We start from the raw sequence: 72,089 nt of genomic DNA on the forward strand, positions 1-72,089 counted from the left end.
ATTAAACTTGTCATGAGTTCAGGTCCCAGTGATCTTAAAATATATTTTAGTACCATAAAATGCAGTTTTTGACACTCTAAAACTTGCTAATTTATCCATATAATATCCAAATATTCAAAACTTGCGTTAAGATATGGTTTTGAGATGTGAGCTTGACAACTCCATCTTTCTCTCTTTGGCCTCGCTCGCTGCATATATAGAGTTCCAAATATTCATTTTCAGTTCCTAGATTTTGTGATTCAAAATTTGGAATTTTCAATCGACCTCGAGCGTTGACATGGCTTCCACCAAAGTTGTAGTTTTCGACGTGATCTATAACTCGGCAGTGGAGGGCTCGGGCGAATGTACAAAGAGATCGATGAACATATCACCTCGAGCTCGGCAGTGGAGGGCCTCGGGCGCGGTGGGGCCACGGGCGCGGTGGAGGGGCCTCGGGCGTGGAGGAGGGCGCGGTGGAGGGCCACGGGCGCGCGCGGAGGAGGGGCACGGGCGCGCGCGGTGGAGGCCGCACGAGGAAGAAGAGGGCGGCGCCGGTGTCACGGAAGGCGAACGGACGCGGTGGAGGCGGCGCGAGGAAGAAGAGGGCGGCGGTGTTCGACGAGGAAGAAGACGAGCGGATCGATCTGCGCCAGGCGCTGGAGGTTATATATCAGAGAGAATTACTCCCGGTGCTAGCCACCAACCGGGAGTAAAAACCCTTTACTCCCGGTGCGTATTACCAACCGGGAGTAAAGGTACCTTTACTCCCGGTGCGTGTTACCAACCGGGAGTAAAGGTATACTCCCGGTTGGTAACACGCACCGGGAGTAAAGGATTTTTTTGGCGGGCCACGAAACTGCAGCCCACCTTTACTCCCGGGTGGGCTTCCCACCCGGGAGTAAAGGTGGCCTGCAGTTTTGTTTCCCGCCTGTTTTAAGCAATAGTCTTGTTAAATACAATAGAAATGCAATAGTTTTTGTTAAATACATAGTAAATTAAATAAAAGGCATAAAATTATTTTGTTAAAAATATGAATTTTCTTTTTGTTTATTGCACATAGGAAAAATCTATAACCTAACTTTTTTTATTTTTTGTTAGAATTATAAAACATAATGTAACTAATATTTATTATTTCATTAATGCAAAAATGTAGTGTTTAATTAAAATTATTAAAACTATTGGTTTTGGACAGGAAATTTGTTTTCACATCATTTTAACGTTAATATTTTAATTTTTCATCACTCAGTATCCTAATTTACCTTTTTGAGAGAGAAATCCCACCAAATCAAACATTGATTTAATTTGAAACATGACATAATAAACATCTAAATTCACAATTATTACATAATATCTCAAACACACACTATATTAAATCACTATATCATCAAGTGGGCACAGCAGTGAACTTCTTCTTTACGTATGTCCCTTGGTTATGATCGCTTCGTAACCATGGAGTGTCCTCATCATTTACCAAGATGCTAGGGTCTTTGTTCACTTTGAAGGGCGGAATTCGGTCATCCTTTTCATATTCTTCTGACATGTCCGACTTGTCCTCAATTCCCACGATGACTCTTTTCCCTGAAAGAACTATGTGGCGCTTTGGCTCTTTTGTTGAGTCATTATCGTTTTTCCCTCTTTTTGATTTGGTAGACATATCATTGACATAGAACACCTGATTCACATCCTTGGCAAGGACGAATGGTTCGTCTTTGTACCCAATATTACTAAGGTCTACTGTTGTCATTCCATACTCATTGTCTACTGTTACCCCGCCTCCGGTCACCTTGACCCATTGGCACTTGAACAATGGGATCTTCAAAGTAGGTGCATATTCTAGTTCCCATATTTCATCTATGCGTCCATAATATGTCTGCTTATTCCCATTCGGGTCTGTGGCATCTATGCGGACACCACTGTTTTGGTTGGTACTCCTTTTATCTTGGGCTACTGTGTAGAATATGTTCCCATTTATCTCGTACCCTTTGTATGTGACGATATGCCATGATGGTTGCATAGCCAATAAATACAGTTGCTCATGGATGCTCTCATCACCTTGACATTTTTTTCGCAACCAACCGCCGAAAGTTTCCATGTGCTTATGCGTAATCCAAGCTTCAGTCTTCCCTGGAAACTTGGATCGTAAGAGATCCTTGTGTGTCTCAATATACGGATCTACCAAAGAGGAGTTCTGTAGAACTGTGTAGTGCGCTTTATTGAAATAATCATCATCCATACCAATATATGTTTTCCTCCCTAGTGTCCCCTTTCCGCTTAGTCTCCCCTCATGTCTCGATTCAGGAACACCAATCGAGTCAAGGTCGGGAATAAAGTCAACACAGAACTCAATGACCTCTTCTGTTCCATAGCCCTTGGCGATGCTTCCTTCTGGGCGAGCACGGTTGTGAACATATTTCTTTAGGAATCCCATGAATCTCTCTAAGGGGAACATGTTGTGTAGGAACACAGGACCGAGAGTGAAAATCTCCTTGACTAGGTGAACTAGGAGGTGTCATAATATCAAAGAAGGAAGGAGGGAACACCAACTCAAAGCTGATGAGACATTGAACCACATCATTCTGTAGTTTAGCTAGATCAGTTGGATCAATTGCCTTCTGAGAAATTGCATTGAGGAATGCACATAGCTTCACGGTGGCTAGACGTACATTTGGAGGTAGAATTTCTCTTAATGCAACTGGAAGTAATTGCGTCATGAGAACGTGACAGTCATGGGACTTTAAATTACAGAATTTCTTCTTTGGCACATTTATAATACCCTTTATATTCGAGGAGAATCCAGATGGTACCTTGATGTTGTTTAAGCATTCAAACATGATTTCCTTCTCCTCTTTGCTTAGAGTGTAGCTAGCAGGACGTAAGTAATGGCGTCCATCATCTGTCTTCTCTGGATGCAGGTTGTCTCTTTCTCTCAAACAACGCAGGTCCTGTCGTGCTTCAAATGTGTCCTTAGGCTTTCCATACACACCCATAAAGCCTAGTAGGTTCACACAAAGATTCTTCGTCAGGTGCATCACGTCGATCGAGCTACGGACCTCCAGGACTTGCCAATAGGGTAGGTCCCAAAATATGGACTTCTTCTTCCACATGGGTGCGTGACCGTTAGCGTCTTTCGGAATAGGTTGGCTTCCATGTCCTTTTCCAAAGACGACTTTCACATCATTGACCATATCGAGTACATCATCACCGGTTTGGTTGCGAGGCTTGGTCAGGTGGTCTGCCTTCCCTTTAAAATGCTTGCCTTTCTTTCTTACGGGGTGATTTGCAGGAAGAAATCGACGATGGCCAAGGTACACGACCTTTCGACATTTTTTCAAGAATACACCTCTAATATCACTGAAGCAGTGTGTGCATGCATTATATCCCTTGTTTGACTGTCCTGAAAGATTACTTAGAGCAGGCCAATCATTGATTGTTACGAACAACAATGCTCGCAGATCAAAGTGTTCCTGTTTGTACTCATCCCACACACGTACACCTTCTTTATTCCACAAAATGAGAAGTTCATCAATAAGTGGTCTCAGGTACACATCGATGTCATTGCCAGGTTGCTTCGGGCCTTGGATGAGCACAGGCATCATAATGAACTTCCGCTTCATGCATAACTAAGGAGGAATATTGTAGATACTTAGAGTAACAGGCCAAGTGCTATGACTACTGTTCTGCTCTCCAAAAGGATTGATACCATCTGTACTTAAAGCAAACCTTAAGTTTCTTGCGTCATTTGCAAACTCCAGGAATTCTCTGTCGATTGCTCTCCACTAGGACCCATCAGCAGGGTGTCTCAACATATTGTCTACCTTACGGTCTTCTTTGTGCCATCGTAACAATTTTGCATGTTCTTTGTTTCTGAATAGACGTTTCAAGCGTGGTATTATAGGAGCATACCACATAACCTTGGCAGGGATTTTCTTACGCGGACGTTCGCCCTCAACATCACCAGGGTCATCTCGCCTGATCTTATACCGCGACGCATGGCATACTGGGCATGCATCCAATTTCTCGTACTCTTTGCCATGGTACAGGATGCAGTCATTAGGACATGCATGTATCTTCTCTATTTCTAGCCCCATAGGACAGACAACTTGTTTTGCTTTGTAGGTAGTGGCGGGTAATTCATTGTACTTCGGAAGCATCTTCTTTTGGATTTTTAGTAACTCTCCAAATCCCTTGTCAGATACACCATTCTTTGCCTTCCATTGCAGCAATTCTAGTGTGGTTCCCAACTTTTTCTGCCCTGCATCACAAGTTGGGTACAACAATTTCTTGTGATCTTCTAGCATCCGCTCGAACTTGATCTTCTCCTTTTCACTTTCACATTCTCTTTGTGCGTCACGAATGACCTGACAAAGATCATCAGCCGGCTCATCTTCTGCGGCTACCTCTTCTTCAGCTTCTCCCATTGCAGTATCATTGAAGTACGCACCATCAAGAATAATATCATTGTCGTCCCATTGTTCTTCTTCACCTTCTTCCATTACAACACCGGTTTCTCCATGCTTTGTCCAACAAATATAGTTTGGCATGAAACCCGACTTGAACAAGTGTGAATGAAGAGTCCTTGAGTAAGGATATTCCACCGTATTCTTACATATGGCACATGGGCAGCACATGAAACCGTCGCGTTTGTTTGCCTCGGCCGCACGTAACAAAGAATGCACGCCGTCAATGAACTCTTGGGAGCGGCGATCAGCATTATACATCCAATGACGGCTCATCTGCATTACATGACATAAATATCATATTAAAACCTAGATCATAATTAATTATTTATACAACATGCGTGCCACCACAAAAGATACAAATTTATGAAAGCATCGCTACAATGTAGACAATCCCAACTACCACTAAAAGAACTAAAGCTAAAATACATTTCAGGAGCACAAGGATTTCGCGACCAATCTCAACTAAAACAGACAGATCCCCCGATTGTGCAACATCTTTGGGCTTCTTCGGCTGGATCACTGCCCTCATTAGCCGCCGTATCTGCCTGTTGTGCAAGATATTTTTGCACGAGTTCAACATACTCTTCCTCCTAGTAGAAGCCTGAACATCGTCCACTGCCATCCCACTGAAATTAAAACAAAAAATTAGAACTTTAATCACAACCATCATGAAAATAGGTATAAACTAACCATAATCATTAATACGATAAAATAACTCACATTGCGATCCGGACACTTGTAGAAGATACGATCCTTGTTGGGACCCTCCTTCTTTACTCGGTACTCCATCACAATCTTCGTCTCATCACGACACTTGCCGCATGGAATGAGAGGAAGGCCCGGCCTAAGTCGCTTTGGAAACCCATGAGAGGCCGAGGACCCGGAAGGAGGAAAGCAGTTGCCATCTACTCTCTATACTCATTTTTTAATACACTATAAATTTCTCCTTTTATAAACAAATAAAATTAACAAACTATAAAATTATCTAGATCTCTAAACAATGATATTTTTAATGGTCATTGTGTTCTCATCTTTTACTGTGGCAGGTAAGTAATTCACATGATATTTCCGTAAATTAACAGAAGAATGGGAGTGTACACACATAACAGACTACTGCGACGATATCGGGACGTGTGAATAAATAACTATCCGTACTAGTTGACCTTGCTTACGTGATCATCTCGGCGAGCATTTCTCCACCAGACGGCACCGTACTTGGCCACGGAAGAGCTCCAATTCTACGAGAAAGGGAACACGGTCTTCCACGACCGTTGCCGCTCTCCCTCGTAGAATCAAAGCTCCTCCTTGACGTCCGTTACCGCTCGGCAGAGAACATGCTCGCCGAAATGAACACGGTCCACTAGTTCAACTAGTACGGATTTTCTATAATTTTCTAACTATTTTCTAAGTTTTTCATTTCATAAAAAGTTAAAATAAAAAGTACGGTGATTGACAGACTACTGCGACGATATCGGGACATGTGAATAAATAACCATCCGTACTAGTTGAACTTGCTTACGTGATCATCTCGGCGAGCATTTCTCCACCGGACGGCACCGTACTTGGTCAAGGAAGAGCTCCGATTCTACGAGGAAGGGAACACGGTCTCCCACGACCGTTGTCGCTCTCCCTCGTAGAATCAAAGCTCCTCCTTGATGTCCGTTACCGCTCGACAGAGAACATGCTTGCCGAGCTGAACACGGTCCGCAAGTTCAACTAGTACGGATTTTCTATAATTTTCTAACTATTTTCTAAGTTTTTATTTATATATACTACGTTTAGGTACGGTGATTGACAGACTACTGCGACGATATCGGGACATGTGAATAAATAACCATCCGTACTAGTTGACCTTGCTTACGTGATCATCTCGGCGAGCATTTCTCCACCGGACGGCACCGTACTTGGTCAAGGAAGAGCTCCGATTCTACGAGAAAGGGAACACGGTCTTCCACGACCGTTGTCGCTCTCCCCTCGTAGAATCAAAGCTCTCCTTGACGTCCGTTACCGCTCGGCATGAGAACATGCTCGCCGAGCTGAACCACGGTCCCGCAAGTTCAACTAGTACGGATTTGCTATAATTTTCTAACTATTTTCTAAGTTTATATTTATATATACTTTAACCTTCTTTCATGTAAATATGCAAGCTTGAAGTGATTTTGAGCTCAAATTGCTTACAAATGAAAAAAACCACAATAAAGAACCATAAATATATATAGTGAAACAAAATGGCATAAGAAAATGGTGAAAAATGAGAGTATGAGATTGGTAACCTTTACAACTGAAGAATCGACGGAGGAATCGAAGAAATCGACGGAAGAATGGATGGAGGAACAATGGAGGGAGGGAGGAAGCAAGAACACTACTGCAGTGAGCTTCAAAATGTGCTGAGCTCGGGGCTCGGGGAGGAAGGAGGAGACGGCCGATTTATAAGGGAGAACATTTAGTCCCGGTTGGTGGATCCAACCGGGACTAAAGGTAACTTTCCAACCCCGGGCGCAGCCACGGCCCGGGAGTAGACCTTTACTCCCGGTTGGAGCCACCAACCGGGAGTAAAAGTATACCTTTAGTCCCGGTTGGTGGCTCCAACCGGGACTAAAGGTCCCTGCCACCTCTGTTTGGCGCAGTAGCCGTTGGGCAGGGACCTTTAGTCCCGGTTGGAGCCTCCAACCGGGACTAAAGGTATTTCTAGTCCCGGGGGCAAAAAATTCCGGGACTAGAGCCCATTTTGACCGAGGATCAAAGGTCTGTTCTCTACTAGTGCATCCAAACAAGTCCTTAATTAAGTTAGACTTATTTTCAAATGCTAAAGGAACGTAAAACACTTGACATAATTTTATTTTTGAAAATATAAAAGGATGACAAATGGCAATGAAAATATAAAATAATTAATGGATAATTCAGCCAATATGAACTTCCCAAATCAAACCTGAACCAATACTAGATTGGTTGCAATTTACAAAAGATGATCACATTTGCACTAAAATTTTTCAACCTTCTATTTTGAAAAAGATATAATATTTCCATCTAGCCTAGCTACTTATTAACCAATTTGAGTAGCAATACTTACATGGTAGACCATGGCTATAATTCTATCAATATCCTATGCTATCACTCTAGTATCGACAATAAATTATTGATCACCTTTCCGTGAAAACACAAACTTGTACGATCATAATGTTGCAACGAAAACAGAGGAACACCATGGTTCTAGTCCTATAAATTTTATGAACTAGTATTAGTATAAACCAGATTCATGTTGTAAACTAGAGATCGGTCTCGTGTGAAAAATCCACCTTCGTATGATTAGAATAGAGGATTGAAGTTTAAGAACAATAGATACTAACTATATTCACGATTAGCGGCATCAACTTCTGGATTGACGTCGTGGAACACATGCTCCGTGATGTGTGTCTTATACTTGCCAAAACCATCTTAAACAATTCCACACTAACCTCACGTGTAATAAACATGCCGTAAACCTACCATTAACCCTAGCATCTAGTATGTGAGTACATATTTTATCGCACTAGCAGCGTTTGTGTCATATATGCACTAATTTGAGCAGTTTTACTTAGTCGTTAGACTAATAATCTTCACCCACCTGCTAAATTATTGTATTGTTAAGTAATTTACTCTAGAGATACAAGAGTACGATGTAGTGGAAGACCATTTTAGCCTAATAAGCCCCTCACAGGTCACGGTGGTCCCGCCACGCTGCAGCATGTGCGACGGTTCATTAGTGCGAATGGAATTGCGTTGTGAATCTTGCAACTGATTGCCCATCCATCGACGTGGACTTGGCATCGTGCGTGTCACCTGACGTGCACCTGCTAGCGAATCTCCGCTGAACCAAACACCAATAATGCACTTCTCTATGCATTGGGTCGCCGTCAAGGCAAAAGCACACTACTGGTGATGGCAGGGATGACTTGGATGTGGAAAATACCTCAGATAATTTGTGTATAAAATAGCACACAAATGATGATAGTACTGAACTGAAGATTGATAGTGTATCTATATGACTATATCCCACTACCTATGTTCGTATCAGTACATATATGTCGATTCATATCCTCTATCTGTATTGATCTCTATCACAATAGTATGCTGATTGATCAATGGCAAAATCAGTGTCACTAAGAAGCTACCAATGAAAGGTGTAAACCCCTCTTCAGAAGTTTCTTTGGCCTAGTTATTCTAAGGGCAAAGAAAAAGTACCTCCCTACAATCAGTTTATGGCTATAGCAGACATTGTAATTGCCCTCATCTGCTTTGTTTCTTGAGCTTCAGCTCCCCTTTTTGTTGCTGTTTTTGTTTCTGTTTTGTTTGGACCTCCTTTTTTAATATATTCCCAGTAGGAGCGTAAGGCCCTCCTGTTCTCTAAAAAAAGCAGTGTCACTACATACACAGTCCAACATTAATACTAATATAAAAATGAAGTACACCTTTTTGCGGAGTTTGTCAGCATCCTTTTGACATTTGCACATCCACATTTCATCTTATAATGGTTCACAAAAATGAATCATCTTATAAATATGAATAAGCTATCACTATATAACTACACGTGTTCTTAAAACCGACACAACATCCATGTCAATGTCATCATATATAGAAGATCAACAATCTTTTAGAGATTCATCGAGGACACTAGATGCTTGTAAAACACTAGACGCTTGTATAAACACGGCTACTTATCAAACCAAGAATACAAGGTACACGCACACCTTTCATTGGAAGGCGAGGTTGAAGTTCCAACAAACTCCACTACCATTCCTTCCAAAGCCGGTTAAGCGCGCGTTCAGCCTCCGCTTCACCGGAGATGCCACCGGAACCGGACGACTCATCGGTGGCCTCCTCTACCGCTGCGGCAGAAAGCTACACGAAGGTCCTCCAGGGCAGGTACGAGCTCGGCCGCGTCCTCGGCCGGGGCACCTCGTCTAAGGTCTACCGCGCGCGCGACGTCGGCTCGGGAGTCTACGTCGCCGTCAAGGCTGTCCGGAAGCCGCACCACCCGTGCTCGCTAGAGGACCCTGCGGCGGCGCACCGGTCAGTGGAGCGGGAGCTCGCCATGCTTCGCCGCGTCCAGGGCCACCCACACGTCGTGCGCCTCCTCGACGTCCTGGCCTCCCGCTCCACCGTGTACCTCGTGCTGGACCTCGCACGCGGTGGTATCGTCCAATCTGCGCTAGAGGATAGGGGACGATCCGAGGAGCCCGCCGCCTGCCGGCTCTTTGGGCAGCTCATCTCTGCGCTGGCGCATGTGCACCCGCGCGGCGTGTTCCACAGGGTCGTGACACTACGTCAGATTTGCACATCACTGCCGGCCTCGTCACTGTTGGATTTGTGAGAACCGGCAGTGATGTACCTTCACTGCCGATTATGAGCTTGAAAATGAAAAAAATGATTGGTGCTGGGCTAAATCCGGTAGTGAAGGACCACATCACTGCCGGTTTTTGGCTTGAACCGGCAGTGTTTTGGCGGGCACTCATCACTACCGGTTTAAGCCAAGCGCCGACAGTGATTGGGCACTATCACTGTCGGTTCTAGCCAAGAACCAACAATGATAAGCCTACAACACAAAAAGGCTGCAACCGTCCTCTCGTTCCTCCTCTCTTCCATCCCGAGAACAGAGGCGCGCGTTTGGACCCTTCCCTCTATTGTTGCGGCTGCTCTTCACCATGAAGCTACTGCTTGGATTTTGAAGAATGGCTTGATCTTTTTGCTTTAAGGTTAGTAACAAACATCCACTCCTTTGATTTTGTTGCTTAATTAGCTTCGTTTTGATGGCTACATTGCTTGATTCTCATTCTAGTTCTTTCTCCATTCTAGAGAGCACTTTTCCAACTGGACATTTGTGCAAGGCTCAAATTGTGGTGAATCCATCATCTAAAAGGTTGGTGTCTATGAACACATTTAAATTCCTAGCTAATTATTCCATGGTGGTCAAGATCATCATTGTTAGTATGTGACGCTATAATTAGTTCTTAGAAGTAGAGTAGAATAGTTATTCTTTAATATTGTGCAATAATTGTTTTTTACTACGACTTTCAATTTATAGGGCCGGGGCTACCAATTTCAATTTTCAATAATTAGTGTACAATAATGTTTTTCAAAAATGGTACTTTTGAGCTACAATTGTTGTTCATGAAGCTCGATTTTTTATTAATTCTTTGTAATTATTGTCTCAGTATTTTTTGTTCAGAGATGGATTGAGAGTGGATGCATCTATCCCGAACAGACAAGCGGTACATGCATGGCGTCAGCCAGTTTATCACCGATGCCAAAGCACATGCTGGGAATGGGAACCATGTCTTCTGCCTATGCAAATATTGCAAGAATCATAGGAACTTTCGTTAAATTGAGTCTATACGATTGCACTTAATTACCAGGGGGTTCATGCCAAACTATACGATATGGACTATGCATGTCGAGGTTGGTGTAAATGTTCTACAGGGAAACGATGATGATGTGGACATGTCTGACGTAGCCATCCATGATGCTGACAAGGAACCCGGTGTCAACACGGAACCTATGGCCACAGTTAGTAATGTGTTTAGGAACACGCTAGCTGACGACAACGAGGATAACGATGGCATTTCTCAGCTGCTACGTAACGTAGAGACCGGATGTCTTAGTGAAAGACAGTTGAGAAAGCTAGAGAAAATGAGATAAGATGGCAAAATACCATTGTATAGGAATTGTCCAATGAGCAAACTGGAAGCCGACATCATGCTGTTAGAGTTCAAATCGACAAACGGATTGAGCGATAAAGGCTTCGATCAGTTGTTAGGTATAATAAGGAAAATGCTCCTAGAAAAAAAACGAGTTGCCAGAAAAGACATACTTGGTCAAGCAAATGATCTGCCCCATCGGCCTCGAGGTTGAAAAAATCCACGCGTGTTCCAATGATTGCGTATTGTACCATGGAGAAAAATACAAAGACTTGAACAAGTGCCCCAAGTGTGAAGCTCCATGGTACAAGGAAGGGCCGTCAGATGAGGGTACCAAGACCAGAGGAGGTCTCATAAAGGTCGTTTGGCAACACCGGCAATGAAGTATGAAAGGGGCAATCTTTTGGTTTATGATGAGGAGTATAAAAATCTGACAACACATATGCACCAGTTGTATGAATATTACATGGCTCAAGCAACAGAGACGAACGACTTTGGTTTTGAGGTTATTATCCGTTCGCCACATGTTTTCCATTATCCTGAAGTAGAGAAGTTCGATGTCGAGTGGGAGTGCTTGTTTTAGCTATACCAGAAACGCTCTCTCGATGTTCAAATGTTGACGCTGTGGACTATGTAAGTACCCTACACGCATAATATTACAATTAACTACTCTCTCGAGACAAATTGTTAACTTTTGAGCACTTCCCATGATTTTATGTAGGTGTATAGCAAAATTTTGCATTCTAAAAAGCAAATGGGACTACATAGGCTTCTTGGACCCCTTGCGAGTCAATGAGAGGACATGTCTAGGCCTCTATGGATGTGACGTGGAAGACCTAAAACAGAGATTGATTGTTGTTTTTGACGAATTCACGATGAAGAAGAAAACCCACATACTTCTAGCCTACAACTGCGAGTATGTGTTCTCGGCTTTTAATTTTATGCTTTTTTTCATTAAGATTATTCGATAATTAAGATTCTGTGATTGTAGCAACCATTTCGTCTTCATTTGTGTCAATCTTGCCAAAAATCTGATCGAGGTATGGGACTCAAAGAAAAAACCATTTCATCATCTGGATGCACTAGTGGCAGTGCTGAATTAGTAAGCGATCCTAATATCATATTATTTTCTAATCACACGTACCGCTTTTTAATGTTTCTCCCTTTAATGTTGCTCAGTGTCCGAAGAAGACATATCGGTGGGACGCCGGTCCCATTCAAGGTTGTCGAAATGGAGGGGAAGTACCTGTCACAGCCGGTGGGAAACAATGAATGCGGGTTTTATGTAATGTGGGCAATGCTTCGCTGCATCGGCGGGAAATCGGAAGAAGCCAATAAGTTGGTGTGTATAATCCCCATTTTATTTATGTCTGTTAATAATTCAATAAAATGATTTAATGTTCCTCTTTGGATATCATCTTTTTTGAACGACAGCGCAAGAAATATAACCACCAAAGATGTTAGACATGGAGATCGTCGCACTGCAATCGGAGCTCGCAAAATTCATCTGAGCCGAGGTATTGGAAAAAGATGGAGTATTTTCCATTGCACACTCCGTGAGGTACAAGGACCTGTATGGCCCAGAGCGGTTCGCTAGATTATTGTAAGAAGTCCGAGAAGCATTGCACAATCTATTAAGTCCGAGAACAATTTTTGTAGGGATCAAGATCTAGATAAGAACATTTGAACTGTAACCGTAACATTTGTAATGTTTAATATTGATGGACCTATCGTCTACGTAGCGTATATAAAGCAAAACATGATTCCACGAAAAATATAAATTAAAATCAATTATAAAACAATAAAATACGAATGGGTCATCACTGTCGGTTAGCAACGAATCGACAGTGTTGTCATGCAAAACACTACAGGTTATCAACAAACCGACAGTGTTGTCTTGCAAAACACTGCTGGCTTGAGCCATGAACCGACAGTGTTGTCAAGTTCAACATTGCCGGCTTGAGCCATCAACCGACAGTGTTGTCTAGATCAACACTGCCCGCTTGAACCATGAACCGACATTGTAGGCTTGCTCAACACTGTTAGTGTGGGGGTATTAACCCCTATACCCTTACAGCTAGGCTTGGGCCAGCCCGGACCAGGGGGTCTGGCCCACTAGAAGACGACACGTGGCCTGGCTAATCTGTTCGGAGTCCCGCGCAAGGAATCAAGGCAGATTTGGAGATCAAGCAAGATCCTGGTCGGTTAGAATAGGAATCCTTATCCAGCCACCTATGGCAATTGTAACTGGTTAGGATTAGTTTCCAGATCTGTAACCCTGCCCCCCGGACTATATAAGGTAGGCAAGGGACCCCTCTAGAAAACATCTCTCATTGACATACAATAATACAATCAGACGCAGGACGTAGGTATTACGCCTTCACGGCGGCCGAACCTGGATAAAACCTCGTGTTTGTCTTGCGTCACCATCTTGTTTGTAGCTTGCGCATCTGTCTGCCGATAATCTACTACCTTGGGCATACCCCTAGGTAGACTGCTGACCATATTTCGTCGACAGTGGCGCGCCAGGTAGGGGGTGTGCGTACTGCTCTCCAGACGAACAAGATGGTCATCATCCCCGGTTGCATGGCTATGCCGAATGGCCTCATGTTCACCATCGACCAGATCACCTGGACCACTGGCTCCGACAACTACATTGCCATGACCACGGAGGAGGCACGGATTCAATCTGCGTCGACCACTGCTTCATCTGCATCGGCTATGGCTCCAACCATGGTGGATCTGGCTCTGGCCACGCCAGCATCGTCTTCAGCCACGCCGACAACCCATCGTCCGCTTCCTTGCTACAAAGGGAGGCAGATCGACAACACTGACCTGCTCGACTCCATCGATCGGGTCGGCACCAAACTTGCTGAAACCCTAGCTCTGGTAAGTTCAATTCAAAGTCAACCTAATGAGCAAGTAACCACTACCCACAATAGATCTACCCGACCAGCTCAGGCCAGTCGTCCTGCACGACTCAGTACGGATCTTGTGGTCACATCTACTCCTGAGGGGCGCTCCGTTCATCGCCGGCCAGCCCCCGCAATGGGTCTTCGGCTCTCTGAGTACGAAGCCTCGATGGAGAACTACTAGGCCTAGCCCTACGGTCTGCGCAACTTTGTCAACATGGTCCAGATTGAGGATTATCAAGAAGGATCGGTCCACACAATTCAAGAGGGTGGCTCAAGCTCCTCGTCCGGCATCGCATCTAATGGCTCCGTCTCATGACAATGAAGGCGTTGAATACGATCTGGATATCCCAGACCATGCCCCGGGGTTCCCACAATTCCCATCCTTCCCACCAAGGTGAGGAGACTTGATCAATGTTGTCAGTAATGACGAACCACCGGCAGTTGGCAAAACAGAACAAGAAAGGCTAGCACGTGAAGCACGCAATATTGACCGGTTTAATCACCGACAAATCGAAGCCAAGGCAGAAGAGGAGGCGCGACGCATAAGGGTCCAGCCGTGCGACCTTAACAATGCCTTTGACAGGGTGGGGGACAAGCAGGTCTTCAGGACCCCAAGCGCCAACGTAGCTGTTGCTATGGTGACAATGCAACGACTACCCAATACCCCGGAAACCCAGGCAGTTCGTGATGATATACAAGCTTACCTGACGGCTGCTATGGCCTAGACTGCAGAGATTGTAAATCAAGCCCAGGCTCCATCCATCTCAGTCGAATCAAGCCACAACCGCCAGTACTCAAGTCGCTCACAGCCACCCAACCAACATGGCTCACACAACAACGACCCATTAGACAACCATCAAGGCAGAAACGGTGGCCATGATGGTGGTCGGGACGACAACCGCCGCAACTACCGGGACGACAACCGCGATAATCGCCATGATAACCGCGGTCGTAGGGTTAACCAGGGTGGCAACTAGGATCGCCGTGATGGCGATAACGATCTCCGCCATTACCTCGGAGAATGCGATCTGCGCGATCGCATTAACCAAAGAGCCAACGATTGTGCATCCCACGAAAGCTATCGCCGTATAGAATATGATACTACCCACGGCCCTCTGGGTTTGAAGTAGTTTACTCCACACCTTCGCCAAGTCATATGGCCCAAGAACTTCAAGCTCGAAAAACTTTAGAAGTACGACGGCAAGGAGAACCCTGAATTATGGGTCGTGCTCTATGAAACCGTGTGTAGATCAGCGATGGCTGACGAGCACGTCATGTCTAATTACTTCCCAGTCGCCGTCAGCCATGTAGGCCACCAATGGCTGGTCAGCTTGCCGGCGAACTACTTTGATTCTTGTCAAGAGCTCAAGCAAGCATTCATCGACAACTTCATTGCTACTTGCGAGCAACCCAGCAACAAATATGATCTACAGCGGATTCGAGATCGCAAAGATGATCCACTGCGTGAGTACGTCCGACGCTTCTCGGAGATGCACATCAAGGTCCCGTCAATCTCCGACAACAAGGCAATCGAGGCTTTCATCACTGGTCTCCGCTTCCACGATGCCCTAAGGGACAAGCTCCTCCGCAAGAGACCTGAATCAGTCACAGCGCTCCTGGCCACTACTAAAAAATATGTGGATGCCGATGATGCTAAAAAGACAAGCATCGAAGAAGCAGCAAGGGTTCTACGCTCTGACCACCCCCAACACCATGATGACTACCGCAGCAACCGTGGTCGGAACGACAATTTTGATCGCCACAACCAGCGCAATGATTCCCGCGACCACCGCGACCAGCGTAATCAGCGGCGTAATCGCCGTGACGATTATAGGGGCAAGCATGCTCGGGAAGACGATGGCGAGGTCAACACCATTAAAAAAGGTGGTGGACGTCGCAACTACGAAGAAGACTACGCCAAAGCGTTGAAACGACCCTGCCAGCTCCATCCCAAGTCAAACCACACCATGGAGAATTGCCGTGTCCTCAAGTCTATCTACACGCGCCAATAGGCTCCAGATACATCCGACAAGCCTAACGACGCAGGGGAGCAGCGTAACAAGGACAACGATGATGAAGACATAGATCCCCGTCACAAGTATGTTAAGCCAACCGATCGCGTCCACACCATCATTGGAGGCAAAGTGTCCATCGAGACCAAACGAGAATGCTAGTTGCTCGCCTGCGCTTGCTTGAACGTGGCCAACGCCGACAACCTCATCGCCGATTCTCGGCTCCCTCCTTGGTCTCACCGTGAGATCTCCTTTAGCAGAAAGGACCAATGGGCTGCAATACCTGAGCCAGGACGTTTTCCTCTGGTTCTCAATCCTTGTATCAACAAGGTTCAGTTCGACAGAGTGCTGATTGACGGCAGCAGTTCCATCTATATACTATTCATGAACAGTTTGCCAGCCCTGAAGATAACCCAGGCTGATCTCAAGCCATACGAGGCATAGTTCTAGGGTGTTCTCCCTAGATAGGGCTCCATGCCTCTCGGGCAGATCACGCTACCTGTGCAATTTGGTACCTCGGACCACTTCCACATCGACTACGTCAACTTCGTGGTCGCTGACTTCGACGGCACCTACCATGCTATCCTTGGTCGACCAGCGCTCACCAAATTCATGGTCATACCTCACTACAGGTATTTGGTGCTCAAGATGCCTACTGAGAAAGGGGTTCTAACTCTCAGGGGCAACGTATACGCAGCTTATACCTACGAGGACGACAGCTTCAAAATAGCAGAGGCTCACGACCTCTCTAATCGCATGGCCGAGACCACGCTCGACGCTAAGAAGACCCCAGCCGACCACCTGGAGATCCCAGAGCTCGAGGCCCCAAGCAAGAACGTCAAGTCCAAAGAGCACAAAGCGATCTAGCTGGTCGACGGTGATCCTAGCAAAACGGCCCTTATCGGGGCCAACCTGGATCCTAAATAGGAAGACACGCTCGTTAGGTTCTTGAGGAGCAACGTGAGTGTGTTCGCATGGAAACCCGCTGACATGCCCGGTGTACCTCAGAACTTGATCGAGCACTCCTTAAATGTCGACGACAAGGCCAAACCTATCAAGCAGAAGCTACGACGGTTCGCTCGCAACAAAAAGGAGGCTATTAGGGTAGAAGTTACATGGCTTTTGGCAGCCGGATTTATCAAAGAAGTGTATCTTCCGGAGTGGTTAGCCAACCCGGTTCTTGTACGCAAAAAGAATAATGAATGGAGAATATGCGTTGATTACACTGATCTCAACAAACACTGCCCTAAAGACCCCTTCGGCTTACCTTGCATAGACGAGGTCATAGATTCAACTGCCGATTGCGAGTTGCTTTCGTTTCTCGATTGCTACTCTGGTTATCACTAGATCGCTCTCAAAAAGGACGACCAGATCAAGACACCCTTCATCACGCCCTTCGGCGCTTACTGCTACACGACCATGTCGTTCGGGCTCAAGAACACCGGGGCTACCTACCAACCCGCCATACAGGCCTGCCTCAAAGACGAGATAAAAGACGACCTCGTCGAGGCTGATGTTGATGATGTAGTTGTTAAAACCAAGGAAGCATACACCCTTGTTGACAACCTCGAACATACCTTTGCAGCTCTTAACACATTCTAATGGAAATTAAACCCAAAGAAGTGTATCTTTGGTGTTCCATCTGGTATATTGCTCAGCAACATCGTCAGTCACGATGGCATACGCCCTAACCCAGAGAAGGTGAAAGCTGTCTTGGACATGAAGCCACCCAAAAAGGTGAAGGATGTTCAGAAGCTTACCGGATGCATGGCTGCCCTAAGTTGTTTCATATCAAGATTAGGCGAAAAAGGACTACCGTTTTTCAAGCTGCTCAAAGCATCCGAGAAGTTTGAGTGGTTGGACGAAGCGGACGCTGCCTTTACACAGCTGAAACAATTCCTTACATCACCTCCGGTCCTCACTGCTCCCAGAGAAGACGAAACCCTCCTGCTTTACATTGCGGCAACTAATCGAGTGGTCTCCACTACCATGGTGGTCAAACACGATGAGCCTGGCCACGTCTACAAGGTACAATGACCAATATATTTCATCAGTGAGGTGCTCAATGAATCCAAGACCAGGTACCCACAGATTCAGAAACTGATCTACGCCATACTAATCACATCCCGAAAGTTGAAACATTACTTCGATGGATATCGCGTGGTGGTCATGACTGAGTACCCTCTAGGAGACATCATTCGCAACAAGGATGCAAATGGGCGCATCGTCAAATGGGCAATGGAGCTATGCCCTTTCTCCTTGGAATTTGCAAGCCATACCACGATCAAGTCTCAGGCACTTGTCGATTTCTTCGTCGAGTGGACAGACTTAAGCACACCTGCCTCTCAGGGGCCCGACGAGTATTGGAAGATATACTTCGATGGCTCTCTCAACATCAACGGCGCAGGAGCAGGAGTCCTTTTTGTGTCACCATCCAAGGAGCAGCTCCGATATGTCCTCAGGATTTATTTCCCAGCGTCTAATAACGCCGCTGAGTACGAAGCATGCCTACACGATCTGTGCATTGCGGTCGAGCTTGGTGTCAAATGTCTCTATGTCTATGGAGACTCGGCTCTGGTCATCAACCAACTCAACAAGGACTGGGATACGACCAGCGAAAAGATGGATGCATACTGCAAATCAATCAGAAAGCTAGAAGGCAAGTTCTATGGCATCGAGTACACACATGTGGTCCAGGACAAAAATCAAGCAGCAGATGCGCTGTCAAAGTTAGGATCATCCCGAGCCAAAGTCCCACATGGCGTATTTGTTCAAGACCTACTCACGCCTTCCATCGAAGAAGAAGATCTCGCGGTCGACAAGCCTCCAGACCAGCCATTGGTGGCTATGGTTCCGGCGTCAAACACCACCGAACCACCTCCAACCACTAAAGAGATAGACTGGAGAGTACCTTTCATCAAGTACCTGATAGATGGTAGTGGTTACACCGATCGGACAGAAAACGAACGCCTGATGCGTTGTAGTAAGCAGTATCTGCTCGTCGATGGCAAATTGTGGTGCAAGAACGCGAAGGAGGAAATCTTGATGAAGTGTATAACCCAGGAGGATGGTGAACATCTCCTAGACCAAATCCACTCTGGCTCCTATGGCAACCACGCGGCCTCGAGAACACTGGTTGGCAAGGCTTTCTGAGCAGGGTTCTATTAGCCATCAGCCGTAGCCGATGCAGAGAAGTTAGTCCGCCATTGTGAAGGTTGTCAATTCTTCGCCAAGAGAACCCACGTACCAGCACACAAGATTCAGACAATACCAGCCTCTTGGCCCTTCGCATGCTGGGGACTGGATATGATCGGGCCTTTCAAACCAGCCCCTGGGAAATTTACATGCGACTTTGTGCTGATCGACAAGTTTTCCAAATGGATAGAGTACATGCCCCTGGTCAAGGCATCTTCAGAAAAGGCTATTGCGTTCATTGACTAGGTTATCCACCGCTTCGGCATACCCAACAGCATCATCACTGATCTGGGTACTCAGTTCACCGGGAATGCTTTTTGGGACTTCTGTGATGAAAGGAGCATAGTAGTAAAATACGTCTCGGTGGCGCACCCTAGAGCTAATGGACAGGTCAAGCGGGCAAATGGTATGATCTTGGACGCACTTAAGAAGAGGATGTACAGAGAAAATGACAAAGCTCCCAGAAGATGGCTCAAAGAGTTACCAGCCGTGGTCTAGGGCCTCAGAACCCAGCCCAGTCGCAATATCGGTGTATCACCATACTTTATGGTTTATGGCGCTGAGGCAGTGCTTCTAGCGGATATAGCCTTTAGATCAGCACGGGTAGAGAACTTCGACGAAGACAAGGCCAATGAAGCACGGGTAGAAGTGAATAGTGCAGAAGAGAAGCGGCTCGATTCTTGCGTACGTATAGCCAAATACCTTGCTGTTTTGCGCATGTACTACAACAAGAACGTCAAGGAGCGGTTCTTCGTGGTTGGGGACCTGGTCCTGAAGTGGAAGACGAATCAGGCTGGTATCCACAAACTCACAACGCCATAGGAAGGGCCCTTCATGATCAAGGAGGTTACACGACCAACATCTTACAGGTTAGCTCACCTAGACGGTACAGACGTACCCAATTCATGGCGCATCGACAAGCTTAGGCGTTTCTATGCTTAACTACTGAGATATGTACCCCTCTTGTACTTTTGATTTAATTCAATAAAGCTATTATGATTTCTCCGACCACTCTAATGTGTCACTTCGAAGTCTATTGTTATTCTAACTCAACCAGTTAAAACCGACCACAATTCCTTCTCGGGTTTTTGGAGGAGGCCCTGTCTCCAGTTCCTACCAACGCGTGCATGGGATCTGCTCTCTACGCTACGGGTGATCGGCAGGTCCTCTCTGGTTTGACTTGTGTGTGTCTACGTGTGCACAAGCTACGCACCTCACACTCCGACCACAAGACAAACCAGGGCCATACAAACCTTTTAGGATGACGTGTTGACAAGACTGGTACAACTAAACAGAACGCTAACATGTTCTCACTTAGTTACACCAACATGATATCCAAGCTTAAATACGTTTTCTACAAAACAAACAAGCTTATGCTGATATACAGTTACATTATTACAAGCTTGCCTAAAAAGGTCCAAGTTTACAATAACACAACTACATCTTCTTCCACAGCTATATGAAAGGATCAAGATGCCCAAGAGGGGGGGTGAATTGGGCTAATTTTAAATTTTCTTGCAATAATCAAATCCTACGGATAGCCTAATTAACCCCATGTGCCTAGAAAAGTGTTTCTATCAAACTAACGCACAAAGGACTTGCAACCTATGTTCCAAACTTACTCTAGCATGGCAATTCTATGAATGTAAAGACAAGTATTGAATTGCTCAAAGTAAATACTCAAAGTAAATGCACAAAGTAAAGAGAGAGAAGAACATGGTGATGTTTTGCCGAGGTATCGGAGAGTCGCCACTCCCCACTAGTCCTCGTTGGAGCACCCGCGCAAGGGTGTAGCTCCCCCTTGATCCGCGCAAGGATCAAGTGCTCTCTATGGGTTGATTCTTCGACACTCCATCACGGCGAATCACCCAAAAGCCACTCACAACTTGAGTTGGGTCACCCACAAGCTCCGCCGGGTGATCACCAAGCTCCCAATCACCACCAAGAAGTCTAGGTGATGGCGATCACCAAGAGTAACAAGCACGAACTCTCACTTGACCACACGAAGCCTAATGAGAAGATGGATGCACACTTTGCTACTCTTGATTCACTAATGAGGCTACTCTCTTGGATTCTCAAATCTCAATCACCTCACTAGGACCTTGCTCTTTTTGGCACTCACAAACGTGTTTCTCAGCTATTGGAATGAGCAAAAGTGACTCCACACACGAGTGGAGCTTCTATTTATAAGGTAGCCTGAAAAACGAACCGTTATGAGCTTCTGCGTGTTGACCGGACGCTTCGGTCAGTTCAACCCGCGAACTAGTGAAAATGTGTTGACCGGACGCTGGCAGAGTCCAGTCACCACTGACCGGACGTGTTCGGTCGCATTAAACCCTTACTGGAACCTTACTGGACTCGACCGGACGCTGAACCCCTAGGGTCCAGTCAGTATTGACCGGACGCGTCCGGTCGCAGATTCCCTTCTCTGTAACCTTACAGGAGTCAATCGAACGCTGCCTTTCAGTGTCCGGTCACTTGACCTCTCCAGCGTCCGGTCACACCGAACATAGTCTGTTGATCAAATGAACTGACTGGACCCTGCGGCCAGCGTCCGGTCGCACCGGGGCCAGCGTCCGGTCAGCATTTGACCCTCCATTCACTTCCAACTCTCAATCATATGTGAATGAAGTTTGCTCCAAAGGATCTAAGGCATTCATAGGAGCTACCTAGAGCTAGTTTTAACAAGTGTGCACCACACCTAACTCACTAGACTCACCTAGGTCAAGCTACCCGTCCATACCCCCCTTAATAGTATGGCCAAAGGAAAAACAAAGTCCTAAACTACTCTAAGTGTCACTCCAACTCCAATCGACACTTAGAACTAGTCATCCTTAACCTTGTCGTCCATCCTTTGAAAACCAAAATGATTTCCATCGTAGGGGCATGACAACCTTGATTGCCCAATCGATCTCCATTACCATGACCTAACTTAATTGCCTCTGCAAACCATACGTTAGTCATAGTAATCTTGTATTGTCATTAATCACCGAAACCCAACTAGGGGCCTAGATGCTTTCAATCTCCCCCTTTTTGGTGATTGATGACAATACCACCTCGAGTATGTGAAAGAGTGAGGTTTTTGACGGGCTTGGTTCATATAAGCTTTTGTCGATAAGAACAAAAGTGTTAGTCAAGCTTATATGACCCAAGCCAACACAATGTACTCAAAGGATATGAATTAAGCATGAGTACGAGTAACAAAGCTCATTTGTATCGGAGTATAAACACGGAAGCAAAGGCAAATGAGCATAACACAAGTGATATGACATATAAATAATGTAAAGTAGAGAGCACACATGTCATATATCACAATCACGAAGATATCACTATCACATAGATATAATAATATGCATGAAAGTAACACACGAATGCATAATAGTAATAGTGTATCACACAGATCAAACTCCAAATGTATATATAATAAGCTAATACTAGATAACTAGCTCCCCCTAAAACTCGCTCCCCCTGAGTCTACATACTCGAACCCTCTCCCCCTTTGGCGTCAAACACCAAAACCTAAGGGTCAGTCGGTGGGGCTACAGCAGACGAGTCGGGCACTGAAGTACGTGGAGCAAGTTGGAACTGGGCACCATCATCATCTGACCCTGAACTCTGTACTCACTGACCCTCTGTAGCAGGAAGTGTCGCTGAAGCAGTCTGGGTCTGAGCTGGGGCAGGTGCTGCCTGTGAAGCTGCTAGTACGTCTATCGTAGGATCTGACAAGGCGACAGACGAGGGGAGCCTCTGAGTAGTCATTGCGACTAGGGTTGCTGTAGAAGGACCAGTGGTATGCATATGAGGCAGAGTAGGCATGTCGGTCAACTCGCTGAAGGATGCTCCAAGACTCCTGGAGACTGACGTGTCAGGCACGAATAGCGAGGGTGACTGCTCTGGTGAGAAGCCCGTGTGATATGGAGTGAACTGCGGGGCTACCACTGGTGAGGACAACCATTGGGACACCTGAACTGTAGGTGAAGCAAACTGAGCTAGAGGCTGTCCCTGACTCTGAAGCCCACTGGGCTGTACTGCTGGAGTCGTCGAAGTGGTGGTAGGCTGAGCAAGCTGGGGCGAAGGCTGTGGTAGTGGGGCCCCAAGTGCTGTCACTACATGCTGCATAAATCCCATAAGCTCTGCTGCATGAGTAACTGCTAGTGATGCATCTGCTGCTGCTGCTGCTGGAGGAGCTACTGCTGCCTCTGGAACTCATCCTGACGAGCCTGAAACTGTGCGAAGTTGGCAGTGGTCTCCTATGCCTGTCATGCCTGATCCTGCTGCATCCGCTCAAGAATGGCAATCAATGTGGGGTCCATCTGCGGTGCTGGTGGAGCTAAGCTAGAACTGCCAGCCTCTGCATCATGTCTGCGTGGAGGCATCTGAGGAATCGGCAGATAGTCATCATCCGAACTATCACTAGACTCAGTCATCCCCTGCTATGCCTCAAGCTGCTCCTCCTCTACAGCGGCTATGCCTCTAATGATCTCGTCCTACTGAGCTGCTGACTCTAGAACATCTGGACGATGACTGGGCTGAGCGGGTGCCTGTGGAGTGCTGTGCCTGATCCTCTGTGCCATGTTATATGCGAGAAACTCTATGGTGGCAGCCTTGTACTCTGCAACCATCTCAGGAGTCCTGACCTGCACACACTTGAGCATCAAAAATGTGACCCAATGTGCATAAGGAAGCTATCTACGACCCTTGAAGCCCTCAGCAATAGTATCCTCCATCTCTGATAGAAGGAGGTCCCAAATGTCGAACACGGTCTACTGCATCAGGGCATTAAGGAGCCAGAGCTGTAAGCGAGTCAGACCCTCTCTGTATCCCAACCTAGGAAGTAGTGTCCTCCTGATAATGGCCTCTAGCACACAAGCTATAGGAGTCAGGTCACTAGGGTTCCTGCTCGACCCCTCACCAAAGGGCTCCTTGAAGCAATGTCGCACTAGATCTATAGGGGGCACCAACCCTCCATGAGGATGCCTAGGAGGCTCCTGCTATCCATAACACACCTCATGCAATTTGACAGGCTGATCCTGTAGCCTCAGTATATCTCGGGCCCTGAAACTCATCACCCTATAATCTCTGCCGTTGAATGCAAAGTGAATGAAGTTGTGATGCGGATCAATGTAGAGTGAAGCATAAAACTGCCGAACCCAAGATGGTACATATACTCCTATCCGGCCAATCAGATCTGCGAGCCTTGGCAAATATGACAAGTAGGGGCGGATGTGCTCTCCAGCTACTGCCACAATAGACTCTAAACTGCAGACTATCTGAGATCTGAACACTGCCCCACTGTTGAGATAGGCATTATAGAAATCCTCCTGGAGCGACGTGTAGAACCCCTCTACTGCTCTCTCATCCCTCCTTGGAGGAAACCACACATCGAACTCAACAAACCTCAGCTGGTGAACCTATCTGGCTGTGGCGGCCCTCAAGTCGAGGTGTACCACTGGAGGCGGACCCTGTGGTCTGGGCGGTGGGCGTGAACCCCTGCGCTGTGTAGCTGGCCTCGATGGAACTGTAGCACTAGTACGACCAGAGCAGCGTAGCTGGGGTGCTGGCTTGGTCTCCTCGGCCTACTGGCCCTCCTAAGTGTCTTGAGTTGGCTGAGGCTCTGCTGGTGGGGGCTACTGCTGTGGCTCCTGCTGAGACTCCCCCTGACACTGAGGCTCCTCAATAGCTAGACGACACCCTGCCATCATGACAGTCCTAGGTGGACTACCATGAAGTCGCTCAATCTCCCTTAGTCTGTCCTGTGCGTCTGGTGCCAGTTGATCTGCTATGACAAATCTACTGCGAGCACCACCTCTCTCGGCATGCTCTGCGGCCTCAGTGACTGTAGCTGCTCTCGCTGTCTCTGCGTCAGGGTACTTGCGCTTCTTGGATGTCACCTGCTTCGTTGCTTTGCCTTTCGGTCCTACAGGCTTCTAAGGCGGGGGCCTCCGGTCATCATCACCTGGGCCACCACCAACGTTTTTGGTGCGAGCCATCTGATCTGACAAGAGGATGAACTGCCGCTGATGAAGATCAACTGTCAAACTGACACTCCTGAGGCTTGGCCTCGATCCTTACTCGCGAGCTTGGCTCTGAGTTGACTGCCAACTGCCACAAGAACCTCAACGGCACCGACTCACTGCATGATAGAATAGATGGATATACGAATAAATACAATATATCTAATAGATGCGAAAAACCTAGGAAGCAAGCAATGTAGGTGCGAAATTGAGATGATGGGCAAGCTACCTGATGATCCGGTGATCCGAGAAAAAAAGGAGAGATGTCACGCGGGGAACCTCGGAACCGGCTAGGGTTAGGGTTCGCGAACCACTTCGATGAAACGGCGGCCCTGGATGATTTGGAATCAATGCTTTGCAATTTGATCTAGGTCACAAGCAAATCAAATTTGGGAGCAAAGGTCTTGCCTTACCAATGAATGAGGAGGCAAAGGTTAGGGCTTGGATCAATGGCCTTGAGTGGCGCTCGGAGCCTAGGAGCCGACGGTCACACACACGGGCGACGACGGCATGACGCTTGGCTGCGGCGGCGCGGTTGCGATGGAGGGCTGTCGCGGGAGGCTTGCGGATGCGGTGGCGCGAAGGGCTCGTCACGAGCAGTCGCAGACGGTGACGAGCGTGGGCGGCTAGAGATGAACGGCGGCAAGAAAGCTCGGCGGCGTGGTCGGCTAGGGCTTGGATTAGGCCGGGGGCGGAATAGATCAGCAATGTATGGTCGATTGAAATAAATAGGTCCCCCAACGTGACAAGAAAGGAAACGGAAAAGAGTCTTGAGACCGCACGAGATCCACTGACCGGACGCTCCAGTGGTAGCGACCGGACGCTACCACCCAGCGTCCGGTCAATTCCAGAGAGGTCCAATTCCTCTGGAATCGGGACCGGACGCGTCCGGTGGTCCATGACCGGACGCAGGTAGGGTCCGATCAGTATAGCCTGTTCCTTCTCCAAATGACCGGATGTTGGATTTCCTGACCGGACACACAAACGCAGCGTCCGGTCACTCCTTCAGCAGCAGTTCACCTCCTGTGAACTGACCGGACGCTGGACAGCAGCGTCCGGTGCAGCGTCCGGTGCACCTTTTCCAGCAAATCTTCAAAGTTCCTTCGCGCTGCCTGTTCCCAATCAAGTCCCAACTTGAATAAGATCCAAATAAACACCAATTGGGACTGATGTGAGTGACCTCTCTCAAACCCTCATATTTTTCAAAATATTTTGCCTTAGGCTATAATTCTTTTTAAGAAAATAGGCAATAAGAGGGCAAATGGAATAAAACGACAAAACAACATCCATGTATATGTAATACTATGTAAGTAAATCTAGTTGCTTGTCAAGTTTGATCCAAGGTTAAGCTTCTTCACACGCTTTTCGGCGGTTATCTTAACCATGTTAGACAAGCCCTATATGCATTGCCAAAAATTAAACATATTGTATATTACAATGAATGCAAGGGACAACACAAGCTCAATTTTTAGTGAAGTTACTAAAATCAAGCACATTGAGCTCATTCCGCAATCTACAAAATGTAGCCTCATCTAGCGGTTTAGTGAAGATATCCGCTAATTGATCTTCGGTTCTTACACCTTCTAGTGATATATCATTTTTAGCAACATGATCTCTTAGAAAGTGATGGCGGATATCTATGTGCTTGGTGCGAGAGTGTTGAACCGGATTATTTGCAAGTTTTACCGCACTTTCATTGTCGCACAAAAGAGGTACCTTTTCTAGAACTACACCATAGTCTAGCAAAGTTTGTTTCATGTATAAAATTTATGCACAACAAGCACCCGCGGCAATGTATTCCGCTTCGGCGGTGGACAAAGCCACACTATTTTGTTTCTTGGAGGATCAAGACACAAGTGATCTACCAAGCAAATGGCACCCTCCGGATGTGCTCTTTCTATCCACTTTGCATCCAGCATAATCCGAATCGGAATAGCCAACTAATTCAAATATAGCTCCTTTGGGATACCAAAGACCAATGCTTGGTGTGTGCTTAAGATACCTAAGGATTCTTTTTACGGCAATTAAATGTGTTTCCTTAGGATTAGCTTGAAATCTAGCACACATACACACACTAAACATGATGTCGGGCCTAGATGCGGTTAAATATAACAAGCTACCAATCATAGAACGGTAGAGAGTTTGATCAACCGGGTTACCTCCCTCATCTAGGTCGAGATGTCCATTGGTAGGCATTGGTGTCTTGATTGGCTTACATTCATCCATCTTGAATCTCTTGAGAAGATCTTTTGTGTATTTCTCTTGAGAGATGAAGATGCCTTCTTTCATTTGCTTGACTTGAAAACTAAGAAAGAATGTAAGCTCACCAATCATGGACATCTCGAACTCCTTCGACATCAATTCACCAAATTCTTTGCATGAGTCTTCATTTGATGATCCAAAGATGATATCATCAACATATACTTGACAAATGAAGATATGCCCATCAAGCTTCTTGGTGAATAGTATGGTGTCGACCTTCCCAATGGTGAAGCCCTTCTCAATGAGGAAGTCCCGAAGGCGCTCATACCAAGCTCTTGGGGCTTGCTTAAGCCCATATAGTGCCTTGGACAACCTATAAACATGATTAGGATATCTAGGGTCTTCAAACTCGGGAGGTTGATCAACATAGACTAGTTCATTAATAAAGCCATTTAAGAATGCACTTTTCACATCCATTTGATATAGTCTCATTTCATGATGTGATCCATATGCAAGTAGGATACGGATGGCTTCTAATCTTGCAACCGGTGCAAAGGTCTCTCCAAAATCCAAACCTTCAACTTGAGAGAACCCCTTTGCAACTAGTCTTGCCTTGTTCCTCACAACAACACCTTGATCATCTTGTTTGTTGTGGAACACCCACTTTGTTCCAATGACTCTTGCACCTTTTGGTCGCTCTTCAAGAGTCCAAACTTCATTGCGAGTGAAGTTGTTCAACTCTTCATGCATGGCATTGATCCAATCCGGATCTTTAAGAGCTTCTTCTACCTTGGTAGGCTCATAGCAAGAGACAAAAGAGTGATGAGCAATAAATGAAGTAAGTTTTTGAGATCGAGTCATTACTCCCTTTGATGGACTCCCTATGATGAGATCTTGTGGATGATCTTGTAGGAGAGGTGTATTTCTTCTATTAACCACTTGGGGAGGAGGTTGTGGAGCATCAACATCTTGTGCTTGAACCACCATTTGCTCATGGGAGATATGAGTATCTTCATTTTCTACTCTCCCATCTTTTTCACCATCTTGTGGTACACTCGATGAAGAGGGTTGATCAATGATTTGAACATCATCTTCATCATCTTTTAGCTTGATGTCTCCCACCGGAATATTCTTCATGGCCTCCCTCAATGGTTCATCACCTACATCATCAAGATTCTCATGTGCTCCTTGGGAGCCGTTAGATTCATCAAATTCCACATCATATGTTTCTTCAACCAAGCCGGTGGCATGATTAAATACTCTATATGCTTTGGACTTTGATGAGTAACCAACAAGAAAACCAATATCACAACGTCTTTGGAACTTCCCTAGGTGTTGCCGCTTCTTGTAGATGTAGCATTTGCAACCAAACACCCTAAAGAAGGAGACGTCCGGCTTCTTCCCATTGAGCAACTCATAAGGTGTCTTGCCAAGGAACTTTTGAAGAAATAGGCGGTTTGATGCATAGCATGCAGTGTTGATTGCTTCCACCCATAGAGCTGGGGATGTGTTGTACTCATCTAGCGTTGTTCTTGCAAGAGTGATCAAAGTCCGGTTCTTCCTCTCAACTACACCATTTTGTTGAGGAGTATAAGTTGCGGAGACTTCATGCTTGATCCCAACTTCATCACAATAAGCTTCAATGTTTGTGTTGTCAAATTCTTTTCCATTGCCACTTCTTATCTTCTTGAGCTTCACTTCAAATTCATTTTGAGCTCTCTTGGCAAACTTCTTGAAGCAAGATGCAACTTCGGATTTGTCATGAAGGAAGAATACCCATGTATACCTTGAATAGTCATCAACAATCACAAGACAGTAGAGATTCCCTCCCAAACTCTTGTATGTTGTTGGTCCAAAAAAATCCATGTGTAGGAGCTCTAGCACTCTTGTGGTTGACATGAAAGCTTTGGTTGGATGAGTATTTGCAACTTGCTTGCCGGCTTGACATGCACTACAAAGCTTGTCCTTTTCAAACTTCACATCCTTCAACCCTCTCACCAAATCATTCTTCATAAGCTTTTTGAGTGAGCTCATCCCAACATGAGCAAGTCTTCTATGCCATAGCCACCCAAGTGTTGTTTTGGTGAATAGGCAAGTCTTCAAATTTGCATCTTCAGAGGTGAAGTCAACTAGATATAAGTTGTTGTATCTAAATCCATTGAATATCACTTGATTGTCATCTACCTTGGATACAACAACCTCCTTCTCGGTGAATAAGCATTGAAAGCCAAGATCACACAATTGTCCAACGGATGGCAAGTTGAAGCTCAATGATGCAACATAGAGCACATTTGAGATGGAATGATCATTTGATATTGCCACTTTGCCCAATCCTTTAACCTTGCCCTTTGAATTATCTCCAAATGTTATTTTCTCTTGTCCATCTACCTCTTCATCTAGTGAGGTGAACATACGAGGATCACCGGTCATATGTTGAGTGCAACCACTATCAATAACCCAATGACTTCCACCGGTCTTGTAGTTCACCTACACACAAGAGATTCAAGCTTTAGGAATCCAAACTTGTTGAGGGCCCTTCACCTTCTCAACAAGTGACTTAGCCACCCAAATCTTCTTAGGCCTACTCTTGTTAGGGGGTCCTAAGAACATGACTTTCATCTTTCCACTAGAATCTTTTCTAAGCATGTAGTGAGCATTGAAAGCAAAGGGTCTAGCATGCTTGGGCAAGGGTTGTGGCGGTGGAGTTTGACACTCATGAGCAAAATGGCCTTCTTGTCCACACTCAAAACATCTCTTTGGCTTTGGCTTTGGCTTTGATTGTTGTTGTTGAGCTTGAGCCTTCTTCTTCTCTACACTTGCCACATATCCAATGCCACTTCTATCCATCTTCATGACGGTGTTCATGAGTAGCTCACTTTGAAGGTGCTTGCCTCTAGCAAACTTGCTCAACCCAATCTGGAGATGCTCTTTCTCCAACTTGAGCTTCTTATTTTCTTCCTTTAGAGCATCATCTTTCTTCTCTTCCTTGAGCTTCTTGTTTTCTTCTTTGAGCTTCTCATTCTCAAGGATCAACTCTTTGTCATGATCAAGAGTTTCTAACACAAAGATGTTGTGGCTTTTCATCTCTTCAAGATCTTTCATGAGCTTCTTATTATCACTCTTGAGCTTGACATACTCATCATAGTCATTGCACTCAACCACTTGCTTGCCTTTGCTACTAGATCCATGCTCAATGCTCTCATCAATTAAATCATCACATGAAGTAGCTATATCAATCTTGACAACATGGTTAGTAGCATCATGTGGCTCATTTGGTAAAAATTCTTGAGCAATAACAAGAGTATCATAATTAATCTTAAGAGTAGTGAATTCATCTTTTAGCTTGTTGTGGCTAGTGATGAGTTCATTGTGCACCCACTCAAGTTTATCATGTTTATCTTTAAGCTCTTTCTTGGAAGATTTGAGCTCCTTGAGTTTGGATGATATAGCATCATTAGTTTCTCTAAGCTCATCATTAGCCTTTTCCAATGTATCACACTTAGCTAAGAGTGAATCATTTTTAGCATCAAGCTTTTCATTTGTAGCTCTACTCTTTCTAATGATCTTAGTGTATTTTCTTAGTATTTTGACAAGATCATCATAGGTAGGTGAATCATCATCATCGCTATCGCTATCATCATCACTAGCTTGCTCATCATCACTACTATCATCAGTCTTAGTTACCTTGCGTTCACCCTTGGCCATAAGGCATAGGTGTGTAGAGGATGATGGCGATGGTGGCGATGAAGATGCAAGATCAATAGCAATGGCGGCCACCTTCTCATTGTCACTATCATCATCGGATGATCCACTTGACGAATCAATGTCCATGAGCCAATCATCGACAATGTAGGCCTTTCCACTCTTCTTCTTCTTGTGGAAGTCCCTCTTCTTACCATCTCTCTTCTTGTATGGCTTGTTCTTTTTCTTCTCATCTTCATCTTCATTGCTTGAGTCATCTTTCTTGCCCTTGTTCTTGTTCTTGAACTTGTATTTCTTGGGCTTTGTGCATTGATGAGCTAGATGGCCAAGTTCGCCACAATTGTAGCAATCCATCTCGGAGATTGGCCTTCTTCTTGAGCTAGTGAAGAACTTCTTCTTGCCGTCAAACTTGATGCCACTCTTGTTTAACTTCTTTAGCATCTTGGCGGTCTTCTTCACCATGAGAGCAAGACTTTCTTCATCATCTTCTTCATCACTTGAGCTCTCATACTCAAGTCTTGCTTTGCCCTTATCTTGGCTAGCTTTGAATGCTAAGTCCTTCTCTTTCTTCTATGTAGAGGATGAGCCATCTTGTGGGGTGATGTGCATGTACATCTCATGAGCATTGATCTTTCCCAAGATTTGTGTCAGTGTAGCGGCGGAAAGATCACCTTGATGTAGCACGGTCACGATGTGCCCATATTTGTCAATGGGGAGGACACTCAAGATCTTTCTCACAACGTCGGATGGTGACATTTGAGTAAGTCCAAGCCCATTGACTTCCTCTACAAGAACATTTAAACGAGAATACATCTCATTAGCACTTTCTTTGGGAAGCATCTCAAAAGAATTTAGCTTTTTAATCACAAGATGATAGCGTTCCTCACGCTCACTCTTGGTTCCCTCATGGAGCGCACAAACGTCCGACCATAGTGCATGGGCGTCTTTGTGGTTCCTTACACGGTTAAACACATCTTTGCAAAGGCCTCTAAAGATGGTGTTTCGAGCCTTTGCATTCCATTTTTCATAGTTAACTCATCACCTTGTAGGTTAGTAGCATCTCGAGGTTTTGGGAAGCCTTGTGAGGTGGCTCTAAGAATACCAACATCTAGAGCTTCTAAGTACGCCTCCATGCGGATTTTCCAATATGGAAAGTCATCTCCCTCAAAGATAGGAGGAGGTCCATCCCCATGAGACATCTTGCTCTAAGCGGTTAAGCTTAAAAACGTGAGCACGAGGCTCTGATACCAATTGAAAGGATCAAGATGCCCAAGAGGGGGGGTGAATTGGGCTAATTTTAAATTTTCTTGCAATAATCAAATCCTACGGATACCCCAATTAACACCTTGTGCCTAGAAAAGTGTTTCTATCAAGCTAACGCACAAAGGACTTGCAACCTATGTTCCAAACTTACTCTAGCATGGCAATTCTATGAATGTAAAGACAAGTATTGAATTGCTCAAAGTAAATACTCAAAGTAAATGCACAAAGTAAAGAGAGAGAAGAACGCGGCGATGTTTTGCCGAGGTATCGGAGAGTCGCCACTCCCCACTAGTCCTCGTTGGAGCACCCACACAAGGGTGTAGCTCCCCCTTGATCCGTGCAAGGATCAAGTGCTGTCTACGGGTTGATTCTTCGACACTCCATCGCGGCGAATCACCCAAAAGCCGCTCACAACTTGAGTTGGGTCACCCACAAGCTCCGCCGGGTGATCACCAAGCTCCCAATCACTACCAAGCCGTCTAGGTGATGGCGATCACCAAGTGTAACAAGCACGAACTCTCACTTGACCACACGAAGCCTAATGAGAAGATGGATGCACACTTTGCTACTCTTGATTCACTAATGAGGCTACTGTCTTGGATTCTCAAATCTCAATCACCTCACTAGGACCTTGCTCTTCTTGGCACTCACAAATGTGTTTCTCAACTGTTGGAATGAGCAAAAGTGACTCCACACACGAGTGGAGCTTCTATTTATAAGGCAGCCTGAAAAACGAACCATTATGAGCTTCTGCGGGGTGACCAGACGCTCCGGTCGTGTTGATCGGACGCTCCGGTCAGTTCAACCCGTGAACCAGTGAAAATGTGTTGACCAGACGCTGGCAGAGTCCGGTCACCACTGACTGGACACGTCCGGTCGCATTAAACCCTTACTGGAACCTTACTGGACTCGACCGAACGCTGAACCCCTAGGGTCCGGTCAGTACTGACCGGACGCGTCTGGTCGTAGATTCCCTTCTCTGGAACCTTACAGGAGTCGACCGGACGCTACCTTTCAGCGTCCGGTCACTTGACCTCTCCAGCGTCCGGTCGCACTGAACGCAGTCTGTTGAGCAAATGAACTGACTGGACCCTACGGCCAGCGTCTGGTCGCACCGGGGCCAGCGTCCGGTCAGCATTTGACCCTCCATTCACTTCCAACTCTCAATCATATGTGAATGAAGTTTGCTCCAAAGGATCTAAGGCATTCATAGGAGCTACCTAGAGCTAGTTTTAACAAGTGTGCACCACACCTAACTCACTAGACTCACCTAGGTCAAGCTTCCCGTCCATACCCCCCTTAATAGTACGGCCAAAGGAAAAACAAAGTCCTAAACTACTCTAAGTGTCACTCCAACTCCGATCGACACTTAGAACTAGTCATCCTTAACCTTGTCGTCCATCCTTTGAAAACCAAAATGATTTCCATCATAGGGGCATGACAACCTTGATTGCCCAATAGATCTCCATTACCATGACCTAACTTAATTGCCTCTGCAAACCACACGTTAGTCATAGTAATCTTGTATTGTCATTAATCACCGAAACCCATCTAGGGGCCTAGATGCTTTCAATATAGCCTATACTATTGGCTGGTCGGGGCACGTGGCACCTGCTGCTCGCTGGGCCTAACATCGTGCAAGGGTCTTGGAGACTCTGGCATTGATCGAGCTGAAGAAGATGGCCCCGCCGATGCCTGGCTGGTCGAGACCGCAGGCTTTGCCGGTTGGCTTAAAAATGATGGCGCTTCTAGCTGACTTGTCGATGGCATTCCCTGTATAGGTGGTGTCACGCCTCCACACAGGTTAATGTCACCAATTATTTTTGCCAACAAGTCCAGCTGGGTCATCCGTAGCTCCTCAGCCTTTTCTGGATCTACCTCCTTCGGGTATCCAGCCTCCAGGCGCTTGAGATCGATCAAGGGGTAGTGAGCACGTACCATGCTTAGTACATGTGCGCCTGTGTACTCACCCGCCTCCTTCATGAACTCCTGGAACCATCCCCATGCCTTTTGGCATCTCTCGATCAATCCTAGCTGTGGCATCCTTAGCACGTCCTCTGCTAGTGCCGGATCGATGAGGTTAAGGACCGATAAAATGCCCGTTGCCACCTCCTAGCACCGGTTCCTCCAGGTGTCATGATCCTTGGTGATCTATTGGCACTGCGCCTTCCAGCCGTCACGATCTTTTATCACGGCCTCCAGATGCTTCTTCGCATTGATTTTTATAACTACAAACCGTACATGCTGTTAAGATGCTATATTACGCCAAACTACGGCAGGCAACAAAAATGGGCAAAGGGGTTTGGAAAACTTACCTTTCAGCTCCTCTATCATCTTGGTCATGTGGTCCCGGAGCTGCGATTGGTCTTGCGCTAGTTTTCTATTGTCCTCTTTCAGGCGATCACACTCCACGACCGCATGACTGTTCTCCTCTCAGAGACGGACCACTTTGGCTTCTAAGCCTGCACTACAGCTGTTACTACCAACAATGCAACAGCACTTGTCAGTAGTCATTGTGATAAAGTGGCTACTTACTTGTTCTTCCTGCTCTTTATTACTGAGCTGGACGACCAGGTTCTGGTTCTGGGACTCTTGCACCGTCTTTTCATGGTTGGCGGCTTCAAGTCACTAGCGCAAGCGTTTCACCTCCGCCGTTAGCTCCTTGTTGCTTGCAGCAATCCCCTCGATATGGTCGAAGCATTTCTTGCGATACCTTGTGATCTTCATTAAGTCCTATGTGCAGATAGCTAAGTAAGACAGCTATGACTAGATAGCGAGATCAGGGGGTGAAGCAAAGCTTACCTGCACTTCCGTCACCAGCCGTTTCGCCGCCCGTTCAACTTTCTTGGTTTCTTCGACCTCCGGGATTTCCTCATGGACAACCCATTGGTTGTTCCGCCAACACGACACATACACATGTTGTCGCTTGTCCTGTGGATGGCCCAGGACCTCCTCCACTTCGTCCTCTTCGGGCTCTTCTTCGGGTCTCGGTGCTGGTCCGGCGTCAATAGCTTCCACGATCACCAAAGCCTTCCCACGGGCTTCAGCGTCGGTGAATGTGGGTTGTGCTCTCACCTCCGGTTGTTGCTCCTCGGTCTGCTCCGCCACCCTCGACGCTAAAGTTTTGCCCTCAGCAGGTCTAGTGCTCGGAGCACTCATGCCTGGCTCAGTTGGTCTCTTGACCACCTGCTCAGGGACTGTTGTCTGACTGCTCCCTTGCTGAGGCCCTGACGGATCTTCTGCTATGGCTTCCTCAGTGGCCGGCTGCTGGGCAGTCTGCTCTGAACTTATTGGTGGAGCCATGAAACTTCTAGCTAGCTGGTCCGGACTTTCTGTGGACGCCGAACTAGTACATCCAAGAAAAGTTCAGAAGGCAACCATATTCAATGCAAATTGCTAACTTATAATAAGGTTACAAATACTTACATGTTAGAAGCATGGAATGATGTGGCGAATGCGTGTCTCTTCGGCCACACTTGCTCCACGTGTTGTGCGGGTGACTCCTAGTCTCCCTCTACATCTAGCACTGTCGCTGGGCCTTGGTGCCCGACACCTCCGCCGCTTGTCCTTCGCGCTGCAGTGGTCGGTGGTGTGCTCGATCGGGTTGTCGCTCCCGTCACCGGTTGCGTTCCTTGCCCAGGTACTCCCGAGGTCGACCCGACTGCATCCTTCACCGCCGTCGGCAATGTGGGTCCCATAGGCGCGGAGGAGACACCCTGCTCCATCGACTCTAGTTGTTTCCTCCTCTTTCGAGGGACAAGTCGAAAGGTGTCTGCATCCTCTCCCTCCTCTGCGTCATCGTCTGACTAGGAAAAAATCGCCTGTCGACGCTTGTTGGCAGGTTTCTCCTTCGGGCCCTCCTCGGCCTCATTGATACTTAGCGCCCCCCCGATGAGCAGGGTGGTTGCTGATCTCTTCTTTGGCTGTTTGGGGGCAGCCGACCGCTTACCAGCAGCTAGGGCCGCTGCCTCCTCTCCAGCTCCGAGCACCGCCCAGTCGACGTCCTCGTCTTTGATCTCGACACTGGTCTGGGTGGTGGGACTAGCTCCTTGTGGCCACTCCACTCCAGGGGGTGGTGACGCAAACACTGTCACTCTATCCCAATCATTAACCTAGGTAACAAAAATGGGTGAACACAGTAAGTTTCCACTTATCCTACCACAATATAAAACTACAGGTACAGGGCAAGACGAGTTACCTTTGGGGGAGGTTGGGCAAGCTTGAAAGCATGCTCGATGTCGTTCAATCTAGCATAATTTGGATCAGCTAAGTTAAATAGCTCTCCAATTCTAGCTTTGACTTTGATTTTGTCAAGCGCCTCCTGCCTCGTCCTCGTCGGGTCCACGCTACCTTGATATTCATAGCCAGGATGTACTCTCCTCTGGTAGGGCTGGATCCATCGGCTGATGAAGTTCCCGACCACGCTCGGACCATCCAGTTTTTTCCATGAGATCATTCCAAATATTTCTGGAATCTGTTCCAGGTGCTCGGGCTTCTCTGACCAGCTTGTCCTCTTCTCCGGAATGTACCCCACGTCGCATAATGTAATCGTGTTCAGCTCTTCGTGGATGTAGAACCATTTCTTGTACCAGTCGTCTAGCGACGTGTTCCATGGGCAGTGCAGGTACTGGGCTTTCATGCCATCACAGAGGTTGAGGTACACACCCCCGGCTATCTTCGAACCGCCGCTTCCTTTCTTCCGTAGACAGAAAAGATGGTGGAAAAAATCGAAATGAGGCTGGAAGCCGCCATATGCTTCGCAAAGATGTATGAAAGTGGCGACAAGGAGGATCGAGTTGGGATGCAAATTGCAAATCCCAATCTCGTAGTAAAGACAGAGCCCCTGAAGAAAAGGATGTACTGGAACCCCAAATCCCCGCTTAAAGAAGTCTTCAAACACCACGATCTCACCTGGTTGTGGATCGGGGTATCCCTCGCCCTCCGGCGCACGCCATCCTGCGAGCTCCTTGTTGTGGAGTACCCCCATGGTGACGAGGTCTTCAATGGTCTGCTTGTTGCTTCTCGATTTCCACCACTCCTTCGCCATGACTCCTGCTTTCTTCTGCGCATCGCTTTTCGCCATGACTCTGGCCTTGCTGATGAATGAGGAAATGGCGGAGGATTGATTGGTGGTAATTTCGGAGGTATTAGGGTTAGCGAGAGGAAGAAGATGGTTGCGGCTGCGAATGTCAATGGGGTTCAGTAAAAAGTAACTTACCTATCTTATACTGTATTTAACCCAAGAGTTATGCCGTTTTGTCTGCCCGAGATTCTTGGGAGACGTGCGCACGTGCTGCAGACGATTGTTTTCACAGCCTCGAGATCTATGCCAATATATGCACCTCTTCGTTGCCAGTGTGGGAGGGCCCACGCTGACGCACCTACTTACAGGTGCCACGCAACTGTTTACTTGAAAAGACATAAAGGCAGTATGACATGCTATACCCGTCTACTTCTTTGACCAGATGTGTCAGATTGGACTTGACAGAGCAAGTAAATAAATAAATATAAAAAATAATAGTACAAGTGGCATATGGCTTTTCGCCACACTTCTCATGCTCGGGGACTGTTGCGACTATCCTTGTGCTCGGGGACTGTCCAGACCACCATCGTGCTCGGGGACTGTCCAGACCACCATCGAGCTCGGGAACTGTCCAGACCACCATCGTGTTCGGGGACTGTCCAGACCACCATCGTGCTCGGGGACTGTTCCGACCACTCTCATGCTCGGGGACTGCCCCGACCACGCTCCTAACATTTCTCGGAGACCGCTCTCCTCGGCTACATGTGATTTGTACTCACATATAGTTGAGAGGCATTTATTTAGACCTTGCTACAAGGCTGATACCTCGTCTTCCAGCAAGCTCGGGAACTACATCGGTACGATGCACCTGCCGGTGCATCTCGTATTGCTTGTATGACGATTGGATTCTCAACTTCAGTGGGAATTCTTTTTAGACCCTGACACCACGTGCCTACGTCACCTACTACCAGGCTCGGGGACTAAGTGGGCACACTTCACCTTGCGGTGAATGTGCTTATTTTATCGACCCCTACGCTCTGACCGTTGGCCATAACTACCATTGTACAAGGGTTCTTTACATTTCTTTTCAGAAATACAAGTGGGCACACTTCATCAGGAAAGAAATCTTTTTCTTTTTTCTTTAGAGCACCATGCATTCTTCGGACAACCGAAATCTTCGGCTATAATCGTGGTCTACTGCTTTCTATTCTGACCAGAATACAGGCACATTTGCTTGGTCAATGTTTCAACCAGTTGGAGATGACATGAAGACGGATCGCATTAGCCGAAGGAGATCGAACGGCGTGTCGCAGCATAATACATGGTGCTCGGGGACTAGCTGTGGGGGTATTAACCCCTATACCCTTATGGCTAGGCTTGGGCCGGCCCGGATCAGGGGGTCTGGCCCACTAGAAGACGACGCGCGGCCCGGCTAATCTGTTCGGAGTCCCGCGCAAGGAATCAAGGCAGATTTGGAGATCAAGCAAGATCCTGATCGGTTAGAATAGGAATCCTTATCCGGCCACCTATGGCAATTGTAACTGGTTAGGATTAGTTTCCAGATCTGTAACCCTGCCCCCCGGACTATATAAGGTGGGCAGGGGACCCCTCTAAAAAACATCTCTCATTGATATACAGCAATACAATCAGACGCAGGACGTAGGTATTACGCCTTCACGGCGGCCGAACCTAGACAAAACCTCGTGTTTGTCTTGCGTCACCATCTTGTTTGTAACTTGCGCATCTGTCTGCCTATAATCTACTACCTTGGGCATACCCCTAGGTAGACTGCCGACCATATTTCGTCGACAGTTAGCTTGAGCCAAGAACCGACACTCTTGAAGCAACCATCACTGTCGGTTGGGACTACAAACCGACAGTGTTGTTCAACTAGACACTGTCGGGTGGAGCCAGAAACCGACACTGTTTTCTGCAGATCAGTGTCGGTTTTTAAGAACCGACAGTGATGTCAATCCCTCATCACTACCAATATGCCACTATCAGTTCTAAATCCAGTAACGAAGGGGGTTTCGACAGTGATATGCAGATCTGAACTAGCGTGAAGCCGGAAAACCTGCTCCTGGACGAGCGCGGCAGACTCAAGCTCGCCGACTTCGGGCTTTGCGCCTTCGCTGACCGCCAGCTCGGCGCCGACGGGCTCACGGCCACGGCCTGTGGGTCCCCTGCCGACGTCGCTCCGGAGATCCTCCTCAAGAAGCGCTACGACCCCGGCAAGGCCGACGTGTGGTCATGCGGCGTCGTGCTGTTCTCGCTCACTGCCGGCTACCTACCATTCAACGACGGCAACCTCATGGGCATGTACCGCAAGATTTGCTCGGGGAAGTTCCGGTGCCCCAAGTGGTTCTCCTCGGATCTCCGGTCCCTCGTCGGGAGGATGCTGGATCCGGAGCCTGATAGACGCATAAAGGTTGGTGAAATCTTAAGCCACCCTTGGTTACAGCAAGATGGCATGTCCATCCCAGTTCCAGTTGCTTCTTCTTGTCATCCTACACCTGAGGTGGTGAAATGGGAAGCAGAATCAGAGCTGGCAAGGGAGATGAATGCATTTGATATCCTTACATTCGCGTCAGGGTGTGACCTGAGCGGCTTGATCGGGACTTTGCCAGATAGGGCTCGATTTGTTGTATCGAGCTCGAGTATAAATGCCAGGTCAATCTTGGACAAAGTTGAGGAGCTAGGGCGTGAAGATGGGTTCAGGATGAGGAGGAAGGAAGAGGCAGGGTTTGGAGGGATTCTATTTGAAGCAATGGACGGGAAATTCGTCGCGCAAGCAAGTGTTCGTCTGCTGCACGAGGAAATGTTGCTTGTTGAGGTTGAAAGAGCTAGCAACGAAGAGGTACCAAAATTTTGGGAGAAACTTCAATCAAATCTTAAATTCTCAGCAAACTGAAGATCAAGATTGCCTATTCGAATAAGTTGGTTCAAGAGCCCATCCTCTTGCCAATTGCCGTTCCTCCATATAAGAAGACACTGATTTGATACTGATCGCATCAGTATGGATGAGATGGCCATTGACCAAATTTGTAGCAGAAATTGACCAAATTTGGAGCAGAAATTACCTGTGGTACAAGACAATTGTAAAACCCCAGCTATGGCCTTATTTGGCTGCACTCCTATCCACATCAATCCATATATACCGGAGTCTAAAATTAACTAATTTTTACCTCTATCCGCTTCAACAACCATGGAGTAAAGTGAATACGAGTGTAGCCAAAGAAGCCCTAAGAAAATAAACATATGACACCTTTAGCACAGCTTCGTAACTTCACATGAATGATGAACATATTTTGTCCACCATTTTAGAATATTTAATAATACTCAAATATTTTCATGTTTTCCTAGTAATTCCATTATGTTCTAGTTCTACCATATGTGAAAATTACAGAGGAGCCTTGCTATTGAAAATTTATAATAGAACGAACGCAACACAAATAGAATGACTATAGAATGCTATGTAAGTTGTCGTCCCCATTCTTAATGCAGGTGTCCTCGGCTGAGCCTGGGCCTCGTGTTCCATAAAACATGGAATAAAAGAAAAATCTACAACCATGTTTATCTCTTAAAGAGCAAAAGCAATAGACCTAGTTACCCGAGCTATTTTCTACATCAACTTTAGAGGCACTATCTGCGTTGCCATACATTACAAACTGTGCCATTTAGGTGTGCATCACTAGTACAATTGAGTTAAGTACCGGTGGTTCCAGACCTATTTCTACTGGCGTTTAGGGCCACTTCCAGTGTGAAAGGCTAGTGAAAATTGCAAACATTAATGCGTCTACTTGAGATGCGCCAGTGTTAATGCATTTACACAGGCGGTTTGCTTAATCTAACCACCAGTGTAAAATAAATTTATATTGGTGGTTCACCTAAGTCAACCGCCAGTGAATATGTTTTTACACAGGCGGTTTACCTAAAAGAGCCACCTCTAGAAAATGTTTTCTTGAGGCTATATAGTAGCATTACAGCCAGTGAATTGTTTTTAAAATTTAAAATTTGGCGCCATATATTTTCCGCCAGTGAATTATTTTGCAGCCTCTAATAGCAGCAGCGTCTTCTTTTGCAGCCTCAGCCGCTTTCGATGACTTTGCATCTTCTGCTCCCGCTGCCCCCTTGGCGCCCCTCCTTGGTGCCACTGGAAAGTTCGAGCGACAACCACGAGTGGGCGCCAATGTTATTCTATACCGAAGTCTTCAAACACCAGAGAGCTGCCGAACTACGAATAACACTGGGAAGTAGCGAAGCTATAACAAAAGTGGGGCAAAGGAAGATAGCGAAACTTGTAAAAGCAATCAAGAATCATCATCCATCCTCTTACGTTGTTGTTCGGGGAGCACTATTTATAGGCCTCCTCTTGCATTACAAAAGACCGTCATGCCCCCACTCTAGTCAAGTCACAACAATCAAAAGGGGATCCAAGTACCCATGGCCACGGGGACCACACAAACTGGCTTCGCTCGGGAGCCGCCGTGAACTGCTTTCGCATAAGGGGAAACCCCGCCATTTCGAACTCCGGTCAATCCTACCCTTGCCTCCCCGCATTTTGGCTCGAGCCAATGGCCCCCGTTGTGCGAGTGAGTGTTGCTCCTCGCCATTCTGGGGAAACTCCGCCGACGCCCTGCGAAGCTTGGCGAAATCATGCGACCTGCAAAATCAAATCAATGGCAAAAAGTGTGGAACACCGCGGGGCGAGAGGATCTCGACCAATAGGACCCTGCCCAACACTAAGGGTAGGCTACCATAAAAAGTTCACTGCAGTTGGACTACATAAGCAGGCTCTATTAATAAAACACAAAAAACACCTAGATTTACTATTGCAACCAATATTTTGTTCTTAAGCATAGTGTTTTATATAGGGAATGTGTAGATTATAGTATCATGAGTCCAAAAAGATTGAATTTTTATTTTACAATATTTATTTAATTTTATATTGATTTTGCATGATCTCAATTTTAATTGAATTTGGAAAAATAAAAAGAAAACATAAATGAAGAAGGTCGTCCTGGGCTTGTTCATAGGCTCGGCCCAGGCCCAGCGGGCGAAGCACCCGACCTGGAGTTGCAAATATTTCGTCAGGAACCCGATCTAATTCAAACTCCTTTCCCTTCCAGTGATTCCACAGCCGTTTCGAACAGCTACGTCCGAGTTGCGCTTGCGGGCTGCGGCATAGATAGATGTAGCGCGGCTCTGTCCTTGCCCTATGCCGGCAGCCACGAGCTGACGAGCAGTACCTAGGAGGGATGCAGGAAGCCAGGATGTAGCAGAATTGGACCTCCATAATTGCAGGTGATTTTCTAATCTAATTTAGACATGGAAGCCGATGGCTTGCTCTTCTCGTTCTTGCTCTTAACTCCTCTTCTTGTTCTAAGTTAAACATCAAATCCATGATATTCATTAATCGCAATGGAAGCCGATGGCCTGCTCTTCTCGTTCTTGCTCTTAATTCCTCTGTTCTTGTTATTGGATCAATGCAGGCAGCTGCCCCCTGTTCTTAATTCTCTGTGTTCTTCTGTGTAGTTTTTATACTATGTTGTTTGAAGAAAAGAGCACAGGGGTACTAGACTGCACTAGATCGTATTTACACGCAAACATTAAATTCTTACTCTGTATTTCAACAAACCTAATAGCCGGCTAAATGGTTAGTCTATTATATCAGTTATTAGCTATAGTATTAGCTTATTTATATGATGTGGCAATGTCATACAGCCTGTGGCTGGCTAAATTATTAGTCATGCTTTAAATTTGGATGAAGCAACGAGGGCCAAACATTGCCTATTGATAGATCATTGGAGCCGATAAATGTAGCCACAGACCTTGACTCCTCGTCGTCGTAAAGCTTCTTGCTATGACATAAGCAAGAAGTCAACGCGATAGTGTCGATCGTTAAACCACTCTTTACTTTGCTGACCTGATCCAAAAGAGACGACCAAGAGATCGCCATCACATAACATAGCACCGAAAGTGCCTACTTTTATTTCGAACTTCCCAGATTTTTGTATCTGCCCAATGCGTGGGACTAAGGATGAAAACGGTCAGAAACGGTATTACAATATAAAAAACGAAAGTGGTCAGCTCGGGATATTTCTATATTTTAGCAATTAAAGAGTACAAAAAAATGGTTAAAAATGGTAGTGAAACCAATTAAAAATGACAAATTTTTATGTTTGGCAAAATTTGGAAATGGTATCATAATATAGAAAATGATATCATAATATAGAAAATGAAAGCGGTTGGTTCAGAATATTTTCGTGCCCTGTTCATCCTTACATGGGATGCAACGTCTGCAGGATTTACCTGCCCCCTCTGTCGCCGTTCAACAGTGTGCAGTCTGTTCCTACATGTTGGGACGCAGGACTTGGGATGAAAATGGATCGGATATGGACGAATATCATCGATATTACATTTATTTTCATATTTCTGTCTGGATTCGGATTCGAATGCGGATAGTGTCAACCATGCTGGATAGGATACGATTGGATATCAACATCATAAATATGCGATTTGAGTATTCGGATACGGATATAGTATCGGATGTTGAATATCCGGACTCGAATACGGACAGATTTGGACCCCTCTAAACGAATTTGGTCTCGAATGCGGTCAGAAAATATCCGTACCGTTTTCATCGCTACACAGGACACTGCCATATTGGGTGCAGTAGTAGCACAAATTTCATTGGAAGAGTATTTCCTCCACTAAGCAGATAAATGATGTATACATAGGAAAATGGATACGCTGTGCTAGCAGATCTAGCGCGTTCAATCAATACATGCAAGTAAGCGATCATGGATCACTACCACTAGACACGCAATGTGGCGGAAAAAAAAGTTAGAGTAGTCTGATCCAACATCGTTCACGTCGATGTAGTGGAAGTAGGTGTACATCCTCACGCACCAACAACAACAAAACGCCTGCCCGCCTTGTTCGTTTGTGACGCGTTCATCGTCGATCAACGTCGTAGCAACAGCAGCAGCATCATCTCTACAGCATCCTCACATGCGGAGATGGAGCACCGGATGCCGGTGTGCTTGCACCTGGCACGCAGCCAAGAGGGAGACAGGGGGCTTAGGCTTAGAATGTCGAGTTCAATTTCCCATAAGGTCTTAGTACATTTATATATGGATGATGACTCCCTATCTCTACATCAACTAGCGGTATGGTACTAATTGATGTTGCATGTTTCACCTACACTCATGGACTTTAAACATTAAAGCTGCCCCTCACTAAAAGCCCATTAGCAGTATCCTAATGGATCATTATTATGTTTTAGCCCTATTATGGATCCATTCCATAACAGGTATGATTGCCTCTTGGACATGTCACCAACAATCTCCCACATGCACTAGGTTCGTGTCTACACAACCATGTTCGAAAACCATTTTGAGTAATTAATCAATAGTGGTGCCTAGCAGCACATATTAAATCATGCATATATACACATAAAGATAATATCGGCCGAACCTTGACATACACACGTCTTAATCCTTTGCCACACGATACTAGTCGAACTCAAGGCAAGATTCATGGCACCCTTGTGATAGCTCAACACTTCACTCAATCTTGTAGTGGATTACAACTTGTGACTAACTCTTTAGTCACACCATGATTAAGTCTTTAATCACATTGGCATGGCCATGCACTTTCTAATCCAACCATATCGAGGGGCCCAGAGATATCTCGCCTGTTATGTAGGAGGGGAAATGGAATGATCCATGATTTCCTGAATCAAACCATAATGTGATAGTACCAAGACATCATGCCATCACATTATCGAATTGCAGCTGATATCACAGGTCATACATATCAAATATATGTCTTGGAAGGATACAATAGAGAGGTTTACCCATAATTATTACATCACTTTTATCTTATGCTATGAAGTTGTCTTCAGGATTGCCTAGCTTGGGCATTTCAGTTCCTCCATTTATGTCATCACTCCAAAAAAGAAATTGTTATACTCAAGCTTGATTTTAAAAAGGCCTTTGATAAGATTGAACAAGAAGTGATCCTAGAGGTGATGAAATTCAAAGGTTTCCCTGATAAATGGATTGATCATGGGAAACACTTTGCTTGGAGGAGAGGGGTTAGACAAGGTGATCCTATTTCACCCTTGCTTTTTGTACTAGCTGCAGATTTACTTCAGACAATCATTAATAAAGCTTGGCAGGCTGGAGTTTTGAACCATCCACTATCCAATGACTTTAAGGATTCCTTTCCCATAGTTCAATATGCCGATGATACACTGTTGCTTCTCCCTGCTGATGCAAGACAACTATTTAATCTGAAAGGTTTGCTTAGATCCTTCTCAGACTCCATTGGACTTAATGTTAATTTCCAGAAAAGCTTCTTGGTGCCCATAAATGTTTCAGCTGAAAAAAGCCATCATCTAGCTCAAACGTTTGGATGTTAAGTTGGAAGCATGCCTTTTACTTACCTTGGTCTTCCCCTTGGTACCACGAGACCAACAGTTCAGGAGTTCACCCCTCTCTTTTCCAAAATGGAAAAAGGCTCTCTGGATTGAGTAAATTCCTCTCTTATTAAGGTAGTCTCATCCTGGTGAATTCTATGCTTTCTGCCCTGCCCACTTATTATATGTGCAGTCTTGTCATTCCACCTACAGTCATCCATCAAATTGATAGATTCAGGAAACAATGCTTGTGGAGCAAAGGAGACATAAGCAGAAGAGGGACCTGTCTTGCCGCCTAGGAGCCAATGTGTAGATCCAAAGAGGAAGGTGGACTTGGGACCATCAATATCCAAAACCAGAACTCAGCTTGCTTATGAAGTTCCTTGACAAATTCTACAACCATGCCGATATACCATGGATTAACATGACCTGGGCAAAGCTCTACCATAACCCAAATACACCACCACATGCTAGAAGCCCATGTGGGTCATTTTGGTGGAAGGACATAATTAAGTTGTTTGGAAAATTCAAAGAGATTGCTATTTGCCATCCTAATTCCGAGGAATTAAATTGGCTGGACCCTGGGTGCACCTAATTCCTGTGCACCCCCATGGTAGATGATCGACACATGGCAGAACAAAATATCACACGGACACCAGGCAACATGCATGGAGGCTAAATTTAGAAAGCCAAGGACAACATGTAGGGACTCAGGTGTTGCAGATTTTGCTAGACATAGGATTTGGTTTCCTATACATGTGTGTAGGGTCGAGATGGTGGACTAGAGGGGGGATGAATAGTCATTTCTAAAACTTAATCACGACGGCTAACCGATATAAGTACAAAATTAAAACTATCGGTCTAGTCAAGACTACACCCCTCTATCTAAGTTATCAAGTACCTTGAAAAGATCCTAAACAAACAAATAAGGTGCCGGGCTAGCTAGAGCTTACCTAACTAATCTAGCTTGCAAGGTCACACAAACCTATGCAACTAGTACTTCACAAAACCGAGGGACCTCCTACATAATTTAGTAAGCAAAAGCACAAAGCCACCTAAGCTTACTATCAATGCTCAATAAAAAGGCAACACAAGCCAAATTATAGAGCGCAAATTACTTAGCTACACAAACTAAGCATTGTGACTAACAAGGTTACTAAAACCAAATTAGCCACTCAAGGGAGCTACTTCTATACTACACAAGCAAGAAGGCAACTAGCAAACTACTAAAGCCAAACTAGTCACAAGAGCAACTACACAAGCACAATGTATATTAAAGTAATACAAGCCTGTGTTTCGCGGAATGCATACCACCCAGAAGATGATAAAGACAATTTTGACACGGTGATTTTCTCTCGAGGTTCACTTGGTTGCCACCAAGCTACGTCCCCATTGTGTCGACCGCTCACTTGGTGGTTCAGCGACTAATTGGCATCACCCGCCATGCCCGCACATCGGGCACTGTAAGAACCTACCCCGAAAGTAAGGGTAGCTCAATAACACGCTCAACTAGAGTTGCTCTTTGCGATCCCCGTGGGGTGAGCACAGTCCCCCTCACAAATCCTCCTCCGAAGCACTGCACAATCTTCTCGCATGCTTCAACATAGTCACAAGCCACCAAGCCATCTAGGAGGTGGCAACCTCTAAGAGTAACTAGCACCATAGCCTTGCAACACGATCACCTAGTGCCACTTGATGCAACCTCACGATGCAATCGCACTAGAATCGCTCACTCACTCAATCGTATGAACAATATCAAGCAAGAGTGAGTTAGAGAGCTCCCAAGCACACCTACACAAGCCACCAAGGCTCAAGAGTGCTCAGCTATTAGCCCAAGGCCGACCAACACTTCTATTTATAACCCCAACGACTAAAGTAGCCGTTGCCCCTTCACTGGGCCTTCTGTGGGACGACCGACCGCATCGGTCTTTATGACCAGACGCAGAGAGCCAGCGTCCGGTCGCTAGGATACGGCCACATGTCGCCCCCTTTCAACCCCATCCGTAGATCTCCAACGGCTACAAGCTGCAGACCAACGGTAACTATGACCGGACGTAGGAAACAAAGACCAGATGCGCTTCACCCACATCCGCTCACGTGAACCAGCGTGCCACCAAGCTGGTAATCGGACCCATCGATGAAACGATCGGACTCACCATGGGGCAGCGTCTAGTCAAGTCCAGAGATGACCTAGAGACGAAAATGTTCGATCGGATGTGTTAGATCGACAGTGACCGGACGCACGGCTACGCCCGATCCTCTCCGTGAGCCACTATTATGTGTGTCATCGTACGTCACTGATGACCGGACTCAGCCTCCGCGCATCAGGTCAACCAGGCAACCAGCATCCAGTCGCAAGACCGAAGCCAGCGCAGAGCCTGGGTTACTGGCCGGACGCGTCCGGTCACACCCAGTGACCACCTTGCCTCCTCTTCTTCGTTGAGTTGATCCACATCAACTCCAACTTCTTCTCCTTTGCAAATGTTCCAACACCACCAAGTGTACAACAACTTGTGCAAGTGTGTTACCATTTTCACAAATATTTTTTAAAAGATTAGTCACTCAATTCATCACGTCACTCGATCCTAGCAATGATGCAAAGTTAGATCACTCGAGTAGCACTAGATGACCCATATACAAACAAGTTTGCCCCTCTTTATAGTACAACCATCTATCCTAAACATGGTCATCAACTTCTCTACACACATATGACCGTTGAAATGAAATGCCCTAGGTTATACCTTTGCCTTGTGCATTCCATTCCAACTCCTCCGATGTCGATGCAACACATGCACCAACATGATCAACAATGATACGATCCACTCCATACCATCACGTGACTATATTGGTTCATCGTTCTTGACTTCACTTGCTCTTCACTGTTGCTTCGGTCCATCGGCGCCAAGTCATCACTCAACTTGCCCTTAACACTTGCAATAGGTCCATCGAGCCATGTCTTATCTTGATCTTCTCTACCTTGATCACATGACTCCATGTCATGTCTTATATGCAATAAGCTCCTTCATCACATGTGTGAGCTTTGCAACATCTCCAAGCCATTTCACCTCTGTGGCATATGTTGCTCACACACATGTACTTCTAGACTAATCACCTATGTATCTCACTCAAACACATACTAGTCCACCTAGGTTGTCACTCAATTACCAAAACCAAATAAGGACCTTTCAATCTCTCCCTTTTTGGTAATTGATGACAACTCTACAAAGATATGGAAATTAAGCTCAAATGGATTCATGTTGGTTGCCCAAGCAATTTTACCATGTGTAAATGATTTTAAACAAGTACCACAAACCTGAAATGATAGTATTAGCTCCCCCTACATATGTGCTGGAGTGTTTGGTTTCAAGCTCGCACATATGCATGGATTGGAGTTGTGGGAGAGTAATTACTACCAATGATGCTAAGGTGTATAGAATAAACCTTTGATGTGTGATACCAATTGGAGTTGTACTTTTAACACCATTCTTAGCACCATGAGTAGCTAGATAACAAAAATACTAGAAACCTATGATATCAACATTTTGAGCAAGGTTCTAGTACCACGTGTAGAAAACACAAGTCTAGCTACCATCCTATGCATGCTAGTTATCAAGTCATCATTCAAATTCTACAACTAGCATACAACACACAATCATGCATATTAAATTTAAAAACTTATGAAATGCATGCAAGCACATGAATATGCACATATCAAATGCAATCAAACACAAGTTCATGAGCTTGCTCCCCCTACTTGTGTGCTTCTCTTGTCCAAGAATTTTGATCGTTCTCAATTCCTCAATGTTGCTCACTCTTTATCCATGTCCATGTCCAACATCTATTTCTTTGTCTCAATCTCTTCCAAATCTTTCATATGTTTGTACAATCTCTCCCCCTTTGTGATCAAATTCCATAAAAGGTGTGCGTCCCATTGATGCAAAGGCTTACATTGGGGTAGATGGTTGACACTTGAATCTTTATTTTTATGGATACCACTTGTATAGCTCTTTAGACACCATGTGTAGGATCTTGTGACCTTGATACCAATTGTAGTGGGGCTCCTCCCCCTATGTCCAAGCATGGGTCATTCTCTTGATAATCTTGAGCTCATCTAGATGAGGAAAGCATTCTTCATACGATGATCACTTAAAGTTGAGGATCACTTGTGGAACCACCATCTTATATGAATGATACCATGTGTAGAGATGTGATACCACTTGTATGATTGATTTATCAATAAAAACCATTTCTTGAACATTTGCTATCTTCATGAGTACCATTTGTAGGATATCACTTATGAGTTGGTCTAGACACCACTTGTGAATTCTTGATGTTTGAGTCTAGATACCACTTGAATCAGACAAACTAGATATCCATTTGCATTGTTGTCTTGTGCTTGTAATCTTATCACTATCATTCCCATGAGCCTTTAATATGACTTGAACTAAATTGATTTGCCTAAGCTTCCAAGTGCGGTTTGAATCAATGACAAGCTTCTTCACACCTCTTACAAGGGTTATCTTGCCAATGTTGTACTTGTCACTTGTTGGTAATTCAAATTAAATCAAGTACTTGGGTTCACTAGCTCATGAACAAACTCATATACTACCACTAGATTCGTCTGATCATTCAAGCAATAGTGGTAAACAATGAATTTAAAACTTTCATTTGTTATGCATGATCCTATGAAGCATGTACTATATGCACTAACCGCATACTAGTAAGGGATGAAATGATCATGCACATTACAATGATACCTTTGCTAACTTGGAGTAGAGGATAGTCACATAGATTCCAATTCATTACTCCAATAGGAATGTGAATATCAATTTATAGCTTGGTGAAGACCAATCATCAATATTGAAATCCATTCTTCACCCATATGAAATATGAACCACTAATGATCAAGCGCACTTTCTTGTTCTGGTTGGCTTGCTTCTTCATTTCATCTTTGCTTGCATAAGAGCATCAATGTGAGAATAGCACTTGAAATAACAGGAGCGAACGGGTGCCGAGAGCTCGGTCGCTTCTCGGCTGTATGCTTGCGTGTTCTGATCGGTCCGGGGTTCGATGGGTTCGAGTCCCCTTCATGGGACACCCCGCTTTCCCTTTTATAGGCCAAGGGAAAGCATGGGTTACAACAGAGGTAAAAGAGAAGAATGAGAAGGTGAAAAAGTCCTCCAGGATCGCCGGGTCCTTGTTTTCCTTCATGCAGGTCCCGCCGACCCTGTAGACGTCAACAGGGATAGCTCCTAATAAAGAGCTAAGTATTCTAATAATCTCACAAGGTGTGACAAGGTAATCATGCATCGGCTCCTGAAGGGGGCACGCGTGTTCTTTTTTAAAATCTTTGAAGGTCGTATATATTTCTTCGAGAACGTGTATCTCTGAACAAAGTTGTTAGCTATTTGACTATTCCGTCGTGGTAACTACACTAACTTGGTAGTGTTAGCATCAATACGATCCACTCTTCAGGGATAGTGCTAGCTCAAAGTCAAAAGTAACTGTGCACAGTGTTGCTGCCTAAGGAATGGGGGTACAAAATGATATGAAGAGTAGAGAGAATATTCGTTGTTCATGGAATGTAATTTAGAAAAAAATTATACTATGCCCACAAATATAACATGGAAGAAAAGGAACATAACATTAATAAAAGATTTCTATCATTTGACTGTTTCCAGGTATCTTTATGTTCCTTTATAACTTTTGACAAGGTGAAATCTCAGGGGGATATGTTCCTTTATGCCACGTATCGTTTTAGAAGGTGTTTGGATCCATAGGTTAACAATTACATCTAGATTTTGGATGTCAAATAGTACAGCTAAACATAGCACTACTACACATATATGTCAACATTGTTGGTTGGGAAAACCCATTACCGCCGGAGCAGCAGCGAAAGTGAGTGGATGGAGATTATCACTGTCGGCTCGGGCTTGGGAGCCGGCGGTGAAAGTGCGTGGATGGAGAGAATCAAGGATGCTTGAGCTAGGGAGCCGCACATCCACGATCGAGGCCCAGTGTTGGGGGCTACAACTGGAGGACCCACCTATGCTCGGTGGGACGTTGCTTGAGGACCGTGCACCTACACCTGGCGGGCTACCGTGCACCTGCACTTAGGAGGCCGGGGGATCCGTCTCGCCCAAAGAGGACTCATACCGCCGCCAACCACTCTAGGTCCAAGCGAATGGGCCTAGGTCAAGGCTCCGACATCAGGGAAGTGACCGGCATGCCTCGATATAACCCATGGTCATGACAGGCCATGCCTAGGGATTCCCATTAGGAACAACGTCGGGCGTACCGGTGCTGTTTTGCCTAACCTTCGTACGAGCACTGACAGGCGTGTCAGTTCGCCACGATCGGGAGACGATGCCTGCGCATGGCGCTAGTGATGGACAGGGCCACGACGTGGAGCTGTCCCTGTTGACGTCTACAGGGTCAACGGGACCTGCATGAAGGAAAAGAAGGACACGGCGATCCTGGAGGACTTTTTCTCCTTCTCATTCTTCTTTTTTACCTCTGTTGTAACCCATGCTTTCCCTTGGCCTATAAAAGGGAAAGCGGGGCATCCCATGAAGGGGACTTGAACCCATCGAACCTCGGACCGATTAGAACACGCAAACATGTAGTTGAGAAGCGATCAAGCTCTTGGCACCCGTTCGCTCCTTTCACCAGAGACTTGGGACCTTTCCCTCTCGTGATCGTTTGTAACCCCTACTACAAACTTTCAGTGCTAGTAACACGAGCAGCAGCAACAAACTAGACGTAGGGACATTCTGCTTGAACCAGTATAAACCTCGTGTCCTCTAAGCACACCATCCGAGCCAGACAAGCAATATTAGAAATTTACTAGTCGGTGGCAACTTGAAACACTAACAGTTGGCGCACCATGTAGGGGCCTTTTGCGCATCTCGACATCAACACCAGGCCTCGGGTGGCTAGTCACAATGTCAGCTGGGTCCCGGGCACGCACATGCGCTTCGGGGACCTATACTTCATCATCACAATGTAGGGAGAACTGGTGCCGGTTCCCGCCGCCGTCCAACATCCCCACTTCTCCGGCCTCGATGCGATCGCCGATGCGCTTGAGGAGCTGCAACTGCATGCAGCGAAGGCCCATGCCCCCAGGAGCGACTTGCTCCTCAACTTCGACTATGGTTGGTTAGAGGCCAGCTCAGTGCCTTCCTGGGACCCCGACTGTCCCGGGAGGACCTATGGCACCTCACCTTCTCATTCACCAACATCATGGTGTAGCTTGCTGGGGGAGAGCCCCTCTCCTTGGAATACTCATTCGGAACGCCCCGACAGCGCTCATGTTCAGTCTCTACAACACCGCAGAGACCATTGGCCACCTTGTGGCGCAACGCACGCCTCCATCCCCTACGAACAATGAGTTCATGAGGATGACTGAGTATGTCATGGAATCCTTCCACGACCTCCTCGCATGAGAATCGGAGTCACCCTCCAGCTCTGACACCAGCAGGGGGAGTCATCACCCCTGTCATGAGTGTTTCATGGTAGGCACCCCTGAGAGACATGTTGAAAGCATCCACGAAGAGGAGGCTCCCCCGACGAATGACCTCGATGATGAGGTCAAGGGGGATGCAGGGGTGAAAGCTCGAGTTTGGTTTTGGTTAATTGATGAAACCCTAAGTGCTAACCTAGTTTATCAAGATGATCATGAGATAGGTAGCACTACTCCAAGTGATAAAGCAATGGCGAAGATCATGACAATGGTGATGGCATGGTGATGGTCAAATGCTTAAAACTTGGAAAAGAAGAAAGAGAAAAACAAAAGGCTCAAGGCAAAGGTAAAATTGTAGGAGCCATTTTTGTTTCGGTGATCAAGACACTTAGCGAGTGTGATCACATTTAGGATAGATAGCCGTACTATTAAGAGGAGTGAAACTCATATCGAAATGCGGTTATCAAAGTGCCACTAGATGCTCTAATTCATTGCATATGCATTTAGGATCTAGTGGATCACTAACACCCTTGAAAATGTTTATGAAAATATGCTAACACATGTGCACAAGGTGATACACTTGGTAGGTTAGCACATTTGAGCAAGGGTGAAGAAGATAGAGGAGAAAGGAACTCAGTCTCACTGTTTTCACTGTGACCGGACGCTGGTCTTGGGTGGACCGGCGCGTCCGGTCAGGCGTAGCAGTGAAGACGCCAGCATCGGTATATTGACCGGACGTTGGGTCTAAATTGACCGGACGCTGGAAGTCTGGGTCCGGTCGAACTGACGGGTCAGCATAGTATCCAGGGTTTTGCACCGGACGCTGAGGTGTGTCCGGTCGAGGTGGACCGGACGTGTCTGGTCGAAGAAAACCTAGTTTGGAACCTTACAGTAAATGACCGGACGCTGGGGGTCCAGCGTCCGGTCACTTGTGCCACAGCGTCCGATCGCTACTTAGCCGTTGCGATCGGGTGGTTCCTGTTGAATGGAAAATGTCACGTGGCTTACATCGGTTGACCGGACGCTAGGGTCTAGAGTCCGGTCAGTCTGACCGGAGCATCCGGTCAGCCCGCAGTGTGCCCAATGAAGGGGTACAACGGTTTTATTTCATGGGGGCTTCTATTTAAGCCCCATGGCCAGTTCAAGCTCACTCTCTTGCACATTTTCATTGACATAGCAACCTTGTGAGCTTAGCCAAAGTCCTCCCACTCATCTCCATCATTGATTCATCATCTTTGTGAGATTGGGAGAGAATCCAAGTGCATTGCTTGAGTGATTGCATCTAGAGGCACTTGGTATTCGTGTTGCGCTGCGGATTTCGCTTGTTACTCTTGGTGGTTGCCACCACCTAGACGGCTCGGTGCAGCGGTGGAGGATCGGCACGAGTTGGTGATTGTTCGTGGCCATCTCCGGTGATTGTGAGGGGAGTTGTACCTTCCCCGGCGGAGTGCCGAAAGGTAACTCTAGTAAATTGCTCGTGTCATTGAGTTACCTCACTTGTGGGTAGGTTCTTGCGGTGTCCAATCAGTGTGGACGAGGTTTGTGAAACACCTCTTAGCCGCCGAACCACCAAGTGTTGGTCGACACAACGGGGACTAGCGTGTTGGCAAGCACGTGAACCTCGGGAGAAAAATCGGTTGTCTCTTGTCATTTGCATTCTCCCGGTGATTGGCTTAATCTTCATCTTGTGATTGGTTCATCCCTCTACATCGGCGGTATAACCATCCTACTCACTCATTTATATTCTTGCAAACTAGTTGTAGCAAGCTCTTTAGTATAATTAGATTTGAGAGCTTGCTTTGCTATTTAAGTTTGCTTAGTGGAGCTCTTTAGAGTAGAAAGATTGAGAGCTCTTAGTGAGTAGTATCATAGCAAGTTGTGTGTCTAGCTAATCATTGCAACTAGAATTGTTGGATAGGTGGCTTGCAACCCTCGTAGAGCTAGAGCAAGTTTGCATTACGCTATTTGTCTTACTAATCAAATTGCTCTAGTTGATTTATAGAATTTTAAATAGGCTATTCACCCCCCTCTAGCCATATTAGGACCTTTCAAGTGGTATCAGAGCCGTGGTCACCGTTTGATTAAAGGCTTAACAACCTCGGTGTCAAATTATGGCTCAAGTTGTGTTCAACCATGTGGGGGGCAAACCACCATTCTTTGATGGCACATGCTATGATTATTGGAAGAGAAAGATGAGGATGTATCTTGGTTCAATCAATGATCAAGTATGGGAAGTGACCGAGAATGATTATGCTATCATTCGATCCCGACAATCCCACCAACCAAGACAAGACCAACAAGCAATGCAACACAATGGCTCTCAACACCATATACAATGCCATTGATTCCAAGGTGTTTGAGCAAATCAAGGATTGTGAAAGAGCAAATGAGGTGTGGACAAGATTGGAGGAAATGTATGAGGGCACACCGGCGGTGAAGAGTGCCAAGTTGTACATTCTCAAGGACAAATTGACAAGCTTCAAGATGAAGGAAGATGAGAGCATTCCGGAGATGTTCCATCGATTGCAAGTAATTGTCAATGACTTGAAGGCTTTGGGAGAGAAGATCAAGGATGATGACGTCTCTCATCGATTCTTGATGTGCCTACCTCCAAGATTTGAGATGTTAAGATTGCTAATCATAAGAGGAGGATTGAAGGATATTACCCCCAACCAAGTACTAGGTGATGTCATGACACAAGAGACATACCGTGTGGAAAGGGAGGGGGATGATAAGGATGACAAGAAGGAAGAAGAAGACAAGAAGAAGAAAAGCATAGCATTCAAGGCTAGCTCATCATCATCAAAGAACAAGGGCAAGTCCAAGAAAGAATCAAGTGATGATGATGATCTTAGTGATATTGATGATGAAGCTATGGCCCTCTTTGTGCGCAAGATGGGAAAATTCATGAAGAAGAAGGGCTATGGTGCAAGAAAGAGAAGAGATCACACCAAGAAGAAGAGTATGTGAGAAGATGCTACAATTGCAAGAGCCCCGATCATGTAGTAGCAAATTGTCCATATAATAGTGACAATGATGAGGATGAGAAGAAGAAGCACAAGGAGGATAAGAAAGAAAAGAAGGAGAAGAAGGAGAAGAGAATGACCTTCCAAAAGAAGAAGAAGGGTGGAGGTTATGTGGTCACATGGGATAGTGATGGCTCTTCGGATAGTGATAGCTCTAGTGATGATGACAAGAAATCTATCAAGAGAGCACTAGCAAGCATCGCCATCAACAACAAGCCCTCCATCTTCGACACTCCATCAACATGCCTCATGGCAAAACCTACCAAGGTAAAATATAATGTGAGTGATGATGATGAATGTGAAAGTGATGCTTGTAGGAGTGATGATGATGATGAGGAGTACTCCAAGGAGGAGCTCATGGACATGTGTGAGCAAGTGCATACGTGCTTTGAGATGAAAAGAAAGGAGTGCAAGGAATTGAACAAGAAAGTCAAATTTCTTGAGCAATCCCTTGATGAGCTCAATGCCACTCATGAGAGGCTAATGGAAGCCCATGAGAAGCTTGGCAAAGCTCACTCTAAGCTTGAAAAGGCTCACTCCTCTCTTATTGAGCAAGTCAAAGTGGAGGAAGCCAAGAAGGAGCAAGTGATCATAACATGTGATGTGGGACTAACAATGTGATCTTATTGATGAATCTTTTCATGAGTCCATTTTAGTTGCTTCCACTAACACTTCTTGTAGCACTACTACTTCCACTTCACCTTTGAGTGATGGTCTCACTTGTGATGCCTCACTTATGGTGGAAAATGAGAACCTCAAGAAGGAGGTGAATGAGCTCACTCGTGCCTTAGGCAATGCCTATGGTGGAGAAGCCCACTTGCTAAAGTGCTTGGGTAGCCAAAGATTTTCTCTCAACAAAGAGGGATTAGGCTATACCCCCAAGAAAGGCAAGGCAGCCTTTGTCACTCCCAAAGCTAGCTTTGTGAAGGGCAATGGTCGGTTTTGCAATAGATGCAAGCAAGTTGGGCATATAGAGCAAAATTGCAAGACTAACAAGAACAAGCTACCTAATGTATCCTCAATCAAATTTGATTCTTGTTACATGCTTTATAAGGGTGCCAATGGTGTGAAGGCTAAGTTCATTGGTACACCAATTGTGGGCCCAAAGAAGAAGGCCATTTGGGTACCAAAGACCTTGGTGACTAACCTACAAGGACCCAAGCAAGTTTGGGTACCTAAAAAGAATTGATCTTCTTTTATAGGTAAATTATAAAGCCGGAGGAAGGCATTGGGTGCTTGATAGTGGGTGCACACAACACATGACCGGTGATCCAAGAATGTTCAATTCAATCAATGAAAACAAGAGCAATGGGATTGATAGTATCACATTTGGTGACAATGGCAAAGGCAAGGTCAAAGGGCTTGGTAAGATTGCAATATCCAATGATTTGAGCATTTCCAATGTGCTACTAGTAGAGAGCTTGAACTTCAACCTATTGTCGGTAGCTCAATTGTGTGATCTTGGTTTCAAGTGCATATTTGGTGTGGATGATGTAGAGATCATAAGTGTAGATGGCTCTAACTTGATATTCAAGGGATTTAGATATGAGAATCTATACTTAGTTGATTTCAATGCTAGAGAAGCTCAATTGTCAACATGTTTGATCACTAAGTCTAGCATGGGTTGGTTATGGCATAGAAGGCTTGGTCATGTTGGAATGAAACAATTAAACAAATTGATTAAGCATGACTTAGTTAGAGGCTTGAAAGATGTCACATTTGAGAAGGATAAGCTATGTAGTGCATGTCAAGCTGGAAAGCAAGTTGGTAACACACATCCTAAGAAGAGCATGATGAGCACATCCAAGGCATTTGAGTTGATGCACATGGACTTATTTGGACCAACCACATACACTAGCATTGGTGGAAACAAATATGGATTTGTGATTGTGGATGATTTCACTAGATACACATGGGTGTTCTTTCTTGTTGACAAGAGTGATGTGTTTGCAACATTCAAATCTTTGTCAAGGGCATTCACAATGAGTTTGAAACAACCATCAAGAAAGTTAGAAGTGACAATGGAAGTGAGTTCAAGAACACTAGAATTGATGAGTTATGTGATGAATTTGGAATTAGACATCAATTCTCGGCCAAGTATACTCCTCAATCAAATGGGCTAGTTGAAAGGAAGAATAGAACCTTAATTGATATGGCAAGATCAATGTTGAGTGAGTACAATGTGAGTCATTCATTTTGGGCCAAAGCAATCAACATGGCTTGCTATTATAGCAACCGACTCTATTGTCACCCCATGATGGAAAAGACACCTTATGAGCTTTGAATGGAAGAAAGCCAAACATAGCATACTTTCGGGTATTTGGTTGTAAATGCTACATATTGAAGAAAGGCACTAGATTGAGCAAGTTTGAAAAGAAATGTGATGAAGGTTTCTTGCTTGGTTACTCCACTACTAGCAAGGCTTATAGAGTTTGGAATTTGGCTAGTGGTACTCTTGAGGAGGTTCATGATGTGGAATTTGATGAAACAAATGGTTCCAAGAGGAAGATGAGAATCTAGATGATGTAAGAGGCACTCAATTGGTCAACGCAATGAAGAATATGGACATTGGTGATATAAGGCCTAGAGAGGTGATTGATGTTGAAGATGACAAGAATCAAGTGCTCTCTAACTCAAATGTGCAAGCTAGTGGTTCTCATGATCAAATCCAAGCAAGCACTAGTAATGGCAATGTGCAAGATCAACAAATGGCTAGTTCATCATCTCAATCCAAGTGATCAATCAAATGCTAGCAATCAAGTGCAAGTGCTTCAACCAACCAATGTTGCAAGAGATCATCCATTGGACACTATCATTGGTGATATTTCAAGAGGTGTGCAAACAAGATCAAGATTGGCTTCATTTTGTGAGCACTTCTCATTTGTGTCATCCATTGAACCTAAGAAGATAGATGAAGCTTTGAGGATGTTGATTGGGTCAATGCTATGCATGAAGAGCTAAACAACTTCACAAGAAACCAAGTATGGGAGTTAGTAGAGAGGCCTAAGGATCATAATGTGATTGGAACCAAGTGGGTCTTTCGGAACAAGCAAGATCAAGATGGGATAGTAATAAGGAACAAAGCAAGATTAGTGGCTCAAGGTTACACTCAAGTTGAAGGTCTTGACTTTGGAGAAACATATGCCCCGGTTGCAAGATTGGAAGCAATTAGGATCTTGTTAGCCTATGCTTGTGCCCACAACATCAAGTTGTACCAAATGGATGTGAAAAGTGCATTTCTAAATGGGTACATCAATGAGCTTGTGTATGTTGAGCAACCTCCCAGTTTTGAAGATGAAAAGAAACCCAACCATGTTTACAAGTTGAGAAAGGCTTTGTATGGATTAAAGCAAGCACCTAGAGCATGGTATGAGAGATTGAGGGATTTCCTACTCTCTAAGGGATTCAAGATGGGAAAGGTTGACACCACTCTCTTCACCAAGAAGCTTGGAAATGACTTGTTTGTAATGCAAATCTATGTTGATGATATCATCTTTGGATCAACAAATCAAGAATTTTGTGAGGAGTTTGGCAAGATGATGGCAAGTGAGTTTGAGATGTCTATGATTGGAGAGCTTAGTTACTTCCTTGGTCTTCAAATCAAGCAAATGAAGAATGGCACATTTGTGAGTCAAGGCAAGTATATCAAGGATATGCTCAAGAAGTTTGAAATGGATGAGAGTAAAGCTATTAGTACACCAATGGGGACAAGTGGAAGCTTGGATAGTGATGCTAGTGGCAACATGGTGGATCAAAAGATGTATCGGTCTATGATTGGAAGTCTACTCTATGTGACCGCATCAAGGCTGGATGTGATGTTTAGTGTATGCATGTGTGCTAGATTTCAAGCCTCACCAAGAGAAAGTCATTTGAAGGCAACTAAGAGAATATTGAGGTACTTGAAGCATACACAACATGTTGGATTATGGTATCCCAAAGGAGCAAGATTTGAGTTGATTGGATATTCAGACTCCGATTATGCGGGATGCAAAGTTGAGAGAAAGAGCACATCGGGCACATGTCAACTATTGGGAAGATCACTTGTGTCTTGGTCATCAAAGAAGCAAAATAGTGTAGCACTTTCAACCACCGAAGCGGAGTACATTTCGGCCGGTAGTTGTTGTGCACAATTACTTTGGATGAAGGCCACTTTGAGTGACTTTGGGAATCAAATTCAAGCAAGTGCCATTGCTATGTGACAATGAAAGTGCCGTAAAGCTCACCAACAACCCAGTTCAACACTCAAGAACAAAGCATATTGATGTCCGCCATCATTTCATAAGAGATCACCAACAAAAAGGGGACATTTGCATTGAGAGTGTGAGCACCGAAGATCAACTTGCCTGATATCTTCACCAAGCCACTTGATGAGAAGAGGTTTTGCAAGCTAAGGAATGAATTGAACATACTTGACTTCTCCAATATGTGTTGATGCACCCCCATTATATGACATGCCTCTCCTTCGAGTAATCCGAGGTAAAAGTTGATTGGCATGGCATACATCCTTGCTAAGGACATGATTAGTGCATCTAGACATGCTTCACATTTGAATAGGCTCATTCATGAAAATCAAATGAATTTGATGCTTGTATGGTACCACTATTGCTTGTATGATTGAAATGATCTAGTGCTAGCATATGACATGTTTGTGGGCTTGTAAACCTAGTGTTTGATTTAGAAAATGAGCTATAAGTGTTTAACTCAACATGGTACAAGGATAACCCTTAATTGGAGGTGTGAAGAAGCTTGTCCTTGGATCAAACTGAGTTAAATATCTTTTGCAAGTAATCTAGATTGAACCAAATTGGGAAAATGATCCTCATTTCACATGATTTCACCCCAACCTATCTATAATTTGAGGTCACCTTTGTGCTAATTGTTGACATTGATAATCCTACCCTATCTATACTTTAAGCCTTTGTGGTCATTGATGACAAAGGGGGAGAAATAGTGTACAAAGATAGTGAAAAGACAACAAAGAAACAAAGGAAGGGGATCAATTAAAATTTTGAGCATACAAATAGGGGGAGCAAGCTCATGAACTTGTATGGTGAATTTGAATGTGCATTACATATGTTTGCTTGCATGGCATAAATTTTTAATTTCAATATCCATGCTTGTGTGGTGTATGCTAGTTGTAGGTTTGAATGTTGAAATGAAAAACTAGCATGCATAGGCTAAAGTAACTAGACCTATGTTCATTCTATGGAAACTAGACCCTTATTTGTAATAATTGATCTCATGGGGTATTCTAGTTTTTGTGTATGTCTAGTTACTAATGGTGCTAAGGATGGTACATTGGTGCACTCCGATTGGTATCATGCTTTCAAAGGTCCATCTCTTATACCTTAGCATCATTTGGTAGAAATTGTCTCCTATATTTCCTATCTAATCATATGTGCAAAGTTTCAATCCAAACTCTTAGCACATATGTAGGGGGAGCAATTGCTATCATATGGAGTTCATGAAACTTGTCCATATCCTTTATACATGGTAAATATGCTTGGGCAAGCAACATGGATTCAAATGAACTTTAATTCATATCTTTGTATAAGGGTTATCATCAATTACCAAAAAGGGGGAGATTGAAAGCTCTAGTTTGGTTTTGGTTAATTGATGAAACCCTAAGTGCTAACCTAGTTTATCAAGATGATCATGAGATAGGTAGCACTACTCCAAGTGATAAAGCAATGGCGAAGATCATGACAATGGTGATGGCAATGTGATGGTCAAATGCTTAAACTTGGAAAAGAAGAAAGAGAAAAACAAAAGGCTCAAGGCAAAGGTAAAATTGTAGGAGCCATTTTTGTTTCGGTGATCAAGACACTTAGCGAGTGTGATCACATTTAGGATAGATAGCCATGCTATTAAGAGGAGTGAAACTCATATCGAAATGCGGTTATCAAAGTGCCACTAGATGCTCTAATTCATTGCATATGCATTTAGGATCTAGTGGATCACTAACACCCTTGAAAATGTTTATGAAAATATGCTAACACATATGCACAAGGTGATACACTTGGTAGTTAGCACATTTGAGCAAGGGTGAAGAAGATAGAGGAGAAAGGAACTCAGTCTCACTGTTTTCACTGTGACCGGACGCTGGTCTTGGGTGGACCAGCGCGTCCGGTCAGGCGTAGCAGTGAAGACGCCAGCATCGGTATATTGACTGGACACTGGAAGTCTAGGTCTGGTCAAACTGACGGGTCAGCACAGTATCTAGGGTTTTGCACCAGACGCTGAGGTGTGTCCGGTCGAGGTGGACCGGACATGTCCGGTCGAAAAAAACCTGGTTTGGAACCTTACTATAAACGACCAGACGCTGGGGGTCTAACGTCTGGTCACTTGTGCCGCAGCGTCCGATCGCTACTTAGCCTTTGCGATCGGATGGTTCCTGTTGAATGGAAAATATCACGTGGCTTACATCGGTTGACCGGACGCTGGGTCTAGAGTCTGGTCAGTCTGACCGGAGCGTCCGGCAGCCCGCAGTGTGCCCAGTGAAGCGGTACAACGGTTCTATTTCGTGGGGGCTTCTATTTAAGCCCCATGGCCGGTTCAAGCTCACTCTCTTGCACATTTTAATTGACATAGCAACCTTGTGGGCTTAGCCAAAGTCCTCCCACTCATCTCCATCATTGATTCATCATCTCTATGAGATTGGAAGAGAATCCAAGTGCATTGCTTGAGTGATTGCATCTAGAGGCACTTGGTACTCGTGTTGCGTTGTAGATTTTGCTTGTTACTCTTGGTGGTTGCCACCACCTAGATGGCTCGGTGCAGCGGTGGAGGATCGACACGAGTTGGTGATTGTTCGTGGCCGTCTCCAGTGATTGTGAGGGGAGTTGTACCTTCCCCGGTGGAGTGCCGAAAGGTAACTCTAGTAAATTGCTCATGTCATTGAGTTACCTCACTTGTGGGTAGGTTCTTGCGGTGTCCAATCGTGTGGACGAGGTTTGTGAAACACCTCTTAGCCGTCGAACCACCAAGTGTTGGTCGACACAACGGGGACTAGTGTGTTGGCAAGCACGTGAACCTCGGGAGAAAAATCGGTTGTCTCTTGTCATTTGCTTTCTCCTGGTGATTGGCTTAATCTTCATCTTGTGATTGTTTCATCCCACTACACGGCAGTATAACCATCCTACTCACTCATTTATATTCTTGCAAACTAGTTGTAGCAAGCTCTTTAGTGTAATTGGATTTGAGAGCTTGCTTAGCTATTTAAGTTTGCTTAGTGGAGCTCTTTAGAGTAGAAAGTTTGAGAGCTCTTAGTGAGTAGTATCATAGCAAGTTGTGTGTCTAGCAATCATTGCAACTAGAATTGTTGGATAGGTGGCTTGCACTCATAGAGCTAGAGCAAGTTTGCATTACGCTATTTGTCTTACTAATCAAATTACTCTAGTTGATTTGTAGAATTTTAAATAGGCTATTCACCCCCCTCTAGCCATATTAGGACCTTTCAAGGGGCCCCACCCCACCTGCGGGTGGAGTAGCTAAAGGCCCGACACCAAGAGCTCGAGGAAGCTCGACTCTAGCTTGAGCAGGAGCACATGGAGCTCGATCAAGAGATCGAGCACCATGGAGACAGTGGGCGTGCACGCACCACAACCCATGACATGAACTAGATGATCATCGAGGATGATGAAGCCCTCCCACACTTCGCTCGAGCAAGCTAGATTATTGCTGCTACGGTGGCCTTGCTCTAGGAGCTTTCGGGCTGACAACGCCCAAGGATCATCGGGCCCATCGCAAGATTCACACGCTACTAGAGTATGCGGCGGCGCAACAGCCGAAAACTCATTGTCTCGATGACGCGAGCTCGATGCTAGCCAGCGCACACCCTTGGAGTGACCCAACAAGGACGCGTCAGTCCACCAGGGGCCACAAGGCAGCAGGCTATGCACCATGGTCCCAGTGCATGAGCATCTTGGCCGCAACCATGACGTGCGCGACACCCTCGACGCCCATAGGCGTCCCCACGATGATCCGAGAGAGGGAGCTAGTCGTGGCTATCACCCTCGTCGTGGCGGACGCTATGACAACGGCGAGGACCGAAGCCTGAGCCCCGGCCTACCGGGACCTCAGGCCTTCAGCCGACACATCCTCAATGTTGCCTTCCTACCAAGGTACTGACCACCAACCAACATCCAAAAATACTCTGGGGAAACAAACCCTAGATTGTGGCTCGAGGATTATCGACCTACTTGCCAAGCCGGTGGAGCGGATAATGACGATTTCATTATCAGCAACCTTCCATTGTTCCTAGCCGATTTGGCATGAACATGGTTGGAACACCTTCCGCCCAATAGAATCCAAAGTTGGGCGGACCTAAAAGAGATCTTCGTGGGGAACTTCTAGGGCATGTACAAGCATACTAGGAACCCATGGGATCTCAAAAACTACCGACAGAAGGCCGGGTAAACCCTTCATGGGTACATCCGGCGCTTCTCCCGGTAGTACAATGAGCTGCCCAACGTCGCCGGCCTTCCTGTCTAGGACCACCTGCGAGTCCCTAGTTCACAATCTAGGGCATAAGGGCCCATGAACCACCAAGGAGCTCCTTGACATCGCCACCAGCCAGGCCTCGGGCGAGGAGGCGGTCAGAGTGATCTTCGACTGCCTCAAAGGCAAGGTGAAGCGGGACAAGGATGCCGACGAAGGCGCCTCCAACCATCCCAGCAAGAAGAAGAACAAGCAGCAGCATGAGGGCTCGCTCGTGGCCGCTGTCGACCACAAAGGGGGTGGGAAGCCCACGGAGGGTACCCTGAACCACTTCGAGAAGCTACTCGAAGGGCCATGCCCCAACCATGCCTTCCCTGTTAAACATCTATACAAAGACTGTGGCCTCATGAAGCGGTTCCTATCCGGAGACTCCAACAAGGGGGAGTATGGGAAGGACCCCAAGCTGACTGTGGACGACGCTGAGGGGATGGACGATGGCTTTCCGATGCTAGATGACTGCCTCATGATCTTCGGAGGGTCGGCGGCATATGATTCCAAGCATCGCTAGAAGCTCACGCGCTGTGAGGTCTATACGACCAAGCTGGTCGCTCCTACCTTCCTCTGGTGGTCAGAGTCTACCATAACCTTCGATCAGACCGACCACCCGGAGAGCATCCCACAACCGTTGAGATATCTGCTCGTGTTTGACCCAATCATTGGCATGAAGCGGCACACCAAGGTACTAATGGATGGAGGCAGCGGCCTCAACATCATGTACACCGAGACGCTCAATGCCAAGGGCATCGATCGATCATGCATCCGATCGACAGGAGCACCTTTCCATGGTATTGTACCTGGAAAGCAGGCCGTGCCACTTGGGTAAGGATGAAAACAGAACGGAAATATCCCAAACCAAATCGCATCATTTTCTATATTTAATCCGATCAAATCCGCATTTTCTTATCCGACTTTACCATTTTCGCTTTCGCATTTCAGATGTTTCGTATTTCAAATGTAAAAGTAGAAAATGGTTTAGACATTTTTCGACCGTTTTCTACTTTTCTACTTTTAATTTGAAATATTCCGAATTGAAAGGCTAACTACACAGGTCATACAACCCAATTACAGGTTCACCACGCAGCTGCGTTCTTTCTACTGGTGGCTAGCTGCCCTCTCTTATAGACGGCGTCCAGCCTCATCTCTCTTCACCTCACGAGATGGTGCTAAATGTCAGGAAACCAGTAGCATCTACACGAAAGCCCACCTGGGCCATAGCCCATCAAGCTCATCAGTTTAACCCCCACCTACAAAGTCAATCATTTGATAGTTTTTGCATCAGCCGAATAAATCTTTGTTACTCAAAAGAAAAATCTGAATAAATCTTTAAAATAAAATACTACATCTATTCTAAAAAGATTAATAAAATTATTCTTACTCAGTTCGAGTTCATGTTTCTATAATATGCACTTGTTAATTATTATATGCACTTGAACTTGACCATGTATGCACTTAGTCATGCACTTGGTCTACGGGTCAGTATTCCATATTGAGTTTTCGTATATCGACCGTGTTCGACATAAATCCGCTCGAATTGGTTCGTTTTTGAAATTCTCGATAATTCGTAAGTTCGCGTTCGTTTTCGTGTCCGGTTTTACCGTTTTCGCTTTCATTTTCGTATTTCAAATGTAAAAGTAGAAAACAATTTAGGAGTTTTTTGACTGTTTCCGACCATTTTCATCCTTACACTTGGGTAGATCGATCTTCCTATCACCTTCGGGGATCCATCCAATTATAGGACGGAAACCCTCACCTTCGAGGTGGTTGGATTATATGGAACCTACCACGCCATCCTGGGACATCCATGCTATGCAAAGTTCATGGCTGCCCCCAACTACACCTACCTAAAGCTAAAGGTGTTGGGCCTAAGCAGTGTCATCACCATCGGCACCTCCTTCCAGCGTGTTGCGATCACGCCGCGGTGATCGTCGCCTCTAAGGAGCTCGCGGCCATCAGGAAGGAGGTTGCTGAGGAAGCATCCGACCCTAAGCGATCGGCTGGATCTTTTGAGCCTATAGAAAGCACCAAGGAGGTCCTCATAGACCCTAGCAGCTCCAAGGGCAAAGTGCTGCGCATTGGCACTACACTTTCCTCTGAATAGGAAAGCACGCTCATCGACTTCCTCTGCACCAATAGAGACATCTTTGTGTGGAAACCCTTGGACATGCCGGGCATTCTGAGGGGAGTCACTGAACACGCCTTGAAGGTTAGGCCGGGCTCCAAGCTAGTGAAGCAGCGCTTGCGTCGCTTCGACGAAGGGAAACACAGGGCCATCGGCGAGGAGATCGTGAAGCTCTTGGCGGTTGGGTTCATCAAGGAAGTCTACCACCCTGAGTGGTTAGCCAATTCTGTTCCTGTGTGAAAGAAGAGTGGGAAATGGAGGATGTGTGTTGACTACATGGGTCTCAATAAAGCATGTCCAAAGGATCTATTTCCTTTGTCACACATAGACCAAGTAGTCGACTCTACCTCAGGGTGCGAAACCCTTTGCTTCCATGATGCATACTCTAGGTACCATCAAATTGTGATGAAAGAGTCTGACCAGCTCGTGACATCTTTCATCACCCCATTCGGATCATTTTGCTATGTCACAATGTTGTTCGGTTTGAAGAACGCTGGGGCTATGTACCAACGTTGTATGCTCAAATGTTTTGGAGACCTCATCGGGTGAACCGTTGAGGCCTACGTGGACAACATAGTGGTCAAATCCAAATGGGCTGACCAGGTCGTAGCTGACCTTGAGCAGACCTTCACAAAACTCTGAACAACCGACATTAAGCTCAACCCCGAGAAGTATGTTTTCGGGGTTCTGAGGGGTATGCTACCGGGTTTCATCATCTCCGAGTGTGGCATCAAAGCCAACTTGAAGAAGATCTTAGCCATCACAAGGATGGGCCTAGTTCAGAATATAAAGGGGGTACAACAAGTTATAGGGTGCCTCACCATGCTTAGCCGCTTCATCTCGCACCTCAACGAATGAGGTCTCCCCCTCTACCGGCTTCTGAAGAAGGCCGGCCACTTCGAATGGGCCCAGGAGGCACTTGACACGGTCAAGCAGCTTCTGACGAAGGCCTTGATCTTGGTCCCTCCGACCGATGGAGAACCACTTCTGCTCTACATTGCGGCCACCACACAAGTGGTTAGCGCTACCCTAGTGGTGTAGCGAGAAGAAGAGGGGCACGCCCTCAAAGTATAGTGCCCCATGTACTTCATTAGCGAGGTCCTATCCGATTCTAAGACCCGCTACCCCCAAATCTAGAAGATCTTGTACGCCATCCTCATTGCCAAGAGGAAGCTACGCCACTACTTCCAGTCACATCCGGTGACGGTCGTGACATCCTTCCCCCTCAGTAAGGTCATCCAAAACCAGGATGCCACGTGAAGAATCATGAAGTGGGCACTCGAGTTGATGGGTCATGGCATTTCATATGCCTCCTGGACGGCCATCAGGTCCCAAGTGCTGGCTGATTTTGTTGCAGAGTAGACCAAGGTCCAAATGCCACCAGCAGTCGTTGGCTAGGAATACTAGATGATGTACTTCAACGGATCGCTGATGAACAAATGCGTCGGCGTGGGGCTAGTCTTTGTTTCGCCCCTTAGGGTGCGCATGAGGTACATGGTTCGCCTCCATTTTCCCTCCTCTAACATTGTAGCCGAATATGAAGCATTCATCAATGGCCTGCGCATTGCCATCGAGCTCGGTATCTGACGCCTTGACGTCTAGGGTGACTCCTAGCCGGTCATTGACCAAGTCATGAAGGAGTCAAGCTGGCACAACGCCAAGATGGCTACATACTGTCGAGAAGTCCGCCAGCTGGAGGACAGGTTCGATGGCCTTGAGCTCAATCACATCCTGAGGTGGCTGACGCACTGGTGAAAGCAGCGTCCGGCCAAGAGCCGGTGCCAATGGGCATCTTCGCTAGCGATCAGCACAAGCCCTCATTCCGCTATGAGGAGCTGGAACAAGCTGGTGGTGGGCCACCTACCTCGGTCTCAAGGGCTGACTAGCCATTGGCTCCATCCAACCCTAAGGTCATGGAGCTCGATGAGGATCCAACGATAGAGCCCAACCCTCTGGTCGACTAGAGGACGCCTTACCTCGACTACCTTCTTCATGAGGAACTGTCGACGGACAAGATGGAGGCTCGACGCCTCACATGTCGTGCCAAGTCTTTTGTCCTTGTTGAGGGTGAACTCTACAAGCGAAGCCACACCAGGATCCTGCAACGCTGCATCCCCATTGAACAGGGGAAGCGTTTGCTGAGCGATATCCATGGTGGTGTCTGTGGTCACCATGCCACGCCTAGAACCCTTGTTGGAAACGCATTCTGACAAGGCTTCTACTGGCTGACCATAGTAGCCGATGCCAAACAGATGGTGCGCACCTGCGAAGGGTGCCAGTACTACGCTCGGCAGACCCATCTACCGACCCAAGCGCTCTAGACCATCCCCATCACGTGGTCATTCGCGATCTAGGGGCTCGATCTGGTCAGACCTATCAAAAGGGTGCCTGGGGGCTATACGCACTTGCTTGTCACCGTAGACAAGTTTACAAAGTGGATAGAGGCCCAACCGATCTCTGCGATCAAGTCTGAGCAAGCCATGTTGTTCTTCCTTGACATCGTCCATCGCTTTGGGGTCCTGAACTCCATCATCATGGACAACGGCATGCAGTTCACCAGAAAGAAGTTTCTCCAATTCTACGATGAATACCACATCCGCATCGATTGGGCTACCATGGTGCACCCCCACATGAACAGGCAGGTCGAGTGCGCAAAAGACATGGTCCTACAAGGCCTCAAGCCTAGGATCTTCAACCGGTTGAACAAATTTGGTGGATGATGGGTCATGGAGCTTCCCATGGTGCTTTGGAGCCTAAGGATGACCCCTAGCCTGGCCATCAGCTACACACCATTTTTCATGGTCTACAGTTCCAAGGCTATCCTCCCAACCGACCTCAACTATGGAGCGCCAAGGATCAGGGCGTACGATGAACAGGGAGCGAAGGCGTCCCTCAAGGATGCCATGGACCAACTAGATGATGCATGCGACATCGCCCTCCTTCACTCGGCCAAGTACCAGCAAGCGTTGCACTAGTACCACAGCTATCGAGTGCAGGGTCGGGCCTTCAACATCGGAGACCTGGTGCTCCATCTCGTCTAGAGCAACAAGGACCGCCACAAGCTCTCCCCACCATGGGAGGGACCGTACATTATTGTGGAGGTGCTCTGGCCAGGTGCCTACAAGCTCAAGACCATCGACGGTGAAGTCTTCGTCAATGCCTAGAACATCGAGTAGCTATGTCGCTTTTACTCTTAATAGACGCACACTTTCTCTTATCAGTTTCGCTATCGAACTCCCTGATCTTTAGTGACACCTAACCCCAGCAATAGCAAGGGCTCGGGCCTCACTCGGGGGCTAATAAGAGTGTACCTATCCTGTAGACATTCTCTACGCCCAACCCTTTCTCACATTAAGACCCAGAAGCGAGGTTTGCGGAAATAAATGCTGAGTAAAACTAGTTAGACTGCGAGAAACCTATGCGTCGGTGGCTACGACTTCTTTGCTCACCAGTGTGATTAGAGTTTTTTCCGCACCCCGGGCTTTTTGGCTTTGGCTACAGAAAGAGTCGGTGCACGTCTAAGAGTATATCCACCTGGCGAGCATTCTCTATGCCTGACCCTCTCTCATGATGAGATCTAGAAGCTAGGCTTGCAGAAACAAACTCTAAATAAAACTAATTGGACTACGAGAAACCTATGCCCCGGCGACTAAGACGTCTTTGCTCACCAGCATGATCAAAGTTTATTCATCCGTACCCCGAGCTTTACGGCCTTAGCGACAGACAGGGTCGGAACGCACTAACCTTTTTATATATGAAAAGGGGAGATGGGCTACAAATCTGTTAGGCCATAATGAAATTTAAGAGCTTGTTCTCTTAATACAAGTTCCCCGCCTAGCGTAACTACCTAACTAACCTCTTAGGGGGATGATCTCATCCTCTATCTTAGCAGGTCACACAAGTCGATCAGACGGCTTGGCCAGTTCTGAGAGATGGGTAAGGAGCAGTAGGGTGCCCCATGCGGGTCATGCCGACCCCATCATGAACGATGGACCTAGATTCCACTCGAATATATCTGGTAAGAGCTTCCCGAACCTGTCACTTGTGCCATTGAGGTAAGTCCTGTGCCAGCAGGTCACCCAAATCGATCGGACGATTCGTGCTGCTATCGAGAGACGGGTCACCCTTACTTTACGCACATTTTCTCGTATTAATTTCGCTATCGAGCCCCAACCCCAGCAACAGCAAGGGGTCGGGCCTCACTCAGGAGCTGGCAGGAGTGTCTATTTGAATGACATTTTCTATGCCCGACCCCTTTCTCACGCTAAAACCCAGAGGCAAGGGGTGTAGAAACAAACTCTTGAGTAAACCTGGTCAGACTATGAGAAACCTACGCCTCAGCGGCTACAGTGTTTTTTGCTCACTAGCATGATCAGAGTTTTTGTCCCCGCACCTCGAGCTCTAGCCTCCGCCTTCCCGGGAAAAGTTTGGAGGGGCCACCTATGGAATCTCCATCGAGGAGAGGCCGGTAGGTCACCCAAGTCGATCGAAGGGCTCAAGCCGCTGTCGAGAGACGGGTAGGGAGCAGTGGGATGCCCTATGTAGGTTATGCTGGCCCTATCATGAACGACGAACCCAGACCCCACACGGATATATCCGGTAAGAGCTCCCCGAACCCATCGCTCGAGCCATCGAGGTAACTTTACCAACCCACTTTTTCTTTTCTAGTACATGATCATTTATTCATCCATACTCATGCATGCATTCATACATTCATTCATAGATTCATCCCATACATTCAAGCATTGCATATGCAAATTGTTGCATCACAACACTTCGCGTCGCGTCATGAAGCGGTAGTCGTCTCATTTGATATGAGCGGCGACCGACCGAGGTTCGAAGGGCAGCCTGTAAAGGGCTTGAGACGGCGTCGTGTCAAATAGAGCAAGGGGAGAAAAATGTATATAAGCCCCAGTGGCCTTGCCCGACCCCACTCAGAAGCGGATATGGACATCTAGACCTTTCTCGTTCGATCCTAACCTCAAGCCAAGCCCACAGAATCTCCATCGAGGAGAGGCCAGTGGATGTAACACCTCTGGTGTTTTGACCTAGCACTAAAACTTGACATGTCATCATATGCATTGCAAAGCATTCATAAAGTAGAAACTTTTGAATGCAT

At 46.1% G+C, this 72,089-nt stretch overlaps 1 protein-coding gene across 1 annotated transcript; it reads left to right on the forward strand.

The window, feature by feature from the left end:
* The first annotated feature begins 9,261 nt into the window (after positions 1 to 9,261).
* LOC136511895 (CBL-interacting protein kinase 22-like) lies at positions 9,262 to 40,350 on the forward strand. Its single transcript, XM_066505913.1, has 3 exons — positions 9,262 to 9,729; positions 11,532 to 11,533; positions 39,498 to 40,350. The coding sequence occupies exons 1-3, from the start codon at positions 9,262 to 9,264 to the stop codon at positions 40,348 to 40,350; spliced, it is 1,323 nt and encodes a 440-aa protein (XP_066362010.1).
* Positions 40,351 to 72,089: the final 31,739 nt, after the last annotated feature.

The sequence above is a fragment of the Miscanthus floridulus genome, chromosome 16 (genome assembly GCF_019320115.1).
Source record: "Miscanthus floridulus cultivar M001 chromosome 16, ASM1932011v1, whole genome shotgun sequence".
Classification (NCBI taxonomy): domain Eukaryota; kingdom Viridiplantae; phylum Streptophyta; class Magnoliopsida; order Poales; family Poaceae; genus Miscanthus; species Miscanthus floridulus.

Coding starts and splice junctions, on each gene's coding strand:
- LOC136511895 (XM_066505913.1), top strand. CDS start 9,262: ATGCCACCGGAACCGGACGACTCATCGGTGGCCTCCTCTACCGCTGCG.